The following is a 72,089-nucleotide window of genomic DNA, read 5'->3' as shown; positions in this document are numbered from 1 at the left end:
AAAAAAAAAAAAATAATCATACAAGTTTGCACAAAAACAAATGGTTTTCTTTTGCTCATGTGTGTGGTAAACTAGGTGATATACCCGTGCATACCCCTTCATATGAATACCCATACGATTGTGTCAATGTCTATGAGTCGCCTGTTCACGCATATGTACTTCACGAGTGAACCAGAAATTTTTATGCCTTGGAGGAAATGTGTGACGTAATCGTCACATACTAACACTTTCAGGCCAATCTCTACGATTCGTGTCACATACACGAGAGTCAGCGACACTCATACACACTCACACAATCGGATGTGGCATCACACATGTGAGAGCCAATGTACACAAACATCGCTGTTTTTTTTCCACACACTCACTTTGAAAACTCTTCTTTTTTTTTTTTTGCACAATAAAAAAAAAACTAACACAAAACTCCACGCGCGACTGTACTTGCAAATCAGTGTGAATGCAGGAAAGACAAAAAAACGGTGTAAGAGTGAGAGAGAAATGCTCTCATTCTTACTGGCCACTCGCGTGTACCTGTCTCTTTCTCGCATGTAACTGTTGCTTGCAAAGAAAACTAAAAGCACGTGGCCCATCGACAACGTATATGCGGCTTTTAAATACCCTAACCACAAATATACACATATATATATATATATACAATATACAAAAATAATTTTTGCCTCTGTGTTGACTCCGATATATATATATATATTAATGAATAGACTCCGTTGCCTTGAGTGACTGAGCCTAGAGACCAGCGACTGACTTCGTCTGCAGGAGAATAACTCATCCTGCCGAAGTCCGCTGGTCCTTGATTAAGTGGCCAAGGAGAAGGGAAGGGAAAGGGTATACATAGATTCAGTGCCGAATAAAGAAATAATGCCGGGTGGGTTAAATGATCGTATTATAACGTTTATTAATAATTAATTAATCCTCAACATATTTTTGAAATCTAGGTCCCTACCGCACTCAAGCAAAAATAAAGGGGGAGAATCCTGAAGGATCTCTTTGGGGTACTCTCTCTTTTGTCTTCTGCTACACTTGGCTACACTTGTTGATTTTTCACTGAGACTTCTCTTGTTTATTTCCTTGGACAACTAATCACTCTCGTGGTTACTGGCGAAGTGATTTTCTCCCTAATTCTAGCTCTCTGTTCAAACCCACCCTTGCTCTGCCTACTTATGTCCTAACGGTGAAAACATTCGATGCGTCTTGTGCTTTGGCACGCGTCACGATCGCCGTCTCTCTCTTTCACTTTCGATTTTCTCATGGTCTCTTTAGCGTCGACATGCAGCGCAGCGTCCGCTGTCGGGAGGTTGTTCTCTCCGCGACGCGTCGACGCTGCAGCCGCATCAAGACGGTAGTTAGAAAGAGAGTGAGGCGGCGATCGTAAGTATTGCCTATCAGAAAAAAAGAACTACAGTTAGTTTAAGTATTGAGATATTTAATGTGCCCTCCATGGGCGTATCGAAAATAAACGAAAAATAAAAAGAGGCCCCACAGGGGCGTAGTTTATAGGGGGTAGTACCGCCACCCGATCTCGGACTTCGGTGGGTACTCGTCTATCGGGGGTGTCGACGAGCCATTCCGGTGGTGTGAGGACCCAATTGGAAGCCGCGGGGGTGGCCCCGGCACATAAATTGCCGTGGATCGGCGCAAAGGACCCTGTGACGTTGGTATTTGGCTGGCGTGGGTCGGCGGGGTAGCGGTGTCTGGGGCGAGCGGTGGTCGAGAGCGGGGCCCGGAGAGATCTAGGGGCATCTTTTCGTCGACGTTGTCCGACGGCGTTTCGATGAACTTGACGGTTGTCAGGTGAACACCTGTGTCCGCAGAGGGGCTCATACACGGGCCGCAGACGGGTGTCCGGCTTGGCTGCTTCCACGACTCCTGGAGATTGACGTCTCTCCAGGCGCTCACAAACGGTCCGCGGAGGGGTGTCCGGTGTGAGCGGAACTGGGTCTGCGTGGGTTTTCTGGTACTCGGGCACGGGCCGCAGAGGGGTGTCCGATGCACGAGGAGACGGCGAGTTAGACTGGAATCCACAGTCATCAGCGGCGGGGGCTCGATAGTCTTCCATCGGGACGGCTAAGACTTTATCAGGGTCCGGCCCTGGGTACGGCAGGACGAACATTTCCTCCCGGAAAACGCGTTCTGCTGGCCAGACAAGGGGCTCCGTTTGAGGAAGTGGGGGTGTGACCATTTTTTGCCGATATTGTCCGAGTGCCATATCTGGGGGGCACCGGGACTGACCCAAAGAACGTGTCTGCGGCCGAGACGATCGTCTCTTTCGGGCAGGCTTGCCCCACCGGGTCGGTGGATATCGTCGGATCCTCTATATGAACGGGGCCGGCAGACTCCGAGGGTCCAATGTCTTGTGCCAAAGAGGGGGCTTGACCACCGACAGGATCATGCCGCGCTCCGGTCGGGCAGAATCTGCAGCTCGTTGAGCCTCGTCGGGTGGTTTTCGGTCGCTCTGGTGATCCTTGCTCCCTGATGGTCGCTCGATAGGGATGTCCGTCGGGGTCAACTCTACGCGGCAAAACCGGACAGGGTCTTCCGGTGAACTATCGCCTGTGGGAGGGACGGGCATGACAGGGCCGTCTTCCTTTCCCATACGGCTATCATCTCTTCGACGATCCGGGATATGTCTGCCGCGCGATCGCCGTCGTCTTCTCCTTGCTGTGACATACTGTGAAATATAAAGTGCGTTAAAACTACCCTGCATTCTGAGTGTACTAACGGGGCCCTATGAGTGCGGTTTACAAAAATGCTATGATTAAAACTAAGATACAATGTTTTAGATAGCTTTTGCCTAGCATCGGTGAGAAGAACCCCTCTTTAGAAGGGAGGGGGATGTTGGTACGAGGTCGTGGGTACGAGGTGTCCCGAGGCCGATGTCTTCAGAAAGACCAAGTTCTGGTGGTTCGCTGTCGTCACTATAGAAGGCCTTTAAGTCAGCCAGACCCGCGGTACGTCGTTCACGCCCCTGGTCTTCTTGTAGTCTAACGACGTTGCTGGAAAGAAACTTGATTAGTTTATACGGGCCTTTATACTTAGGCGCCAGTTTGGCATTGAACCCTTCGTTGGCATTAGACAGCACATGTTGCTTGAGCATGACCATGCTCCCGATGTTTGGACGCCAGTCGCGTCGCCTCAGGTCGTTGTATTTCTTTTGATTCTGGGTCGCGTTCAGTTGATTCTCATGTACCAGCTTGAAAATATCTTCCATACGTCGGATGCGCTCTTCAGGGCTAGGGGGTTCGTTACCGGCGACATCCGTTACTTGGTCATAAAGAGCGCCGGGCATACGGGGTTCCCGACCTAATATGATGTAGGCTGGACTGAATCCGGTGGTGTCGTTGACGCTTGAGTTGATCGCTAGTGTTATTTCTGGAAGCCATTGATCCCAAGTGTTTTGCCCATTCTCCAGGTATTGTGCAATCATGGTTTTGATGGTTCGATTTGCGCGCTCGGTAGGATTCTGCTGTGGAGAAGAGGGGGCGGTATGCTGGAGTATAATTCCGGACGTTTTGCAGAAGTTTTTGAAAAGCTTGCTAGTGAACTGGGTACGGTTATCGCTCACGAGGGTGCGAGGATTGCCGAATCGGGCCCAGATCCTTTCCCGAAATACCTTCTCCAAAGCGGCTAAAGTGGCCTTACGAAGTGGTACCGTCTCGACCCATTTACTATACAAATCCAAGAAAACTAGTAACATCGTATTACCTTGCTTAGAACGCGGCAAAGGCCCGATAAAGTCAGTACACACGGTATCGAACGACTCCGCGACTTGACGGGTGAGCATTTTGCCCGCTGGTTTCATTTGCGCCGGCTTCAACTGCGAGCAGAAGAGGCAGCATCTAACGTAACGCGCGACATCTCGGAAGAGGCCAGGCCAAAAGTATCTTTGGGTCACTCGCAAAGTGGTTTTCCTGATTTCCAAGTGGCCAGTTGTCACCACATTGTGACATTCCTTTAGTACTTGGTGTCGAAATTCTAAGGGAACGCATAGTTTCCAAGGTGTAGAATCGTGGTAATCGGGGTGGGGGTCTCGTCTGCGTTAAATGTGGCTGTTTTCGAATATATAGTCTGAGAAATCCGCAGGGTGCTCCGTGACGTGCTGCCGCATCTTTAGCCACCATTTGCACTCCGGTTCTACTAGTTGTGCCCAGTGAAGTACATCCAAAGGTTGACGCGATAAGGCATCGGCAATCACGTTCAGCTTACCTCGTCTATATTGTAGTGGTCATCCGCCACTAGTGATGGGTGAATTGTAGAATAGACTGGGCTGTGGGTCTTATCGAAAGGGGGCAACTGTAACAGATAACCTCCACAACGTATAGAAGTTCCTATGTTCCGAAGGAAATCCACTCCTAGAATAAGGGGATCCATCATCGATGGCATCGCTAACAAGGTCATATGCACTGTCTGTGCTCCGAGACTGATGGTTGCCCTAAGAGAACTTTTTGATTGCTGCCCGAGTATTATCGGCAAGGTTAATATTAGTATGAATGTCTCGCAGAAGGAACGGAGCGAAGTGCTGAAGAGTGCTTATTTTCAACGGCGTTGCTCCTTTTCCAAGAATGCGCTGAGTCCTCGCATGCGATTCAGAACGATAGTTGGTGTCTTGTGGCACCGGTTGTTGGGAAATAATTCCTTCGGGAGTAGGCGACGGCGCTCTGGACTGTGGCTTTACATCTAATTTCTTGTCCCCGGCACTAAATTGGGCTTCGATTTCTGCGAGTCGACTCAATACCTCAGGATGATGATCGTCCCTTGAGGCGAACTCACGGAACCGATTTCTTAGGTCTTCCAATATTCCACCAGTGTCTAATCCGAATTCGTCACAAAGGACTTCAAACTCGGCTTTGCGACGATGATTTATCCAATGAACGCCCATTACTAGTATGTTAGTAAAGACTTGGAGTCGTAGATTTAAGTGATAAGCAGCTAAAGGATATCGGAGTTCGCCCAGTAGACTACGCGATACTGATTAAAGATGGCTACGCTAAACCGATAAGCAATGGTATGGATGTGCAATTTGACCAATGCGTATATATATATGTTTTATTTAATTTTTAATAAATTCTGCAAGGGAGGGGTCAGAAAATATAAAAATGTATATATGTTTGTTTCTAAGAAGAGTAAGTAACGGTGACGCGTAAAGAAGAATTACCTCCGAAGGGGAAACTTTCGACGTGGTTTTTGGTTTAAATATTTTGAACCAAATCTTTGCAATGGTTCAAATATATATAAGAAAGATCTTGCCTGTGGATAGATTTCGATCCAGTTTGTTTATTTGAGATAAGTAAATCCTTGAATGTAGGATATAGTTATTGGAGACGGGGTAGCTCCTCCCTCGATGTTGTCCAAAGAAACTAAACGTTTACTCCGATTACTGTTTAGAATATCCTTGAGAAAATAGTGGTCCTTGCTGCCGAATTTCCTGATGTCCTTTGCGTTAATCTCCGTTGTATCCTTGAAGTTTAGTTCTCCTTGGCGATGAATGTCCTTGTCCTATGTCCTTGTTGATCCTTCCGTTGTTAATCCTTGTATTGGTGAGTAGTCCTGTTAATGATCCTTGTCCAGTTGTTATCCTTCCGGATTGAAGCAAATTTTTCCCTCGATGTTTTTTTTGTTGAGTTCCAAACACTGACTACCTTTGCCAGTGCATATGCTTGGTTTTAAATAGTTCCTTGTGCGTCACTCTTCTGTCTTTTATCCTCTGCTGCTGTTACCGCTGCTGTTACTTCTGCTGCTGCTTTGGGTGAGAGTGGTGGATTTTAGGTTACCCATGCCCAAGTCCCGTTCAACTCATAATGCGGTAGGTTACAACCTTACTAATGGCTCTCTGAGAGGCACCTAGACTCGTGCTATCTGCCGGTAACTCAGTACCTGACTCCATTAATAATTCTCCCTGAAATATTCTGTTGGTGAGATTATTAATCCTGTCGAAAACTCTGTAGATGACTCTGCTGATCATTCTGTAGAAACCCTGCCGGAGACTCTGCCGCTATTCTTACTTAGCGTGACCTGGCTCTGCGCGTGTTATATCTATATATATTTTTTCTTATTCCTATTTTTTTCCCAACTGATTTCCGGGTATGGCTCTGTCGATGGTTCCGTTGGTGACTCTATCGTTAGCTCTGTCGGTAACTCATTAGCCGACTTCATTAATAATTCTCTCTGGAATACGCCGTTGGTGAGATTATTAATCCTGTCGAAAACTCTGTTGATGACTCTGCTGATAATTCTGTCGCAACCCTACCGGAGACTCTGCCGATTTCCTCACCTAGCATGGCATGCCGGTGTGCATGTTATATATATATTTATTCTTTTTTTTTTCTTTTTTTTGAAAAAAAAACTTCCGTTGCTTTCGCAACATACAAAAAAAAAAAATAATCATACAAGTTTGCACAAAAACAAATGGTTTTCTTTTGCTCATGTGTGTGGTAAACTAGGTGATATACCCGTGCATACCCCTTCATATGAATACCCATACGATTGTGTCAATGTCTATGAGTCGCCTGTTCACGCATATGTACTTCACGAGTGAACCAGAAATTTTTATGCCTTGAGGAAATGTGTGACGTAATCGTCACATACTAACACTTTCAGGCCAATCTCTACGATTCGTGTCACATACACGAGAGTCAGCGACACTCATACACACTCACACAATCGGATGTGGCATCACACATGTGAGAGCCAATGTACACAAACATCGCTGTTTTTTTTCCACACACTCACTTTGAAAACTCTTCTTTTTTTTTTTTTGCACAATAAAAAAAAAACTAACACAAAACTCCACGCGCGACTGTACTTGCAAATCAGTGTGAATGCAGGAAAGACAAAAAAACGGTGTAAGAGTGAGAGAGAAATGGCGATAGAATGCTCGTAGCTCACACACACACCCCGAATCAAACGGTGAATTGTCTGCTCTCATTCTTACTGGCCACTCGCGTGTACCTGTCTCTTTCTCGCATGTAACTGTTGCTTGCAAAGAAAACTAAAAGCACGTGGCCCATCGACAACGTATATGCGGCTTTTAAATACCCTAACCACAAATATACACATATATATATATATATACAATATACAAAAATAATTTTTGCCTCTGTGTTGACTCCGATATATATATATATATTAATGAATAGACTCCGTTGCCTTGAGTGACTGAGCCTAGAGACCAGCGACTGACTTCGTCTGCAGGAGAATAACTCATCCTGCCGAAGTCCGCTGGTCCTTGATTAAGTGGCCAAGGAGAAGGGAAGGGAAAGGGTATACATAGATTCAGTGCCGAATAAAGAAATAATGCCGGGTGGGTTAAATGATCGTATTATAACGTTTATTAATAATTAATTAATCCTCAACATATTTTTGAAATCTAGGTCCCTACCGCACTCAAGCAAAAATAAAGGGGGAGAATCCTGAAGGATCTCTTTGGGGTACTCTCTCTTTTTGTCTTCTGCTACACTTGGCTACACTTGTTGATTTTTCACTGAGACTTCTCTTGTTTATTTCCTTGGACAACTAATCACTCTCGTGGTTACTGGCGAAGTGATTTTCTCCTAATTCTAGCTCTCTGTTCAAACCCACCCTTGCTCTGCCTACTTATGTCCTAACGGTGAAAACATTCGATGCGTCTTGTGCTTTGGCACGCGTCACGATCGCCGTCTCTCTCTTTCACTTTCGATTTTCTCATGGTCTCTTTAGCGTCGACATGCAGCGCAGCGTCCGCTGTCGGGAGGTTGTTCTCTACGCGACGCGTCGACGCTGCAGCCGCATCAAGACGGTAGTTAGAAAGAGAGTGAGGCGGCGATCGTAAGTATTGCCTATCAGAAAAAAAGAACTACAGTTAGTTTAAGTATTGAGATATTTAATGTGCCCTCCATGGGCGTATCGAAAATAAACGAAAAATAAAAAGGGGCCCCACACAGGCGTAGTTTGGGATTCCAGGCTAGAAATGTGATTCGTCACAAATATACAAACAAAACAATTTTACTCTCTATTTTACAATTTGTTGTTCTTCTTCCCTCATTCCCAAAGCAAAGCAACGCATACACATAAACTTTATGTAGCGTTGCGTCTGTGTGTGGAGCAGAGCAGAGATTATTATATTGACTGTAACTTGTGTTATATTTATCCGATTAGATTCAAATTTTTGGGATCTGGTGTTTTATATATAATATTATCACATATGTAAACTTCATAGCGATACTCCTATTTTTATACCCTTGCTGAGGGTATTATAAAATTGATCACATGTTTGTAATGCACAGAAGGAGACGTTTCCGACCCCATAAAGTATATATATTCTTGATCAGCGTGAGAAGCTGAGTCGATATAGCCATGTCCGTCTGTCCGTCCGTCTGTGCGTACGCGTTTTACTCAGCCGTCTTAAGAGCTATCGGGGTTTTTATTACCCGTCAAAAATAAAGTATGAAAGCTATAAGGATCGAACCACTATATAATAGAAGAACTAGAAGAAACATTTTCATAAAAATCGAGTATGCTATTGATGAATTGAGTTGCAAAAAACAAATTTTGAACATGTAAAATTGTTATTACCAAGGACTGCAAGGGTATACAAACTTCGGCATAGCCGATGTTAGCTTCTTTGATTTTTATGAAAATGTTTGTTCTGGAGCTATATGATAAGGTAGTCCGATCCCGATAATTCTCATACTTGATCTGCTCCCGATAATAAAAAGCACAGAAACAAAATTTCAGCCCGATATCTCTTAAGATGGCGGAGTAAAACGCATACGCATGGACTGTCAGACGGACATGACTATATCGACTCAGCTTCTCATGCTGATCAAGAATATATATATTTTATGGGGTCGGAAACGTCTCCTTCTGTGCGTTACAAACATCTGACCAATTTTATAATACCCTCTGCAAGGGTATAAAAATACAAAACAAATAGAAACTAATGAATCTATAATAGGCATTTTAAATCAAATCCCAACCACTTGCAAATACACTAAAACATATAAGAATTTTCAAACTAATTATTGAACCAAACATAATTGTAACATGGAACTTACCAAAATCTAAAGTTAATCAAAATTGCGTAGACAGCGACTTAATAATAGAAGGCAATAATCTTATAAAAATTTACGATTGTGCCTTACAATTAAACTAAATATCAATATTAAATTCGCTGCTTGACTATAGGGTGAGTCATATATCCAACGTCAACATCCAATAACTTATAAATTTTTGGCCGCCTAAAATTTCTAAGTTTAATGTAAACATACGTTTTTTATAAACACTTGGACACTAGCCGTAACAATTGTGCCCCTCAAAATCAAAGCGTGTGAACGCTACCTCATAATTAAAACACAGGCCAATAAAATCCGTTTTATTCTTAAATAATTGAACACTTCCAATAATAAATGTCCCTCTAAAAATCAAAAGCGTGAGCACGCTAATTCAGAATTAAAATTCGGGCCAATAAAATCGCATCAATATCAATCACACGACTGAACGGCTCACAAATTTAGCCTATAAATATTACTATAAGACATTTTTGTACTTTACTTATCAGTTTTCATTCAAATAATAAAGTACCCGCTTTTAACTCACAATATTTTTTTTTCCTCTTTGGGAAGACCAGATATTTAATTATTTATTGTTGATGCTGATCATTTACACAAGTCTGTCCGTCCGCTCGTCGGTGCGTAAGCGTTTTACGAAGCCATCTTAAAAGGTATCGGGTTGAAATTCTTTTTTTTACTGTGCTTTTTATTACCTCGAGCAGATTAAGTATACAAATCTTTAGGATCGGACCACTATACCAAATAGTTTAATACGAAAAGTAGATGAAGTAGGAAAAGTAAGCTTTGATATTTACATATGGGATAATATTGTGTTGATATGGCAATATTGTGCTGTATCTGTCAGTGTTGATATGGCAATTCTGTGCTGTATCTGTCAGCCATGTACATGTGGCAACCCTAGTTAAGCTTATGAATAATAAAATTGAGCTCACTCTCATCTAAGCAACCAAACGTTGTAATTCTACACTTTTCACAAACCAACAGGTTATGGGCCTCAGTGTTAAATGTTTTCACTAAAAAATAGTGTGAAAGTATTGAGTGGTCAAGATTCGTATATTTTTCTCGGCATAACGGATATTGCAAGAAAAATGAGATCGATGTACAATATTGAAAAGTTGGACGACGCCAACTATGACACGTGGTGCGTACTTGTGCGAAGCGTGTTGGTACATCAAGATTTGTGGTCAGTGGTTTCAGGAGAACTTGTGGAACCCAAAACTGATAAAGCGTTTGACACATGGAAACGTCAAAGCGACAAAGCCATGGCGGTGCTGTTTTTGTCAATAAGTGCGCCGCAATTGAACTCCATAAAAAAGTGCGAAAGAGCTAGCGAGGTATGGAAAGAACTAGAAAAGTTCCATCGACCAACAGGTGCAGTGAGAAAATGGCTGAGAGAATGGCTGAAGGTGACAGCGTGCAAAAACACATATTGGAATTTTCAAACATTATTGAAAATTTGTCGGTGATCGATGTAAGTTTGCCAGAAGAGTTTACCGTAATTTTATTGCTTGCGAGTTTGCCCATGGCTTTTGAGAACTTTGTCGTGGCCTTGGAAGCTCGTGATGAGTTGCCGAGTTTCAGTGCATAAAATGCAACCTAGCCGAAGAAAATGTACGACGAAAGACGAACAATCAAAACGATGTTGTACAGGCATTCGCAGCATGCTCTATCGGTGGTGAGAGGGGTAAGCGACGAGACAACAAGTCAGGGGCAGACAGGCGCCGATGAAAACAACGCCAATGTGAGAGGCGGGAAAAACAGCGGAAGATGCGAATATTGGAAGAATAAAGAGGGGCAACGATCATTTGCCGGCGTTGCCACTAACAATCGGATGGATATCGATGATTGGGTTATCGATAGTGGCGCCACATCACATAAGTGTGCGCACCGTGAGTTATTTAATCAACTTGAACAAAATAATGAAATTATTGAGTTGGCAGGAAATTATTTTATGGCGTCACAAGGCAGAGGAACAGTGATTGTGCACAGCCAACTTGGGTACACAATAACGCTCAGAGACGTCTTATTTGCAACCAGGCTTGCAGTGCAGTTTCATATCGGTGGGAAAAGCGGTTTCAAATGGATGCAAAATACTTTTCAATTCGGGAACTGCCAAAGTTAATAATGATAAAGCCATCAATATATTAATAGCACAAAATGTGCAAAGTTTGCGTGAGCTGCATAACAAAGGAATGGTTCGAGGTTTGACATCAAGCATTACTGGAGAAAATCTAGACTGCATAGATTGCATGAAAAACAAGTGTCATGTAAAGCCGTTTGAAAAATCGCAAACTAGAGCTACGAAGTTGCTGGAATTAATTCTTAGTGACGTATGTGGGCCTATGAACAAGTATTTTATGACAATGATCGATGATTTGAGTCGATATATTGATGTCTATCCCATGAAGTATAAGTCAGAGGTGGCCAAAATAATTAAAGAACACGTTACTATGGTGGAGCGTCAGACAGGCCGGAAAATGAAATCCATAAGGAGTGATAATAGAACGAAGTATGTCAATAAAGAGTTAGATGAATATCTGAAGTCCAATGGCATAAAGAGACAGCTCACAGTCCCCTACACTCCACAGCAAAATTGGCTAGCAGAACGCTGCAACCGAACACTCATGGAAATGGCAAGAGTAATGCTGAATAGTGCAGGTTTAAAAGAAAGCTTCTGGGCAGAGGCAATAGTTTGTACCATATCTAAGAAAAAGATCGCTAACAAAATCAGTTGAAGGCAAAACGCCGTTTGAAGTGTTTACTGGTCACAAGCCTGTGCACAGCTGTGGTTAAGCACTTAAAAGTATTTGGATGCGTCGCAGTTGCACTAGAAAAAGGACCAAGGAAACAGTTCCAGGAAAAGGGAAGAGAGTATATCATGGTCGGATATTCGGAATCTTCAAAAGCGTATCGTTTATACGATAAGAAAACTGGCGATGTCAAAATAAGCAGGGATGTATATTTCAGTGAGAACTGTCGGACAAGGATTAGAGAAAACTCTGAAGTTACAATGGTACTGGATGAAGTAATAGATGAACCCAACAATGCCGTGGAAGATCATGTTTCAACAGAAGACATTAGTTCTGAGGATACAGGTAATGGTAATCTGACAAATTGTGTAGGCGATGAGGCTTCAGATAATGATGTGGAGGTCTATGAGGAAGCAAAAAGGGGCCCAGGCAGACCAAGAATAGTCAGAACGGGTCTACAAGGACGACCAACCAAACAATATAATGTTCTGAATGTAATGTTGGCAACTAACGTAGAAGTACCACAAACAGTGCAACAAGCACTAACGGGTCAACAAGCAGAGAAATGGAAGACAGCAATGCAGGATGAATATGAAGCCTTACTGCGAAACAATACATTGGAACAAGTTAAATTACCAGCTGGTGTAAAACCCATTGGATGCAAATGGATATTTACTCTGAAAGAGAATGCAACTGGAGAAATCGAACGATACAAGGCAAGGCTCGTGGCGAAAGGGTGCAGCCAGAAATATGGAATAGATTATAAAGAGACTTATTCACCGGTGGTGCGCTACGCTACAATACGGATGATCCTTGCAATGGCAGCGGAATATGAACTATACGTTCATCAAATTGATGTATCGACGGCATACTTGAATAGAGATCTTGGAGAAGAGATCTATATGCAGCAACCGGAGTTTTACGATGACAAATCTGGCGGTGTGCTTAAGCTAAAAAAGTCGCTGTACGGTCTAAAACAAGCTGGCCGAGTTTGGAACACAACGTTGGATGCTGTACTGAGAAAGTTGGGATATGAGGCATGTGAAAGTGAGCAATGCCTATACACAAGATGTGCACCAGATAAGACGATTGACGTAATAGCTGTTTATGTTGTTGAGTTGCTGCTTGCGTGTTCAGACAAGGGTAAGATGTTAGCTACTAAACAGGCTATCTCTTCTGAATTTCAGGTTGTCGACAAAGGACCGATTACACACTTTCTGGGTCTCGAAATCTAACGTGATGGTGACAAAGGGGCTATACGTCTCAGCCAGAGTATGCATATCAGGAGCCTGATGAAGGAACTGGGCATGGAGATTTGCCACACGGTATCCACCCCGTTAGAAGCTAATTTCCAGGTTAAGTGCGACAACAAGTCGTGCAAACGCATCGATGCTACGGAGTATCAATCCGTAATAGGCTCTTTGATGCATATTGCGCTATGCTCACGACCAGACATTTTGCACTAGGTGTGCAAATTATCACAAAGGAATGAAGATCCCCATGGCGAGCATCTCGCAGCAGCGAAACAAGTGCTGAGATATCTGAACCAGACGGCAGATATGGCAATAACGTACAAGAAGACCGGCGCTGCGGTCACAGGCTAAGCAGATGCAGATTGGGCAGGTGACTCAACTGATAGAAAGTCCTACACCGGATAAGCATTCATGTGGGGCGGCTCAGTAATCTCATGGACATCAAGGAAGCAAAAATCTGTGGCTCTAAGCAGTACCGAGGCAGAATATATGGCGCTTTCCGATGCTGCAAAAGAGGCTATTTATATAAGAAAACTGATAAATGAGATGAAATTGTATTTTAAGCTTGATTGTATAACCTTACATGGCGATAATGTTGGTGCTTTAAATCTTGTAAAAAACCCTGTTTATCATGCTATAAGAAACCATATAACCATATAAGAAACTCATTTGAAGAGAATTTGATTAAGCTAGAATACTGTCCAACAACCGAAATGATTGCTGATATTCTTACTAAGAATCTATGTAAAGTTAATCATTTAAAATGTACGGCGTTGCTTGGACTAAATTGGTATTAGACCCTGAATTGGGGGGAAGTGTTGATATGGCAATTCTGTGCTGTATCTGTCAGTGTTGATATGGCAATTCTGTGCTGTATCTCAGCCCTGTACATGTGGCAACCCTAGTTAAGCTTATGAATAATAAAATTGAGCTCACTCTCATCTAAGCAACCAAACGTTGTAGTTCTACACTTTTCACAAACCAGCATATTGCATATAAATTTGAATCTAAATAAAACACAAGTTACAGTCAATGTAAATCGGCTCAGCCGTCAGCTCTGCCTACTGCCTATTACGTCATTGATTATCAACAGAGCACTCCTTTCAGTACCGGTCGCCGGAAATTCGATGTCGCCTTAGAATTTCAGGTGACACGCCATACGAATTTGCAGCGATATTAAGCATTGTATGTCCTAGCGCCTCGGACATTCTCTTGATTTTCGGCGACATGTTCCAGGAATTTCCGCTGAAGACGAATAACAAAGTCGCTCGTGTGTTCAACGGACTTGATGATAAAAACTTGATCTGATTTAGTTTTTTAACATGTATTAGTTATTATATAATAGCATATTCATTTAAATTTCTATTCTTTAACCCTTTCGACCCCAAGTTTTTCCCAAGTTTTTGGTTTTATTATCAGGCGAAAAAGCAAACAACGCAGATGGTCTTCCGATCCGTGAACATGCCACGTATAATTGACCATGGGAAAAACATGAATGTTCTATATTTAAACCACAAACTTTTAGGGATTGGCCTTGTGATTTGTTATGGTCATGGCAAATGCAAGACGTATCGGGAATTGAAGTTTCTTAAATTCAAACGGCATATCGGTTGGGATCATCGGGATCCTCGGAATGAGAACTTCCTGACCTTTGAATTTTCCTATCATTATCGTAGCGTAGATTACACTGTTCATCAATTTACTAACCACCAAACGCCTACCGTTGCACAGTTTTGGTTGGTTTATGTTTCGAAGCATAATTACTACAGAGCCAACCTTTAGGCGCAAATTGTGCAGTGTTAAGCCAGGCACGTCCAAAGAGTTTAAAAATTCAATTGGATAGTTGGTGGCTTCATCTTCATTTGTGACGTAGTCAATAGATTTGAATGAATGCATTGTTTCAAAAATATCAATCATCTCCTTGCGAAAACATCAGTGGGTATTGCAATGCGTCATATGATCGATAAGTTTCAGATATTTGTTGCAGTTGCCCAGTATCGCGAGGTGTAAGCAAAATATCGCGTTTTTCCAATTGTTCAGCAACAATCAGGATGGCAACTTCGTCTACTGTTGGGGTATTAAATGTGCGTTCGTGTGTTCCAGATGGTCGTTTATCTGCTTTGATGACAGCTTTATAGTCATCAACTGGCATGCGCTCTAAAGCACTCTTAAACAACCTAACCAACGCATGATGTTTATGAAGCAGACACTGCAAGTCTTGAATAATTGCTCGCTTCATTCCTGCATTGATCCCTAGGCGTTGATCAAGTTGTTCTTCCATGTTGCCCATTAAAAATATATTTGTAAGCATTTATTCTGTGTATCTTCGTAGGTAGTAATGATCCAATTCGATGGTGAATCTGTCCTTGTATCTACAAAATAAAAACCAGACAGTATTAACTGAGTTATAAGTACAAAAATAAATACCTTAAATGACGGATTAAATCCTCCGTCTTCGATAATGTCTGCCCCAAATGATGTCATTTGAAAACAACTATTGTATTTTCGAGTATTTGCAAGAAAGTGGCGTGATTCTTGTGTTTCGCCACAAAGCAATGAATACAATGGCTCATGTGGCGGAGTCAACACTGGCAATTTCACTTTACCATTAAGGTAGCATAATCCAGGCGTTTCTCGGGAAAACTTTAATGCACCACAACACTCGCAAACAACGTCCATTTGCCCAATGCAAACGCTAGGATGCATGGTGTAATCATTGCTGCAATCGTATCGAAACGCTGCTCGATTAAAATCAGCTAAATATCTTGTTCTGCGTCGCAAATTATCTATTTGTTGCCTTCTGTTGTTCGCTCGACGATTCTACATTACCAACCGAGCTCTTTCACGGGCTAATGCTCTTTGCTCTCGAATTAATGCTCTTCTTCGTTGAATACTAATGCGGCGCTCTGCTCATGTAATTTCTCCTTGTTCATCGGATAATTGACTCGCGATGTTCTGTTGCCTAATTGCATTACGGCTCCGCTGGGAAAGATTAGATCTTCTAGGACGTGGCATAATGATTAGATTGCTAATGGATTTCGTTTGATAATATGGGTTACTAAACACTGCACAAAACACGATTATCCTTCAGTTTTCACATTGTATATTACAGAACACTACAATGACATTAAAACAAAGTTTGTATAGGGAAAAGAAATTGGCTGTTTTAAGGGGTTTTCCGGCAATTATTTATTGTTTTTAAGATGTATTCTCCTATTTGGGGTGGAGACAAATACAACAAATCAAAAACCATGAAAATTGGTTCAACAGATCTCGAGTTATAAGTGTTGTAACTAACACGACTTTCTTTTATATAAAGATATAATTAAGTATGAAAAGTCAGTTTGCTATTACAACAAAGGTGGATTTTACATTTACTGCATTTTGACATTGGTGTCGCTGTCTTGCACAATCTGCAACGTCCCTTTTCACCAAATAGTACCCATTGTTCTATATTTTCATAACGCTGGGAGAGTGAAGGATTCGGCTGGAACTTGAACCTTTTAGACTGTTGAGAAGACACGCCGCTTGATGTGGAGCTCAGTGTTGCTTTAGAGCTAGCCCTGTCAACATTTGACGGTTGACCCCTCTTTTTTCGAACGAAGTATTAATTGTAAGCAACTCGTGAGCAATTTCTAATTGAAATTTAATTATGGGAATATGCTGTTGCCTCAGATTTGCCAATTTAAGATGCTTTATGTACAATAGACACGCGTTTGTAACAGATGTTCCAAGACACCAATAAAATTCTTCCTTGAACGATGGTTGACCTTGTAAAGGTCCATTAGCATATCGGCTAAATCTACTCCTCCCATACCTTATTGTCTAAATCTAACTTCAGATCCGCTAATTTAAGTCTATACCTAAATATATTGCATATATACTTTGTATAAAATATATGTTTTAGATATGTAAAGCCGTTACTTAAAAAACTCTAATAATTTTCAAATGAAATTTTTCTTCGATGCACGTGTCAAATGATCTTCAAAAGTATTTTTTTTTTTCACATATTTCACATTAAGTATGTACTTAAAAGTACCCCTATCATTGCGAAAGAGCAGACTAAAACAAAAGAAGAGCAAACGGTACGCTCTTAAACAGCTGATGTTGCTCACAGGCAACGATGGGGTCTTTTTTTTTTTTTCTTGATTTACGTTTAGATCAACAGTTCCTGTCCATACGAAATTCAGTCGCAAATGAACAAAGAAACGAAAAGTGCAAAGCGACGCTCGCAGAAATTAGAAAAAACAAGGACAACAATGCACAGAAATCATCATGCATTTTTCTAATGAGAATTTTACAATGACGATATTAGCTCGTTTGGGTGCCGTCGGCTAACATCAGCATGAAATACGCTGGTCTAATTTTTTTTTTTTTATCTCGGGAGACATTTCGTACTGAAGGGAATGTTCTGTTTGTGCATGAATACACAGAAAAAAATATTAATCTTTAGTAATATAGTTGAAGAAAAAGAATTTTCGATATGTATGTTTAAGAATAAACATCGTGTTCATCCAATGAGGCCTCACCAAATCAGATGCACCAAAACAAAATAATATAATACAACTGTACTTTTTTCACAAACAACTAACCACACACGTTGTATAAAAACACTTGCAATTTTAAACTAACTCAAAAGATCACCACAGCAGGATGTCAAGTTGCCGAAGCCGCACAGTTGGGCCTCTGCTCGGATAGCGTTGCAAAAATCAGTTTTTTCATGATCGCGTTTGGCAAAAATGATATATACAATCGATAGGGAATACTTCAGAGATTATGAATCCAAAAAATTTGAAATCGGTTGAGATTCATGGGTGCTAGAGGCGCCCAAAGTTGAGACATTTTTAGTAAATAGGAAAAAATGATAATTAAAAAAAAAAATCGCAACTTTAAAACTGAATATTGGGCGATTTCAAATTTTAATAATTAGTTAAATCGTTATTGAACTAGAAGCGATTAAAAATGTATTAAATATTGACATTTGTTGAACTTTGGTGGAATACAACTAACAAGGATCATCTAGTATCATTACCGGACTACATACACTAGGTAGGTGATACATTTACCTATCAGATGTATATGGTCCCAATATGTGGAGACCTGGGACAGCCATGCGAAGTCAACCTCGCATAAAAAATGCGCTGCAGGTATAGGGAAGAAGAAGAGCGCATGCGTATTTGCATATACCTTCTTTGTATTTAAATGATAAAATTGCGTAATGCTGTTTTGCAAATACTACCTGATGATGTATGTGTATGCCTTTCTACAATGTTAGATTGAGGATATACAGAGTAGGAAGGGGATTATACAAGCTGAATTCTCTCGGAAGCTAGGACTGAAAGTTGACTGCCCAAATCACCGAGACGGAAATCCTTTAATTACATTTACTGAAAATTATCAAATGACATCTTTAATAACAGGTGTAAGTCAAGAGATCATTAAAAGGGTGGCTGTTATCTTGAATGCTATAAATGGCAAGGAAATGGTAAGTGGTGAAAAATTTGCCAAATATACTTCAAAGACTGCTTAACTTTTGACTGAATTGTATCCGCAAAAAAAAAAAGGATTTAATAGAATATCAGTGTTTACCAATTTTACAGCTATCCGAAGAAGCACAGGAATGTAAAAACAAAGACTACAAAAGGTTCAAATATACTAATACAATAAAAACTTCTCGTGTTAGACAAAATTAAGACATTTTTAACATGCTGGCAGCCTCTTCGGACCCACTTATTGCATCACTGAGACACGTACAATCACGAAAGCATTTGGAAAATAGCAACTATAGTCCCGAAATGTTGAGTTTATTAGATATTGAAAATTATTTTGAAAAAAATCAGACGTCAATAGAAAATTTTCAAAATTAACCTAAAAAAAATTAAAAAATGTTTATTTTTTTCTTTTTGTAATTATGTTAAAAAATCAAATTAAAACATTAAAAAATGTTACATAGTCGTTTAAAACAGTGAAAAATTCCATTTTTGGTTGAAAAAAACCGGGTTTCGCTCCATTTTTAAAGGAAAAACATGCTTGGAAATATTTTCTGACTTTGACCTTGAATATTACAGCACCACGAACACCCAGCACTCATGACAAACATTAATTTTAAAGCTTAAGGTATTCTTTATCATATGCATCTTAAATTTTTAAAATGGTTTAGAAGCTATGATTTTTGCAATGTAAAATGCCAAAAGGCCCCACTGTGCGCCGCATCTAAAATTATAATAATTTACAACCCACGAAAACGTGGGTTTGAGTCTCACTATGATAAGGTAATAAGAACAATTGTCACCCCTAGAGCCTAAGATATCCTATATAAACTCCGTACTTTTGTAAATATAAATATTTCGAATTCGACAAATGAAGATTGAGTTATTTTCCTTCTTCCTGGAATCCCTTTCAATGTAAATATACTATTGCCAAGAACTGCAAGGGTATATAAACTTCGGCATAACCGAAGATAGCTTCTTTGATATTTTATTTTTGAACTTCGGACCTGATTTACTTGGCTCCTAAAAAACTTAATGAAGAAATTAGGATAGTAAAACAGCGTGAGGCCAATAAGTAAGAATCTAATACAAAAACTTAAAATTTCGATTGTCGCCAAAATAAATGCTAGATCTACATACATCTTCTTCTTTTTAATGTGCCCGAGTAGTAATAGTAAACATTTACCGACATTTACTCCAAATTTGCAACACTTGTAGAAGTAAAGTCTAGACTCTAGAGCAGGGGTAGGCACAAAGAGAGCCAGCGCAAACTGTCAGTGTATGTGTGTATTTTACACTGCGAAAAATGAAATGTGAGTAAAATATGGCTCAATCGCTCAAACCAGCACAATCGATGATCTGCTGCAAGAAAATAAATGAGAAAACAACCCCCAAATTAATTTTTTCATGTGCATTTATCCAACAACGCGACATAGATGCGCTCGAGTTGAAATGCTGCAGCAGACTAATTCTGTTTTTACGCTCTCAAGTGCACTTCGTGTTGACTTCGGCATGCACACAGATGGTAAAACGATCATATGCCGAAGAAAAGTGACCGCACGGGCTATGGGTGCCTACCTCTGGTCTAGAGATTGGTTCGAAGCAAGAGAGCAATTATGAAAGTATTCACTGAAATGGGCAAACCAATAGAAATAAAATCAGACAAAGATTCAGCATTTCTGTGTATAACACTAAAAAATTTCCTACAAGAAGAAAATGTAAAGTTAGAAATCACATCAAGTAAAAACGGCATTTCAGACGTAGAAAGATTCCAAAAAACAGTAAATGAAAAACTCAGAATTATAAATAAGTAGTGAAAATGACATCTAAGATAAATTAATCAAATTTGAAAAAATTCTCTACGTATTCAACCATAAGACGAGACATAAAACAACTAACCGAACACCAGCGGACATTTTTATCTATTCAGGATCACCCGACTATAATACCAAAACAAAAAAAAAATACATCAAATAAACAATTTAAATGAAGATAGACACGCCGAAACAAGCACCATTAGTAAAGTCAAAAACGACAAATCCATTCAAAAAGACAGGAGAAATAAATCAGTTAGACGAGAAACATTTTGAAGAAAGAAATAGAGGACAAAAAGTCACACACTACAAATCAAAATTCAAGAAGAAAAAGAAAGTTAATAAAAGCAAATACGACAATTAATTAATTACAGGTACACATTAAAATCAACATGCAGCCAATCCATTGACATAAACCCAGTAAAATCACCAAACGGTTACTTAATATTTAAAACAGGAACCATGGATATACCGACAAACTTTGAATATCATTATTTAAAAGTGAATTTAACTCTAATAGACATTACATATAACAATTTAATGCAACAAGATTAAAAACATAATCCATATTCAATACTTAACAGAAAAACTAAGTATGGAAATTAATTGAATACACATTGTAAAACGTAATGAACGAGGACTAATTAACGGAATTGGTTCAATATACAAATATCTTTTTGGTACTCTTGATCAGGACGATAAAGATGAATTAGAAGAAAAAATAAATAATCTTGAAAGCAACAGCGTACAAGCAAACGAACTACATTACGTAATAGACACTGTTAATAAAGGTTTAGAAGTAATAAACAACCTCAGGGAAGAAAAAGAAAAATCAGAAAGATTAGAAGTTCTAATCTTTAACTTTGAACATTCCACAGAATACATTGAAGACATAGAAATGGGCATGCAGCTCACTAGACTAGGAATTTTCAACCCAAAACTTTTAAAACATAATCACTTAAGTCATGTTAATTCGGAAAAACTATTGAATACAAAAACTTCCACCTGGCTTAAACCAAATTCAAACGAGATACTTATCATTTCAAACATTCCTCAAGAAATAATAAAAACCGCTATCTTTGAGATACTTCCTTATCCAGATAAAAATAAAAATATTTTAACAGAGAATTCATACGAAAACCAGGCTAGAACCTATTTTTATCCATACAAAAGAGAAAATTAACGAACACACCAAAAATTAAACTGTATTTCAAACTATTACATTAACCACTTTTGTACTTACTATAATAAGTTTGATTACATACTTAATCTATAAGTTTAAGACAATGCCACAAAAATTAATAATTAAGCATTTTCGATCAAATGACAATCGAGCTCCCACAGAAAAAAATTGAAACCCGAATTGTTGAAAAATTTGAGTCCCAAATTATAAACAAAATGGATACTCCAATCTATACAGCTGAGAAAAACCCCTCGCTATATCCCAATGCATCCGCCTGAGGACAGGCTATTTTCTTTAGGATGGGGGAGTCATATATCCAACGTCAATACCCAATAACTTATAAATTTTTGGCCGCCTAAAATTTATAACTTTAATGTAAACATCCGTTTTTATAAACAATTGTCCCCCTAAAAATCAAAGCGTGTGAACGCTAACTCATAATTAACATAAACAATTAAACACTTGCAATAAAAATTGTCCATTTAAAATTTTGGAAAAAACGTCTTAAATATATGCCCCCCAAAAAACGGACTTTTCTTTGTTCAAATGCACCTGTGAAAAAACGGATTAAAATATGAAGACCATACTTACGGTTCGTAGTCTGAACACAATAACCAACAAATTATGGAAGAAATTATTCTATTAAGTTTTTTAGGAGCCGAAAAATCAAAAACAAAAACACAAAAAAAAAAACGTCTTAAATTATGTCCGCCACTGTATATATGTATGTAGGTACATTTTTATACCATACACCCATAGGGTGAAATGGTATATTAAAATCGCCAAAATGTATGTAACAGGCAGAAGGGAGCTTCTCAGACCCTATAAAGTATATATATATTCTTGATCAAGATCAACAGCCGAGTCGATGTAGCCATGTCCGTCTGTCCGTCCGTCCGTCCGTCTGTATGAACACGCAGATCTCGGAGACTATATGGGCTTGAGCCACCAAATTTGGTATGTATACTCGTGTAGTATGAAAATGTATAGAGTCAATTGGAATTTTGGACACGCCCCCTTACGCCCCCAGGAATCACATAAAACTATTTTTCTTAAAAAGTATAACAGCTAGAGACATCAAATTTAGTTTGTATACCCGTTTAGTTGGCGCGCAGAAAATAATTGTTCAAATTTTTTGCCACGCCCCCTTACGCCCCCAGGAATCACATAAAACTGTTTTTCTTAAAAAGTATAATAGCTAGAGACATAAAATTTGGTTTATATACTCATTTAGTGAGCGCGCAGAAACGAATTGTTTGTTCTATAAAATCAAGAAATATTGTAAACTCAACAATTTTTTCGTTTGTTGAGAATAGTGCGAACAAAATATTCAAAAAGCCCGCGTATTCAAGTATCCAAAATTCGGCATTTGGCAACACCATCTCAAAATTGAACAGCTTTTTTTACCCGGAAAAAGCTACTTTTAGCTATAGTCCCGCTAAAAATATTAATTTTCTTTTGTTAATTACTCAAAAACTACGAAATAAATCGCCAAGGCGCACCTGAGGTCGTGCTCGTGCAATTTTTCTCTTTCGTTTGATACCAAAATTATGTAGTTTAAGCGCGTTTTGGGCCCGAGTAGTATAGTAAACATTTACCGACTTTTACTCCAAATTTGCAACACTTGTAGAAGTAAAGTCTAGACTCTAGACTCTAGAGATTGGTTCGAAGCCAAGAGAGCAGTTATGAAAGTATTCACTGAAATGGGCAAACCAATAGAAATAAAATCAGACAAAGATTCAGCATTTCTGTGTATAACACTAAAAAATTTCCTACAAGAAGAAAATGTAAAGTTAGAAATCACATCAAGTAAAAACGGCATTTCAGACGTAGAAAGATTCCAAAAAACAGTAAATGAAAAACTCAGAATTATAAATAAGTAGTGAAAATGACATTGAAGATAAATTAATCAAATTTGAAAAAATTCTCTACGTATTCAACCATAAGACGAGACATAAAACAACTAACCGAACACCAGCGGACATTTTTATCTATTCAGGATCCCCCGACTATAATACCAAAGATATTGTATATTTAAAAATTTTGCCACGCCCACTTCCGCCCCCGCAAATCAAACAAAACTGATTTTATCAAAAGCTAACAAAGCTAGCCACCAAATTTAGTATGTATACTGGCTTAGTATGCGCGCAGAGTATATATATTTTCATATTTTGCCACGCCCACTTCCGCCTCCATAATTTAGAAAAAACCGATTTCCTCGCAATCAAATACGGCAGTCTAATTAATCTTATCTATTTCTACCAAACTATCAAATTTTATTGAAATCGGACTAGAAACATGCAAAATATGCATATGAATGTATTTTACTAAGCGATCCACAGTGGAGTGCTCGTGTGTTTGTAGAGTGTGCGAGATAGCACATGGTATGAAGCATGTAAAAACAACTAAATAGACATACATTTGGTTTTCGAAATTTGAAATATTTGTTCCACCTGGTGTATTGTATACCCAAGTCGACGAGTCGACTTACTTGCTTCATATAGTTAAAAGTTACAGAACTAAAGTACCTATTTTAAAAGCCATTACTTTAGTTGTCTTTTGGCAGCAAAGCAAAAAATTTCCAATGTTTTGTCATTGCTTTGTAAAAATCAAGCCATCAAGGCTATATACATAAATGTATTTTTAGCTCGCTCATATCGTGCAAGACATCAGTAAGTATAATGTTTAAATGTGTTAACCCAAATCTGCATAAGGTACAAAGCGACCAAAATCTATCAAGATACACCTAGGATTAAAAGGAAAATGTTGAAGAAAATCGGATGAAAGGGAAAATATTATTAGTTGCTTCGTGCTATTATTTCATACTCTCAATCCCTTTTTTCCGTTAAACAGACCGACAGTTTTATTATGACTGCTTGCCTCTGGCTAACGTCCTAAAAATAAATCTGTCTCGTTTACTCTAACGACATAATATAGACAGCTTGTTGCTTCACTTGTTGGCAGGGCGCATGCGCAATATGCAATGGAATCCACAAGTAAAACACTGGTATGTACATTTTCGAAGGTTACAGGTGGGTGGTGGTAGTAACTGACAAAAATACATGAAGCTATTTCCCCCCCACAGCTTTTACTTTACACATACAAGTGCACCCAGGTCAAGTGTTCTGTTGTCTCACTCCAGCAAACATTAAATCGTTGCTATGTGTGGATGCTATTACGGGAAATGTTTAACCAGCAGGGGAAAAAAATTACTTGTGCTTTCATCCCTTTTTGCAGCACCGCGCCCATGTTGCCATAGATATTCTAACTATAACCTCCCTTTCTATAGCAAAAGCGGCGACGTTAACTTTTCTGCTGTCGTAGCATATGCTGCTGCTTCCTATCTTAGCTTGCTGCCCGATAAAATATCAGGCATCGTAATAGTCACTGACTGACTGTCAACTGTTCTGGTACCCTTAAGTGTTTGCATAGTATTTTACTTTTCCTTAAATTCAACTAAATTCAAAAGACAAAAATTTTGGTACATAAGAAAAGTGAAAAACAGGAAACAAGCAAAAATACAAATTCTTACGTTTATTTTACCAAAGAATACTAAAATTTGACATACCATTTCACATCCATTCAGTCCATTATACGTGTGTATATATGACCTAATTAATATTTACGTAAGTATTATATTATAATTTTAATGTGGACTTAAGACCAGCACACACAAATGTAACCACAATTTCCCTGCAAGCCAGATAATAACCATATGGTAGCTAAATTGATTAGCAAAATTGATTAAGTGGAAGTTCACAACCAAGAAGCCCGAACCCCGAATGCTAAATGCTTTATTATAGCAGTGGTTTTACTGAAATTAAATCTGTCCGAATTAAAAATATAACTTTTTAAAGTAAAGAGAATAACCATAAATCAAAAAATAATGAAGTGGAAAAGGTTGTAATTTTTACCCATATTTAAAAAAAATAGCTTTAAAGCGTACAGACCACGCCCTGCTTATAGACAGTTAGTTGATACTGCATAATTTTTTTTTTTTTTTGGAATTTGTTTTCTCATATTTTTGAATACGATTAGGCATGCCCTTTTCTAAATTGAAGTAAACTTTTGATCGAATTTTTTTTAATTTGCCTGCTTCTTTTCATTTTACTCTTACTAGGAAGTGAAAATTAAGCCATATAATTATCGCGACCAATCTTAAAACCTAATTTTTGATTTTTTTTAACTTCTTTTTAACATTCTGTGAGACATGGCGGGGAATGAAACAAGCGGCATCTGGAGTTTTTTCCTCATCTTTCGCACTCGATTATGAAACCGAAGATAACCCCATCTTTCTTTCTCGAATTGGAGTCAAGTATGAAAAATTCCATTCCGCCTTACAATCCGTCATCAATTCTACTTTATCAGCCGTTTTAGAGCTTAATAACAGAGAATACCGACAGCCGGATTTGACTGTAGTTGTTACCTAGTTCTTCTAAGATGTATGGGCATTGAGCCGATTGATTTTTATTTTTGTAGGTTTTATATGATCAATTGACTATATTTTATATAAAAAAACATAAGTTCCTTGTATTTTTTAAACTCAAAGCTTTTTATACCCTTGCAAAAAGGGTATATTAATTTGGGTCAGAAGTGTGCAACGCATATTGATCAGCACGACGAGACGAGTTCAAATAGCCATTTCCGTCCGTCCGTCCGTCCGTTCGTCCGTCCGTCTGGATCAACGCAAACTCCTCCTAGACCGTAAGAGCTACAGAGCTGAAATTTTGCACGTAGGCTTGTATATACTGCAGGGGTTGTATATCTCGGATTCAGCCGGATCGGACCACTATATCATATAGCTCCCATACAAACCCCAAAGTCACGAACAGTGACTTTTCTCAATAACTTCGTTATTTTCTGTGCTATTATCGTGAAACTAAAATTAGAGAGTTTATTACGCCTATAAACGACTGTGCCAAATTTGATTAAGATTGGATGACTATATCATATGGCTCCAATAGGATCAATCGGTCGAAAACATGGACTTTTGTTAATAACTTCGTTACTTTTAACGTGATTGCTTTCCAATAAAACATTTCTTAATTTAATATATCACTTAATGACAGTGCCGAATTTGATAAAGATCGGGTGACTATATCATATAGCTCCCATAGGAAAACATCGGTGGAAAACAGTGACTATGATCAATATCTTCGTTATTTCCTATGATTGTAAAACGTTCTTCCACATTGATGGCTAATACGTAAGAAAAGAGTTACCAAAAAAGTTGCAAGGGTATACAAACTTTGACGCGGTCGAAGTTAGCCCCGGCCCTCTGGTTTTCACTTTTAACAGCTTAACAAACTTATTTTCAAGTTGATTATAATCAATACTTTAATTAAAATAGAGTAGAATAAAACTTAAACTTAAATAATTTTTGCTTAAAAATAATGAAATGCATTCAAAAGAGTTCCAATTTTGGCAAGAGGATAATCCGTACGTCGGTATGAACACCTAGATCAGGTAGACTATAAGAGTTAGAGCCACCAAATTCGGGTTGTAAACTTGTGTATTATGTTTGTACAGTTATTGACTTTGTCTAAATTTTTGGCACGCATTCCGCTCACACAACTTAAATAATCCCGATTTTCTCAAAGACTACACTAGCTAGGGACACCCAATTTGGTATGTGTTATTTACTAGTATGCACGCATATTTAGTTGCCCCTGCAAGTTAAATAAATCTTATTTTCTCAAAAACCAACAAAGTAAATGTCACCAAATTTGGTACATAGATTGTATAATATTCGCGCATATTATGGTAAATAAAAAAATTAAAATTTTTGAATTATAATTTGGAAAAAAACCACTGCGTTCTGTAAATTCTTGACTATAGAAAAATTCGGCACACTAGTTGATCTTAGTACATATTTATATAAATAATAAATTTACTTAACTCCAGAATTCAGTTCCAGAAAACGCGTTCTGTGATATGATTATCCGTCCGTTAAAAAAATATATATATATTTGGCATACATTGGCAAAATAAAACAACCGACCGGCATTTAAAATTGCGGCACACATGTCTTGAGAAAGTGTGTTAGACCTACCTAGACCTACGATTTTCGAACGAACAGCATTTTCTAAGTCGGTGAGCACTCTAGCCGGAAAACCGCTTTACTGATCGTTTTCAAATTTTTCACAAAAGTTATACACGTAAATAATCAGGTCGTAACGACGCGTTTTTTTTTTTTTTTAATTTTACCAATGTTACCTTACAACATTTTTTGGCTTTGAAACCTTATTTCTGTCGACGGAAAACAATATGAAGTAAGTCGACTCGCCGACTTGGGTGAAACAAATTTTTTTAAATTTCGAAAACCAAATGTATGTCTGTTGTTTTTACATGCTTCATACTATGTGCTATGTCGCACACTCTACAAACACACGAGCACTCTAGCGCCGCCAATAGCCAACGGCCAACGGACCGCTTAGTAAAATACGTTCATACGCATATTTTGCATGTTTCTAGTCCGATTTTATAAAATTTGGTAGTTTGGTAGAAATAGATAAGATTAATTAGTCTGCCGAATTTAATTGCGATAGTCAAAAAACTACAGGAGGAAATCGATTTTTTCTAAATTATGGAGGCGGAAGTGGGCGTGGCAAAATATGAAAATATATATACCCTGCGCTGCTTAGGCCAGTGTACATACTAAATTTGGTGAATTTAACTTTGTTCGTTTTTGACAAAATCAGTTTTGTTTAATTGGCGGGGGCGGAAGTAGGCGTACCAAAATTTTTAAATATCCAACACCTGCGCATCTATTAAGCTAGTCTACATACCAAATTTAATGTCGGTAGCTATCATAGTTTTAAGAAAATCAGTTTTATGTAAATTCCGGGGGAGTGGCAAAAAGTTTGAAGAATTAGTTTCTGGGCGCTAACTAAACAAGTATATAAACCAAATTTGATGTTTCTAGCTGTTATACTTTTTAAGAAAAATAGTTTTATGTGATTCCTGGGGGTGTAAGGGGGCGTGGCCAAAATTCCAATTAACTCTATACATTTACATACTACACGAGTATACATATCAAATTTGGTGGCTCAAGCCCTTATAGTCTCCGAGATCCGCGTGTTCATACAGACGGACGGACGGACATGGATAGATCGACTCGGCTGTTGATCAAGAATATATACACTTTATAGGGTCGGAGAAGCTTCCTTCTGCCTGTTACATACATTTTGGCGACTTTAATATACCATTTCACCCTTTGGGTGTATGGTATAAAATCAAATATACACAGGTGTTAGTCAAGAGATCATTAAAAGGTTGGCTGTTTTCTTGAATGTTATAAATTGCAAGGAAATGGTAAATGGTGAAAAATTTGCAAAATATACTTCAAAAACTGCTCAACTTTTGACTGAATTGTATCCGCAAAAAAAAAAAAAAATTACCCCAAGGGTACATAGGATTTTAGCTGACGGAAAGGATTTAATAGAATATACGTGACAAAATGAAGACTTTGTTAACATGCTGGCAAGGATTTTTAAAATAGCAACTATAGTCCCGAAATGTTGAGTTTATTCGATATTGATGTAAATATTAAAAATAATTTTAAAAAAATCAGCCATCAATAGCAAATTTTCAAAATTCACTTTAAAAAAATGTAAAAAAATGTTTAGTTTTTCCTTTTTGTAATTATGTTGGAAAATAAAAGTAAAACATTAAAAAATGTTACATAGTCGTTTAAAACAGTGATTGAAAAAACCGGAAAGGAAAAACATGCTTGGACATATTTTCTGACTTTGACCTTAAATGTTACAGCACCACGAGCACCCAGCACTCTTAACAAACATTTAAAGCTTGAGGTATTCTTTATCATATGCTTTAAACATTTTTTAAATCGCTGTATCGATTTAAAAGCTTCAAGTTTTGCAATGTAAAATGCCAAAAAGCCCCACTGTGCGCCGTTTTACGATACCTATATGTACAAAAGTGCTTTTTGTTTGAACTATAAATGAAACTGAAATAAATGTCAAATATTATACATATTCATAACTTTCTAATCAACATTATTCATTTTTTCATCGCCATTGATCATCTATCTCTTCCTTTTCCATGCGTACAAACTTTCAACTATTAGGTAAAAGGGGCTTTTTTATAGTTGATCCGTAGCAGGTAGCGAGATGGTCCCAAAGGCAGACGAAATGAAGATCCATTACTGCAGATTAAACGCACAGAAATTGTTGTTTACCTATTCCGTGGCCCTATCACAAAACACAGGTAGGGGATATTTTGCTTTCCTAATATTTCATAATGAGAGAGAATAATGTATATTGCCCACCGCTTACTTCACGCTTTTAGGGTACAACATATGAACTACCTAAATCAACAAAATTATTTTTTTTTTTATATCTTTTCGGTGACGTTATTTTTCCAGTTTGCACCTCATTTTTTTCAGAGACCTTCCATATATTCAAAATATCAAAGAAGCTATCACAGAAACTATCAAAGATAATATCGGCCATGATGTTATTAAGTGTTCCATATTTTTTTTGGGCGTCAATGTTTAGATGTTCGCAAACATGCACACATAGACATACATAACATTTAAATTCTCACTCTATCCCATTTTATTTCGTCATACCCGCAAATTTTTCTTCCACGCTCTTTACCACTCCATTTTGTAAGCCCATTATGTGTGTACATATGTATATACCAGCTGCATTGATTTATACAGTCTGTCAAGAAACACTTTACACAGTGGAAAAAAGCTCAATTTTTTGACTTTATGTAAAAAAAAATAAAGGGGTTTGTTTAATTTAACTAATTTTTTTCAATGGTTAACTATTTAATAGATATTTTAAAATCAAATTATAAAAAACAGAAACAAAAAGGGTGAAACTTAAAAAACAACAAAAACTTAGATTACACATATTCGACACTGTCAAGAAACTCTTTAAACACTTCATATATCTTGTTCTAAATTAAAAATGTAAAACTAACTATAGCTAATTTTGAAAAACTTAGTATTTAGTATGGCCCCCCTTATGTACATGTTGGAGTCTTCTTTTCATAGAGTTGACCAAGTTTTGAATATAATCTTCTGCCACTCTTCCATTACAAAAGCTTTTAGCTGTCCACGGTTTGTTGGATTCCTTTTTCCAACCTTTTTCTTTAAATAGGACCACGCATGTTCGATTGGGTTGAGATCTGGGCTTTGCGGTGGTGTTTCCAAGACCTTTCCGCAGTTGTAAAGCAGCCAATTGCGTACATTAAACTCCTTATGTTTGGATCGTTGTCCTGGTAAAATTTAAAAGTTGGCCGATTTTCGATTAGAAAGCCAAATTTGGTTGCACTTTGGTGTAAATTTGACTTCAAAATTTGCAGATATTGCTCGGCATTCATGGTGTTTTCAATGAATACCAGTTCATCGACTCCTTGGCTGGATATGCAGGCCCAAACCATAACCGACAGTTTTCCAAATTTGACTGTTGGAATGATATTTTCGATATTATAGAAGCTGTAGAGACCTTTCGCCATACTTTGGGCGGACCTTCGTTGTAATACAACATTATTTATTCCAATACTCCTCTGGTTGCCTAAGCATAGTAAGAGCAAAAGAGAAGCGCTTTTCCACATTGGTTGAGGAGAGCAAGGGTTTCTTACGTGCCACTCTCGAAGAATACCCATGCCGTAGAATGGCCTGACGGACCGTTTCGTGGGACACATTCACGTCACACTCTTCTTTGAGCTCCTTGGCAAGAGTTCTGGTCGAAATTTGGTCCTTCGCATCATAAAGCGGTGTAAGTTTTTCATTCTCAATTTATGTGCGTGAAATCCGTAGGTATACTGGATTCGTGCTGAGTTTTCATGTTGTTGCAGAACTGTTGAGTGAAATCTTAGGAGCTTATGTAGTTTGATTGTGCCTGTAATTCTCTGGCACATACATACATACATTAATCCGATGCATACACTTACAATTTATATTGCATCTATAATTGTAACCTTTGCTTGCTTTGCTCATTTTTATACCCCTGAAAAAAGGGTATATTTATTTTGGTCAGAAGTGTGAAACGCATAGAAAAAAGCATTTCCGACCATATAAAGTATGTACATATATATATTATTTTGATCGGTCGAAAACTTTTGTCAATAACTTTGTTACTTTCTACGCGATTGCTATTAAATTAAACTTTTGCCAGTTTTATATATCTGTTAATGACTGTGCCAAATTTCATCAAGATCGGATGACTATATCATATAGCTCCCATAGGAACAATAGGTGGAAAAAAGTGACTCTGATTAATAAATTCGTTTTTTTCAATGTAAGCCGTTTCGCAGTAGACTTTAAAGAAACCCTTTAAACCGTTTTTCCACTTCGAAGCTAGCCCCCATCTTGTGTTCCATTTATCTGATCTTTATACTGTTGCAAAAAGGGTATATTAATTTTGGTCAGAAGTTTGCAACGCATAGAACGAAGCATCTCCGACCATACGAGGTATATATATTCTTGATCCGTAAGAGCTACAGAACTGAAATTTTGCATGTAGGCTTATATGTACTGCAGGGGTTGTATATCTCGGATTCAGCCGGATCGGACCAATATATCATATAGCTCCCATACAAACGCCAAAGTCACGAACAGTGACTTTTCTCAATAGCTGCGATATTTTCTGATCTATTGACGTGAAACTAATATTAGAGAGCTAATTATGCCTATAAACGACTGTGCCAAATTTAATCAAGATCGGATGACTATATCATATAGCTCCCATAGGAACGATCGGTCGAAAACATGGACTTTTGTAAATAACTTCGTTACTTTTAACGCGCTTGCTTTCAAATTAAACATTTGTTAGTTTAATATATCTGTTAATGACAGTGCCAAATTTGAAAAAGGTCGGGTGACTATATCATATAGCTCCCATAGGAACGATCGCTGCAAAACAGTGACAGATGATCAATATCTTCGTTATTTCCTATGATTGTAGGCCATTCTTTCGCAAACATAAGCCTTTTTAGATAAAACGTTCTTCCACATTGATAGCTATGGGTAAGGAAAGATTTACAAAAAAGGTTGCAAGGGTATACAAACTTTGACGCGGTCAAAGTTGACCCCGGCCCTCTGGCTTTTAAACTTGTTGTCGGATATTTTACCCCTTCTCAATAGTTAATTTCAGTAAAATTCTCCAACTCTTTTACCGGTCAATAATAAAGTAGGCCGATCTATATTATTTTCGTACGTTATCCCACACATGTAATAAGAAGCGTATACTCCAAGTTTCAAATTGTGCTCGAGTTTAAGATCTTTATTCTCCACCAGTAAATTTTGGCGCATGGCCGCCCTTTTACCGACATACGGAAGACGATCGCTTGATCAGCCAAAAATAGGTCAATTATGACCCATCGTAAAACTCCATACACCCAAGTTTTTGTATCGTCTCTCAAAACTTATTATTTTCTTTGCTTAGACTCTGCATTTGTCGCTCTGGCTCCTAAGTACAATTTCAGCCGCCACCCTTGCTAAATAAAAAAAATATAAATGTTGGACTTAAAGCTATACACATTTATTAAACTTTTTCTACCATACACCCATAGGGTGAAATGGTATATTAAAGTCGCCAAAATGTATGTAACAGGCAGAAGGAAGCTTCTCCGACCCTATAAAGTATACATATTCTTGATCAGGATCAACAGCCGAGTTGATCTTGCCATTTTTAGCCCGTCCGTCCGTCCGTATGAACCAGTAGATCTCGAAGACTACAAAAGATAAAACCACCAAATTTGTTATGTAGGTTCGAGTAAATTTCTTTCTGGAGACTCCATATTTGGTATGTATATTTGTTTCATAAATGCGCAGACTTTGTATGTGTAAAATTTTTTTTGTAAAAATTAATATCAGCCGATCATGTCTATGGTAGCTTTATATTTGTGGCGACACCGAAAATACTGGTTAGCCCTCTGTTTGTCGTTTCCCAATTCTAAATGGAATTTCTAGTATTATTAATGTTAGTCAACACTATCTCTCTCTTCTAAAACTTGTCAAGACGCGTGAAGACGCTTTGATCGGACTTCCAATAAACGTTTATATATTTTAAGTACAAATGGCTGCCTTGTAAATATAAGAGTAGCTTAAGTGGTGACCCCGACGTGATCTTCAGCATCACACAACGTTCCTTGGAATCGATTCCGGTTTACTAGCAAATTTTGTCATCCGAAGTCAAACAATTTTTTTTTGGCGGGTTTATGACACAGAGACGCTACGACTTGCGCGCGCTCCCAAAAAGACGACTAGAATTTCAACAAGAGACGCCTATTGAGAATTTTACGATGGACGAAATTAAATGGGAACTAGACGATATCAAAAGCCAATTAGAGCTTTTACATGCAACTAGCAACGCCACCACAAATAAACCGGCTACTTCACTGCGATGGAAGATCTGGATCAAAACCATCTGAAATTCTGGCAAACATGCGACGCTTCGCCCCGGTTCCGGCAAGTGAAAGCTTAATTCGCACACTCTTTCTTGCAGAGATGCCTCAGTCAATACGTCCAATGCTGACAGTGTGGGAGGAAACCAACTTAGACAAGCCAAAATAGCAGACAAAATGATTGAAACAGTTGAAAGCAAATCGTTTCATTTGATGGAACCCAACAATGCCATTTGCTCTATAACACCTAGCGATTCAACTTTAGATGTTTAGAGAGCATACGCTTGCTTAACATAAAGTTCGAGAATCTTCAAAAGGAGCTAAAACAGTTTCGATCACCTAAACATGACGCTCAGTCCCGCTCACGTAGCGCATCACGTGGCCGATCGCCTAAAAAAACGGAGGAACAACAATCCAAATTTTGTTTCTACCATCTTAATTTTGGGGATGAACAGTCGTCAAACTAATAAAGCTGTCTTCCAAAGGGCTGGTCGGCGACAGCACACTCAACACCGGCGATCCCAAACAACAACACAACTCCAGTATCGAACCACGCCTGCCCATCACCGATCGTGTCTCCAACATACGGTTTCTCATTGACTCAGCGTCTGTGATTTCTGTTGTTCCAAGTAGTCATCATTGGAGCTGACTTTCTAACCAAAAACGGATTACTCAATGATTTGGCAAATAAACTTCTCATTGAGGTCTTTCGACGCCTGGATGCTTAGCTGCAACACGACAAAATTCCATATCAACAGTAGAAGACCCAAACAAATATCCGGAAATCCTTTACGAATTTATTGGCATAACCCAACCGTCAATAAAAACTAATGTCAATAACGACGTCTCTCATATCATCGAAACGCATGGTAGATCTGTTGCGGATCGGCCCCGTCGCCTATCGGGTGATAAGCTAGCCTCAGCAAAACAGGAATTCAATCTTCTAATCAAACAAGGAATTTGTCGTCCGTCGAAAAGTCCAAGGTCAAGCCCACTTCATTTGGTAATGAAAAAAGATGGAGGTTGGCGTGCCTGTGGCGATTATCGGAAAATAAACTCAATAACGGTTCCGGATCGTTATCCTATCGCTCATATCAACGATTTCACCGATCAACTATATCAGAAAAAAGTTTTTTAGACGCTTCTTCGCTCGGTTTTTCAAATTCTTCAAAACCATGGTCTAAGTATTAACCTTAGTAAATGCCAATTTGAAAAACAAGAGGTCAACTTTCTTGGATACACAACCAGCGACTGTGGAATAAAGCCGCCAACTGATCGGATAAACGCTATCTTTAACTATCCAAGATCTCAAACAATATGCCATCTTGGCCGATTTTTGGGTGCGATCAACTACTATCGGAAATGCCCTCAACATGCGTCAGGCATACAAGCGCCATTGACTGAATTGCTCAGAGATGTGAAGAAGAACGACCAACGAAGGATCGAATGAACACCGACACTCATTGCTACCTTTGAAAACTGTAAGCAAAGCATGGCTAATGCAACACTTTTATCGTTTCCGTCACCAGACGCAAAACTCAGTTTAACCTGCGACTCTTCTGCCTCGGCCATCGGCGCGGCCCTCGAACAACAAATAGATGACATCTGGAAGCCAATAGGGTTTTTCTCTAAAAAACTCAGCATCCCGGAACGGAATTACAGCACGTACGATAGAGAACTCTTAGCAGTCTTCGAGGCAATTAAATACTTTAAACACCTGGTAGAGACACGAGCCTTTATCATCAGGTCTGATCATAAGCCACTTGTTTATGCCTTCAATATATCGCATTTCTCCACGACAATTCTGCACGTAAAAGGCGAACATAACATTGTCGCAGATGCCTTCTCAAGTTCGTTTGGCCATCAATGAGCAAAAACATCACCCAATGGTGCCGAAACTGCCTCCCTTGTCAGCGTGCGAAAATCAACAAGCACAACCACGTGCTACCAGAAAAGATACCCGTTCCGGATAGCAGATTCGACCACGTGCACTTGAACATCATAGTAATGCCTTACTATCATAACTTCCGCTACTGCCTATCGATGATCGACCGATTTTCACGATGGCCTGAAGCTGTCGCTCTCACTGACATAACGACAGAGACAATAGCAAATACCTTCTACGCCCAGTGGATATCACGTTTTGGAACGCCCAAAACATTAACAACAGATCAGGGCTCGCAGTTCGAATCCGCTGATTTCAAGGAACTCGCACAACTCATCGGCAGCAAACAGATACACACCACTGCCTATCACCCACAATCCAACGGTTTAATCGAACGATGGCAAAGATCTCTAAAAGCCGCATTGATGTGCAATGACGGCACACCTTGGACAAAACTTTTGCCAACTGCGCTGCTTGGACTACTCACTTGTTTCAAACCGGACATCAACGCATCAGCTGCGGAAATGTTGTATGGAACGGCATTACGACTACCCAATGAATTTTTTGAAGATTTGGACAAGCCACCTGCATCATTTTTAAGCCCTTTTCGTGAACATATGCAAAAACTTCGCCCAAAGCCCACGGCTCATCATATCAAGGAAAGAATGTTCATTCTAAAAGGCATTGATCAATGTTCACATGTGTTCATCAGAACTGACGCAGTCAAGCAACCGCTTGAACCGTATTCTCGCCCTTACGAAGTCTTAAAGCGCCAAACGGATCGAGTCTTCCTTCTAAAAGTCAATGGAAAGGAGGTCGCCGTTTCTGTGGACAGACTCAAGCCAGCATTCATAGCAAAGGAAGACCAACAACCCGAGACTCAAGACGCGAAACGCCCTGAACCAAGGACATATGAGTAACATCATCGAGTTCGTTTTTAAACTTCAAATTCATAACTACCTCATTGGACGGGGAGTACTGTGGCGACACCGAAAATACTGGTTAGCCCTCTGTTTGTCGTTTCCCAATTCTAAATGGAATTTCTAGTATTATTAATGTTAGTCAACACTATCTCTCTCTTCTAAAACTTGTCAAGAAGCGTGAAGACGCTTTGATGGGACTTCCAATAAACGTTTATGTATTTTAAGTACAAATGGCTGCCTTGTAAATATCAGAGTAGCCAAATGTTCACCCGATCTTGATCCAATTTAGCACATTTTAGTTGTGTAATAAACTGAATTCGAAATATACAAACTGTGCAGTGAACTCAAGCTTACATTTCAGCCTTGCGTTGATCCAGACGGACAGAAGGACATGGCTATATGAACGCGTCTCGTCGTGCTGATCAAGAATATATTTACGTTATATGTTTAGAGATGCTTTCTTCTATAATTTGCACACTTCTGACCAAAATCAATATAACCTTTTCGCAAGGGTATCAACATTTAGTCCAGTATATTATAATGGTAAATTAGTTTTTATCATATTTAATGTTTTATAAATGTTGTCCGTTAACTTTTGTTTTTTATGAAAAGTATTAATGCAAGACTCTTGATTACAATTATATTACTGCTGAATTTTTTTAATATCAATAGTTAGTAAATTAGTATAGTGGAAATCCCCAAACTGAACCCTCTACAAGGGTGCTGGCTGGGAAATGGGTACTGTATGCACCGTGGAAGAACCTAGGGAATTACAGCTACCTACCTACGATTTGGTTTTGGGAAACAGCTACTGGCAATTATCAACAAAGCTGTGCAATAGGCTTTGGAGGGGTGTTGCTTCGCCCAGACTCGGCAGGACCCAGTTCCTCTTCTGAGTTGGCCCAAAATGTCGAGAGAGGGATAGATAGATATCTCTCAATATAAAGCGGCCATCAACATCCTCGCCGATCGCGAATACCCTAGAGTCCGGGGAGGTAGAGCGAGACCCAGTAGGTAAAACCGGACACAAAAAACGCTGAAAACGCTCTGCATTTTGTAATCGCAGCCGAAAAGAAAGCGCTTCACCAAAAAGTATTAACGAATGCCATTCTCCGAGAACTGCAAACAATTGGAGTTTATCCATACGTTGCTAAAATGCAGCAAGGTGCACACTGAATGAAAAGAGGTGCATGGTGCAACCCTCCCCTGGGAGCTTTAACCCTTCAACTATGGAACATTGTGGTTAACATCCCGCTCAACAGGTATGATAAGACTTCCTACAGGATAACTCATTATGCCATAAGTATCATCAACACGGTGAGAAGTTTCTCAACACTTAGTTCTCTAATTAACTACTATCTCGGGGTTAAGTGGGCTTATGAAGCCGGACTAAACAAAAAACGATCAAATTCTCTTCACAAAGAGATGCAAGGTGCCGCACTGAATCCCACCCAAGATTGACGATATGATTCCAACACCAAGAAACGAAAAAAGGCCAATGTAAAGGAAAGGGCCAAGAAGGCAATTGATTTTATTGGGTTGTGTGGTATGTCCGATATATTTCATTTAGATTTTTGTAGATGACCAAAGCAAGTCTGTATGGCTTGAGGTATCTTTATTTAATGATTCTTAATTCTCTAACAATGGTCAAGTACATCTAAGACCGCGTAGCTGCACTGCCGGTGACGCCGGCAGAGGAGCCGTCTGCTTATGTATAATTGTATGAATGTATAAATGTTTACATAAAAATATGTATATATGTATGCCTCCGCAGCGGAAGAGTGAGGATATATCATATTTCATATTGGGAGAGAGTGGTCACGCGTGTTAGATTTGCCGACTCATCATGTAGAGGCATGGCACTTTAATGTTGTATACATACATAAATATTATAACAAAATTATATATTATGTTTATAATATTATTAATCACTTGATATTACAGAACATGCTACAGTAGCGTTTGAGTCCAAGTTTTTCTGGGTTTCTATGTATGATTCGGAAACGGTTTAAAAAAAAAAAGCAGTCACCATGTACACCGATTGATTAAAAATAAATGCAGAAGTGTTAGGAGCTGTGTATAACCCCCTATTCAAGTCTCATGCAAGCTACCTGACCACTATAAATAATTCTTCGACTTCCGCAAACCACGCACCAATCACGAGATTCAAAAATAAGTAGCTAGAAATAGGAGATATAAAGCTTACATGTAATAACAGTTCTAAGAAAACTTATGTTTGTATCAGGCTTTTCGCTTTAATCTTTTTGAAGTAAATACTACATACTACAGGCATTCTCTCAGGGCATTGGACTATGCACAGAAAGAAAGAGCGTGATAATAAGAGAGACTTATGCATTTCTTCAGGCTGCGTATGAGCCTCAAACAAATGGACCGGTGACAAAGCAATACACACACACCACACGTACACTGTACGTTTGCATCAGTGAGCGAGATTTCGGTGGCCAATGTATGCGCTGTGCATATACAAGGCAAGGCGTTTGGCGGGTTCGCATATGGGTGGAAACAGATGATATTTGATGATGACGTATTTATTATAGGATGATGTTTACTAATCCGGATTAGTTAACTAGAAAAATAAATCAGTATGCAGCTAAGCGATTGGGAGGAATACAACGAGGCTGACCCAGAGAAAAATTACGAAATAAACAGATTGGAGAAAAATTCACAAAAATTGACATACCAAGGTTTAGGTTTTTTAGGTCAGCGATCAGGTCAAAACACGCAAACAAAGCAACAAAGAATACTTCAAGGACCACAGGGTAGACATGCAAACAATGATGAGACCTCTCAAGATCCCATAACTTGAACAGTTAGAAGTCATTTTGGAAAATTGCACACCAGACCTTTGTTCGGCCGCACTGATGCAGTTTGCAGAAAAGCACGAAATTCTAGAGCAGAAAAGATCCGAAGTCTATTGCGGAAATAAAAAGCAAAGAGGACACCGCAGCCAAGCAAACCACATTGAAGTAAATATCTACGGGACGCAAGCCACGCAAACAGATGTTGAAAACGCTGAGAGGCAAAGGAAAATAGGAAGACACTCGAAAGAAAATCTATATGGCACTCTGAAAGGTTCCAGATATTAATGGAAAAAATACTTTAGATTCGGAAACAGGGATATTAATACGCCATTTCTCGTCATGCCCGATGATATGGACACAATAATTCTAGGATGGGATTTCTTAAGGATCAGGAACACCAAGATATCAAACGGTGGCCACAGAGTACAAATACCGACAGTAAAGCGGATAGAGGGCAGGCTAGCAGAAAGGATTTCTATCCCAGTGCCACAGAAGGATGAGCAAAAGGAAATACAAAGTTTTTTGAGCACGAGTTGATGGAATTGGAGAAAATCAAGGGATGATATCCCGATAAAACAACGATATTACCCAAAGAATCCTAAGATACAAGAAAAGATGAACTCAAAAGTCGATGAACTTTTAACACTGGGATGCATAGAGCCATCCCAAAGCCCATATAGCACACCCATAGTAATGGTGAAAAAGAAACAGACGGGCAAATGGAGATTATGCGTAGATTTCAGACAGAACAACTCAAACTCAATGAATGATGTAAGCCCAATGCCGCGCATCGACTTTATACTAAATCAACTACGCGAAGCCAGATTCATAAGCAGCCTGGATCTGAAAGACGGATAAGGGAAAATACCACTGGAAGAAGCAGACGGCATTCACGGTGCCAGAAAAAGGTTTAATTCAATGACCAAACGGCATTACCTTCCATTGCATACCAAGATGACATTGTGATATTTTTGCTTTTTGAAGACCTCATAAAAAACCTGCGGGAAGTGTTCATTAGATTGAAAGAGGCAATGCTAGTTCGTCAGTACGGAACTGTAGTTTTTATGTCACCTTGTGACAAAAGACGGTATTGGCACGGATGCAGACAAGGTAGCTACAATAGCTCAGATAAAGCCACCAACCTGCACAAAGGAATTAGGAAGAAAATTTGACGAAGGGTTCAGTATTGACAGACGCAAGCCACACGTGACTATGAGCAATCCTGATACAAAATACCTAGGGTCCTGTCGTACTTATCAAGGGAGCTAATTCCGGCCGAAAAGAACTACCAGTCAACAGAAAAGGAATGCCTGGCGATAGTATGGGCGGTGCGGAAACTGAGACCATACCTGGAAGGATACCACTTTAAAGTGGTAACCCATCATATGGCGTTGAAATGGCTAAACAGCATAGAAAGCCCCACGGGTTGAATTGCTCGATAGCTTATCGAAAAGGCAAGCAGAACATCGTAGCCGACGCCCTGACAAAGCAACCGCTGGAAGAATGCAGGAGAATCATAGACAACGGTGCCATACAAGCCAACAAAGAGTGTGGATAGATTTAGGATAGAATGGATAAGATAAAACAACAACCACAGAAATACCCAGACTATGTGGTAGAGAAAAGCTAAGTATACAGGAACATACCACACAGAGCAGGCTAAGAGGAAGTGGTGTCATGGAAACTATGTATGTAATGTAACTATGTAATGGAAGAAAACCATACATCAACAACAGCAAAAAAAAAATTGCCAGAACGGCAGCGAGATACTACTAGCCGGAAATGCAATGAGACATAAGAACTTGTGTCGGTAAGTGCACAATATGCCAACAATTCAAACCAAGTCAACAACAGGCTGCGGAAAAGATGCTAACACAAGTGCTAGAAGAGACAGGGGCCATAAAATGTGCAGTCTTCGTTGGGCCATTACCTAAATGGAATGACAGAAATTTGATGCTATTGTTGCTATAATTGTTGATCTGTTCTCGAAATGGACGGAAGGCTTTCCGGGAAAGGATTCTGGACAGATTTGGGACACCAAAAGGAGTATGTAAATTGCGACATGAAGACACAGCAAACTGCCGACAAGCACAAATTAGCCACCTTAAGCAACAAATATGTGATGTAGATGATAACAACGATGTCCTGGAAGAGAAATTATGAAAAACAAAACCTTCAATAAAAGTCATATACACATAAAAAAGGAAGCAACATAGTAAAGTCACAAACCACAGGCGGAATGCCTGCAAATAACGATATTCAGGCACCAAACAATGAATGGTATCGACAATTATGCAGCAAAATCGGAAATAACAAAGCAAGGCAGAAGGATGGAGAAAAGAAAACGGATGAGAAATAACGGGGCCAAGGAGCACAGATATGCCCGCTGTATACATGGTCGTAATACTAGTGGAATCGTCCGCCAGCGCATACTCCCTGAATGGCATCTGAGTTAGTGCAATGAGAGCAAAACCAAGATTACGGTACTGGTCAGTCAGGCCACATATGCGAGGTTTCCTGTGACAAAGAACTCAGAAGCATAAACACTTCAAATTAGACACACGACAAAATAGCAAAGTAAACCCAGATCAGGAGGCGGCCGACGAACTCATGTGGCAAGAAATCGATGAGATTTTGGAGATGGCGGATCACGAGGCACAGCACGAAAGGGGTCCTGTCGGATTTCCGGAGAGGATATTGTATGAGGGGACACAGTGGGAACGGGGAGTAATTTTATAAGATGAGAGGGAGGGGATTAATAAAATAGAATATATCTTCTAATCCTAAGGAGGGCTGTCGGATTCCCAGAGAGGACTTTGGATGAGGGGACATAGTGGGAACGGGGAGTATTTTAAAAGATGCGGAATGGGCCACGTAGAATTTAGCCACGCCCATTTCCGCCTCCATAATTTAAAAAAACCGATTTCCTCCTGAGGTTTTTCGACTATCGCATTCAAATTCGGCAGACTAATTAACCTTATCTATTTCTATCAAACTTTTATTGAAATCGGACTAGAAACATGCAAAATATGCGTATGAACGTATTTTACTACACAATCCATAAGGGCGGAATTGGGCGTTGGCTAGTGGCGTCGCTAGAGTGCTCGTGTGTTTGTAGAGTGAACGAGATAGCACATAGTATGAAGCATTTAAAAACTATTTAATAGATATACATTTGGTTTTCGAAATTAAAAATATCTGTTTTACCTGGTGTATGGTGTACCCAAGTCGGCGGGTCGACTTACTTACTTTATTTACTTTGAAAAATTATTTCTTTTACCTCAGCTTTTATCTTACCTCTAAGGTGAGGTCCTGCCGAAGGATTCAAGTGCGAATCTTGAGTTTTGTGGTTGAGTTTGTTTTGAATTGTGTTGTATTTATTCTCCCTTTTACCTCTTCTTCTTTTCCCAACGCCTTTTAAAACCTGTGACAGAATTGTTGTTGCCACTACAGATTTATTACTTTTTGATTTGTTGCATCCCGAGATGATCCAACCAAATTGAGTATTTTGACCTAGTAGGTCATCAAACTTGATAACTCCTTCTTTTATGATTTGGGTATATACGTTTACCCCCATTATTACATCAACCTTACCAGGTTTATTTAAGGTAGGATCAGCAAGTACGTAGGATTGCCATTTTGACATATCCACGCTTACCCTTTTTAATGGAAGAGCTTTCATTAACTTTGGCAACACAATTGGCTCAACGTTCAGAAGTTCTTTCCATGGATTTCGCGTCTTCACATCTATTTTTACCTTATATTTTGATTTTTTGGCTTTTATTGACGACACGCCTCTTATTTCTGTATATTGTTTAATTTAAGGTAAATTTAGTATTCGAGCAGCCTCTTCAGACAAAATGGTACTCTGTCAACCACTATCAATAAGGGCTCTTAAAGTCTTATATCCTCCATTTATATTTATACACTTGCAAAAAGGGTATATTAATTTTGGTCAGAAGTGTACAATGCATATAACGAAGCATCTCAAACCATACAAAGTATATATATTCTTGATCATCACGACGAGACGAGTTCAAATAGCTGTGTCCGGCCGTCTGTCCGTTCGTCTGGTTCAACGAAAACTCCTCCTAGACCGTAAGAGATAGAGAGCTGATTTTGCATCAGTGACTTTTTTTAATAACTTCGTTATTTTCAGAGCTATTGACGTGAAATCAGTAAGCTAATTACACTTATATACGACTGTGCCAAATTTGATCAAGATCGGGTGACTATATCATATAGCTCCCATAGGAACAATTGGACGAAAACAGTGACTCTGATAAAAATAACTTCGTTTTTTTTTGTATGTAATCCGTTTTGCAAATATCACACATTAAAGAAAATCTTTAAAACGTTTTTCCCACCTTAAAGACCATAGGTAAGGAAAGAGTAACAAAAAACTTGCAAGGGTATACAAACTTTGACGCGGTCGAAGTTAGCCCCGCCCTCTGGTTTTTACCTGTATTAGAGCTGTAGCCAACAGTGTTGATTGTGCCGTTACGCAAGTATTAACTCTCTCTGTTTTTCTTCAAAATGGAGTAAGGTATGGTATCCCTTACTGCACAGTGAACAGACTATTTCATTAGTGCATACTTTATTGATGAATGGTTCAAGCATCTTATTCGAAACTGTACTTTTTTGGCCATTTCATACCTTTCCATAGCTGTCAAACCTTTAAATTTATAGCACTTATATGCCTTATGCCTTATGCGGACAGTTATCTTCGAACACCGAACAAGACGTTTTTTGTTAGGGGTTTTTCTCTTCTTTGCTCATGGAACTTAGCGAAAAATATCTTTGTTCCTTGTATTCCATGACATCAGATAACAATTGTGTCTGCCTTGTTTTTGTAATTTGATTCTCATAAAATTGTAGTCTCTCTGTCAAATTTCCTTAATAGTATTTGTGCGAATATCACGTCAACTTCATCGGACAAGTTTGTCTTATTTTTAATTAAGTGCACGGACTTATTAACTATGTCAATCACTCCCTTTATACTTTTTGCGGATTCATTGTTGATAATCGGTAAGTCAACGATCCGACTTAATTGTTCGAAAAATACCCTCCGATTATTTTCATACCCATTGGTTAACAGTTCCCAAGCGGCACTATATTTGTCAGCTGAACCTGACAATAGATGAGCTACCATGCACTTAGCTTCGTCCTTTAATGTGGATTTTATAAAATTGAACTTAAGAGCAAGACTTAAATCTTCTATTTTTTCAATTAATTCCGTAAATAATTCCACACACAGGTCCCTTTTTCTGGCCTCTATACCTAAATCTTTGGCAACACCGGTAGTTCGCCTCTCTCGGTTACATTCTCACTCTTTCAATTTTTTTGATAGTTTATTTTTTCTTTTAACGCTACTAAGGTATTCTGAAGTTCGAACTCTAATTCTTCTATGACCTCTTTAAACGTATCATTACCGGGCCCTGCCTGCTTGCCTCTCCTTTGGCTATTAATCTGGCTATCATATCTAAACCTTTCTCATATTTTCCATCTGAAAAATAGAAGTAATTATTGTCATGCCAGCTTTCGATTTTTTTTAGCATTTATACTAACATAAGAATTTAGACTTTAAGGAGCTGATTCTTTCTCTGAGTTTCTTACCACTGGAGGGGGAAAACTTCAGAGTTCCTTTTTCTCGAAGGCCCAAATATTAATGTATATACATACATAAATAAGATCTTAAAATCTAAGAGACGACAAGTATTCTTGAAGATACCTATTCTAATGATCCACCTTTTTCGGGGGTTGAAAATTGTTTATATTTCATACTCAGCGTCGGCTACTTTATACCGCGCCGCTGTAACAATCTTAAGTGTTTTCCACAGAGTGTGGATGCATGTTTTGTTTGGAATTAAGCACTAATTGTCATATGAATCTTTATGACTTATTTTTGTTTTATGTTTTGTATATTTCGTTGGTCCATCTAGTTTGGTAAAGCCATTTCAGATGAACACGATGTTTATTCTTAAACTAGCACAAACGGAGACACAAACCAAGGTCAGCAACATGCTGCGAAGAATGATTGTTAGCCACAATCGTTGTTGCAATTAAAACAAGCTACTTCGATCGAATCGCTTGCAACCGTCAGCGAATTTGACGTCTGGCGAACGAGCGTGCGAAGGAGAAGGCAATTGAGTACAGGCATACTTTGAGGGCATTGGACTATACCAGGGGTAGGCACAAAGAGAGCCAGCGCAAACAGTGAATGTATGTGTACACTTTACTTTTTGAAAAATTAAATGTGATTAAAATATATCTCAATCGCTCAAACCAGCACAATCGATGATTTGCTGTAAGAAAATAAATGAGAAAACAACCGCCATATTCATTTTTCATGTGCATTTATCCAACAACGCGACATAGATGCGCTCGCGTCGAAATGCTGCAACAGACTAATTACGTTTGTTTTTACGCTCTCAAGTGCACTTCGTGTGATTTCCGAAGAAAAGTGCCCGCAAGGGCTATATTGTCTGGACGTTGACGCGTATAGTGCGAAGTAAGTACAAGTGGCCCATACGACACCAGGACATAGCCTGTTTCGCGCGAGCCCAAGCAGAGAGCTATCCACAGCCGTATATCGGACGGCACGATCGCGTGGACAAGTACAAAAATAAAACGGTCAAACAACTAAAATATGATTAACTACAGCTAATTACAAGCTAAGTGTGCTAAAATAGAGGTTTTTACAAGGGGAAGAGAGGCTTATGAACTGATTACAGGACACAGAAGATTGTAATCAGAACATAGGACTCAAAAAGGTTCACGCAGGGAATAGTTGGAATACATTGATTTAAGGATAGGGGAATAAAATTTCTAGTAGGTCTACTGGGTACAGATAGGTTACTGGTTCAATAGCTCAGGAGATTCTATTTTACCAATTAAAAGTTTGTGAATAAAATAGCACCAAACTTTATTCTACGATTAATTAAAGAAGGAAGATTGATTAAAAGAAGCCTACTGGAGTATGATGGCAAATCGACATTTCGATCCCAATTTTACTTTGATGCGTCTCATTTTGAGGTGACCTTGTGCAGGATCTGTACTATAAGATAGGACGGATTAATGAAGTATACAGAATTTTGGTTGTGTACGAATCGTCAAACTCTTTTGACCATCGTTTCACAAATCCAAGAACACTCATAGCTTCACTAACTGTATCAGAAATTTGAGGATTAAAAGTTAATTTATGGTCCATAAGAACACCAGTCATTGTCATTGATAATATCTAACCGCTCTAAGGGAATGTCGTTTAGATAACAAGTTGCTAAGTATGGAGTGCATCTGTAAAAAGACATAACCTTACATTTAGAGCCGTTAAGGTTTAATAGGTTGGTTTCACACCAACTCTGAAAATTGTTAAGATCGATTTGAAACAGGCGAGAAGACGACATGTCTTTAAAACTGAGGTAAAGCTTAACATTATCAGCTTACATAATCACACGAGAATGTGTCACTATCAATGGTAGATCATTTATAAAAAGAGTGAATAGAAATGGAACCAAATGACTAACCTGAGGTACTCCAGAGGTCACATGGATGGTCTTAGAAAATTAAGACTTAAAGAGGACCTTTTGTATACGTTTAGAAAGATATTGACGAATCCAATCTAGCAAAAGGCTGGGGATGCCAAGTGTATTCAACTTATATAAAAGAACAGTATGATTAACAGAGTCAAAAGCCTTGCTGAAAACCTTCTAAATTTTGCAAGCAACTAAAACTGATATGTAATTTAATGTGTCTTTTTTAAACATTTTTGATTTTCTTAGATTTTGGGCTTAAACTAAATTTTTGTATAAAATATGTAGATCAAAAGATATATATCGAGTTTGCCCAAGAAAATAAAACCCAAGAAATAATCATTATATTTTTATTTTTATTTTGTTGTTCAAATATAATTTTTAAGTTGTGAGTTTTATTTTTTTGCTCAAAGTCGATGATTAATATTTAATCAATTGATTAAAAATCGAAGATTTTTTTAAACATAGTGAAAAATCATAATTTATACATAGACGACATTGCTTTATTTGGTGATCTCCTAACGTAATTTGAAATTCATAATTTTTTAATTAAAAAAAAAATAATTATTATTATTTACCGTCCCTGTACAATACTGCTCGTGTTGATATTCACGAAATTCGGAATGCGGAACTAACTCAAAAAGAGTCTTCTTGGCCTTGGTAGGCAAACTGATAATCGGACATATTGGAGTAATTTGAGAGCGAATCGTTGTGTGTATAACGCTTGCTTTGTTCATGTTAATAACCTTTTTCAATAAAATGGAGCCGTCAACATCCATTGTTGGCCTCTGTGGTTCATTAAAGAAAATAGGATTATTATTCTTAAAAAATTCGTTTTGGGGAAAGAACACGTTATGCATTAGTCTTTGGTTATAGGAATGTCTGATAATACATGGTTTGCTTGGAATTGCCGGTATGAATGGTCGTTGAGATTGAATATTATTGTTTGCGTACTGCAGGGCAAGTGTCAAGATGTAAAATATTATTCTAAGCCCTTTTATTATTAAACATCTCACACAACTTCAATGCATACCTCAGATTATTGGGTTGTGCTAGACTCAGTCTGTTTGAAAGGTCTCCGTTTAAACCCCTGATAAAGGTATCTAAAGCCTTACCTATGACCTGTTTTGCCATGGCTTTCATAGTCTTGGGACTAAAACCTATCGTTTCGATTTATTCTAGTATTAATGACATTTAATGGTAAACAGCAAATTTTTAGCAATTTTTACAATGTCTGCCATTTTGTCTAATTCATGCCAGTTATCCTGGCAGTTGCTGCCTGATCCCTAAAGGGAATATTTTCTAGCTAAGAAACTATAACCTATTTCCTTTATTAACTATTTTTCTTTATCTGAGACGACCAAATATTTTGTATGTCTACATCTAGAATTTTTATTGACATTGCTTGTAGTTGCTGCATTTGGTGGATGCTGCCTGAGCATCGAAAGTTGCTGCCTGAATACCAGCCTAATAAAGATCTACTGCCTTAACCCAGCAGTCAAAAAATATTTTATATTAATTTGTTTTCTACAATAAACAAATTTTACAATATTTGGAATATTATAATGACGCGGAAATAACGATATTTCGAAAAATATAATGTCGAGAAAATTATGCGTGTTTTAATGGTTTGTGTTATGTTTTGCAAACTTTTCGACATTAAAAGGCTTACAACATATATTAATAAAGTTTCGAATTTCTGTCTTTATTTTTAATTACTTATTTATAGGTTTTAATTTTATCTTTATCTTTATTTTTTTCTCTTTTTCTATTATTTCAAATTTAACTTTCGCTTTGTTTTATATGATTTTAGACTTCACTGTATCTACACAAATTAGTTTTCCTTATATTGGAATTCTTTTAACTTACATTATCACTAACATCTTTCCAACATTGAAGGTACTAACGTTCCTGGGAAACACGTTCGGACTATCAGTTTTTTTCTGAGCGGATCTTGGAAAAAATTGCATCGATAAAATTGATCCAATCTGATTTTTCGTGCAGTTTAATATGGGTATTTTATTTCGTTGACACTTAACGCGTTAACGCGTTTTATTGGTCACGATCACTAGTGTCTTTCATCAACACTCGAACAAGTTTTAATTATCAGGGTCTCTCCTTGGGCGCCAATTAAACACATTCTTTACTGAAGTTACTGGATGATTTAAAATTAGGCTCAAGAGTAATTTGCTATGAATTGATTATGTTGGATGAAGGCTTGGGGGTACTTGAAGTTTTTGACCCACTCTGGCGTATTTGCGAACCCTTTGTATATCATCTCGAGATTCTTTATTTTGCAATATTTTAATCTTTTTTGAAATGAATTTGTTTGCTCTAACTTGACGCTTAACTACTTTCTCTGGCCACTCTTGAATTTCAGACATCCAGTTTGAAAGAAACGTAGCCAACGTCGAATGTAGATCGAACGTTGTATTCAATAAAAAGCTATTTGCGAATTCGACCAAAGGAATGTCGCTTAATTGGTACCTTTATGATATTACTGATTTGGTGACTGGGATCTGGGAGAAAGTGAGCGGCATAGCAGCAATGAAGGGCTGAAATGATTCGAATGTAACTTTCTCGGCATACACCATATTGGGATTGATTCGACCCATTTAAATAGTTTGATCCACAGCTTTTGTATAAAAGACTTTATCTCTAATAATTAAGGGACTGTAAAGTCCAAAAAACATTTAGATTTATTTAAATTCTATATAAATAAACAAAATCGTATTTTATCAAAACGGAATATAAAAACCAATACAACAACATGCTAAGCAGTCTAAAGACGCGAATTTTAAAATAAATTCCGCTGACAACGGCACCTGTTGTTAGATACTTATACTCAGCACAGGTAAAGCCGTGACGTAATAAAATATAATAAGGATGTAGATTCGGACAACATGGCAAAGGACACCATTTGTAATGTATCGTCTTTCCAAGTGCCCTCTAACGCCTGGCAAATTGCATGCAAGAGACGCAAGACACCAAGTAAACTAGAAATTTTCCAATTTTACTGTTACAAGTTGAAGGGAGATAAACCATTCAGGGTGCGCATAAAAAACCTGAACTTTGATACTGACACAAACTAATTGAAAAAGGAACTTACAAACAGGAAGCACAAAGTACTCAATATTCATAACCCGAGCGGCAGGATTTCGAAAGAGCCTTTACTTATATTCCTTGTGGACTTAGCTCAACAGGCCAACAATAATCAGATATACGACATTGGCGTCTTATGCCACCAACGTTGCAATATTGAAGCTCCAAGGACATTTTATGACCTTACTTAATGTCGTAAATATTTAAATTTCGGCCATTCCAAGTACGGCTGCCTTAAAACAGCTCGTTGTGCTAGTTGTGAAAATGTTGGTCATATGACAACTAACTGCCTAACTAACTTTGCAATGGGAATTACTCGGCTCACAACAAAGGATGCTCTATTTATTAAAAGTTCCTTTATCGCAACAGGAAAAACAAAACATCCCGAATGTTTAACCCTTCCGCTGTTCAAGGAAACAATCCAATCGAAACCCCCTTCAGCCGACCAAGTATAACATATGCAGAGGCAACAAGAGGCATTCCACCTAAGGAACCGCCCAGCAGTCCGAGCAATTGGTGGGAAACTATGCTACATAATCAGTAAAAACAGATCGAAAACTAGGAAACCAGCTGAATGCCTTAAGAGCTCTGGTAAAAGAGCAATCCCAAGATTACTGTTCTGTAGATACCATTTCAAAATTTTATAAAATATAAAATGTCTTTTAGAATATGTATTTGGAACGCAAATGACCTTCGTAACAAGACCCCAAAAGGAACTGCTTTCTATCAACTAATGGTAATATCAGAGACTTTTGAATGCGCTTAGTTAATAATATTTTGCTACGAGCATCATTTCCGCCGTCATACCGTGCATTGCTGTAAACTCCAACCTAGGCTCAATTCAAATTGCCGCTATATATCTTCCCCCAAGCACATATATTTTACAACAAGATCTTGAGGGCATACTTAATGACAGATCACATAAAACCTTAATTGGAGGTGATTGGAATGCCGGACACTCTTTTTGCGATGATTCACAAAATAACGGCCGTGGTATGCAATTGACGCTGCAATTAAATCCAGATTCAATGTATATATTTGCTTCTGGAGGTCCAAATTTCTTTGCGCGGGAGACCACGAGAAACGCTTCTGCTGTTGATTTCGCACTTTATCATGGTATTCCAGATGAACTTCTACTCATCCGTGAACTTCTTGTGGAACTCCACTCATCGCCTCAGATCTAACCTGGTCACTTCTCGGCAAGCTCTAATCGACTCTCTTCATTCAGAAATCGAGCTTACGTTAGCAGCTGATATTGACATTACCGCTTACCTGCTCCAAAAACGTAGTGAGGATGCAGCTGCTGCTGCTTCACCCGCTACTTATACCGTACTCAACTTTCCGTTAAATAACCAAGGCAATCTTCCTGGACCCATCAAAGCCCTCCTACCAAATAGGCGCTGGCTTCGAAAACGCAGGCTTTGAAAACGTTGGCTTCGAAAACCCTGGCTTCGAAAACGCTGGATAACACTAAAGATTCCCGTCTACAAGCAAATGATTAATGCTGTAGGCTGACGCTTAAAGGAAAATCTGGCAGAGATGCGCCAATAGCGAATTGATGCTTTACTGCGTAGCTTCGCTATCCAATTCGAAATGCTGCTGGTGCTTGGCTCCTCGATGAGACGGATCAGGCTGAGGCTTTTGCAGGGTATCTAGAGCAGCAGGCTTCCCCAGCCCTTATTGCGGACCAAGCAGGAATAGAGGAGACTGAATCAAGTTTTCTCTCTTATGTACTTGAAGATGACACCATCAAAACGCCGGGTCACGATCTCATCGATGAAAGAGTGCTAAAGGCAGAACTTTCTTGTGGTCCTGTGCAATGCTCTATTTTACAATCGGCACGCTATTAAGCTATTGTCACCTTTTTTCCATCATATCTCCGGAAAAGAAAATTTAATGTGGTTATTAGAGTTGCATTCTCATCCTTAAAACCGATCTACGCATGAGTTCCACTAGGTAGCGTACACGGCCCTGTTTTATACACAGGGCCTACCGAGTTCACAACCAGCGGCATGATGATTGCGACGTATTCTCTCCAGTGCATACGACCCACAAGATGCGACGGAAGCCCTTCAAGTAAATCTACACGAGTTAAAATGAATCAATTCCGGCTGCCAGCAATGCCACATATTTGGACGTCACGATAGACAGAATATTATAATGGAAAAAACATGTTCAAATACAATAAGCAAATGTACGTGAAAATTTATAATGCTGGACTGGATGCTCAGAGGGTCCAGCGTTGTCCATGGCAAATAAAGTAAAAATTTACATGGCGATAGTGGTACCGACATTCACATATGCCCTTCTATTTGGGGCTCTGCAGCCACAGTTACTGTTAAAAAGGTCCAAACCATGCAGAACAAAGCGCTTCGTCGCATTACAGGAGTAGAATGCTAGGTGCGAAACTCAATTCCAAGACCTGGGCCTACCCACGATCGCTGAATTAATAGGCCAACACAGCACGCGCTATACAGAGGGCCTCGAAGCTCACCCGAATCCCTTAGCCAATGATTTGGCCGTCAACACCTCCAGGGGTATGCTAAAGCGTTTGCATACTTTGGATAGACGACCAACACCGATTGCTCGATAACATTGACTTGATAAAAAAATATTCTTAAACTAAAACTAGAATGACTGCCAACGTGGCTCAAGCTGGTTCGCTTTTACTTTAATTTACCGTTGCATGAGAGCGGCAGCCTCTTGCTACCTTATGCACAAGTATCGAATAGCAGAAAAAATTATAAACAGAAGTAGCATGAAGAGCAGATTAAAGAACATACGGTATATAAGCTTACTTTACATTATAGAAGTACATTGAATAGATATTGGGTCTTAGAGGACTTTAAAAACCTATCGAATCAAATAAACGAAAAGTGACTAAAAGAATGCTCCGTTTTGCAGCTAAACAGAAGTAGCATGAAGAGCAGATTAAAGAACATACGGTATATAAGCTTACTTTACATTATAGAAGTACATTGACTAGATATTGGGTCTTAGAGGACTTTAAAAACCTATCAAATGAAATAAACGAAAAGTGACTAAAAGAATGCTCCGTTTTGCAGCTAAACAGAAGTAGCATGAAGAGCAGATTAAAGAACATACGGTATTTAAGCTTACTTTACATTATAGAAGTACATTGACTAGATATTGGGTCTTAGAGGACTTTAAAAACCTATCGAATCAAATAAACGAAAAGTGACTAAAAGAATGCTCCGTTTTGCAGCTAAACAGAAGTAGCATGAAGAGCAGATTAAAGAACATACGGTATATAAGCTTACTTTACATTATAGAAGTACATTGACTAGATATTGGGTCTTAGAGGACTTTAAAAACCTATCGAATCAAATAAACGAAAAGTGACTAAAAGAATACTCCGTTTTGCAGCTAAACAGAAGTAGCATGAAGAGCAGATTAAAGAACATACGGTATATAAGCTTACTTTACATTATAGAAGTACATTGACTAGATATTGGGTCTTAGAGGACTTTAAAAACCTATCGAATCAAATAAACGAAAAGTGACTAAAAGAATGCTCCGTTTTGCAGCTCGGAGGCTTCAAAAGAAGTCATCGATTTAAAATTGCGAGATGTCTTCTCCAGGTAACTAAAATATCGAAGTGCCTTTGTTGAATCCGATTCTTAGATTGTTATCGGCGATGCTATGCTAAGAGAAGCGGAGACTTCAAGACTTTTTGAGAACCACTTGGTCAACTCAAAACCAGTATTTAACATTGCCTGAAAAACTTTATACTCAACACTTAAGAAGATTCTCAAGAGGATAACCACAAACGAAACTTAGCTTGAACACTTAAAGAATCCTCTAATGGTTTTGGGCCATACGACACCAGGACATAGCCTGTTTCGCGCAGCCGTATATCGGCCAGCACGATCTCGTGGACAGATAAACGGAACAAACAGTTAAAATATTATTAACAACAGATTATTAAGAGCTAAGCGTGCCAAAAAAGGGGTTTCGAGAAAGAAAGAGAGTCTTCTGATCTGAAAACGGGATACAGAAGATAGGACTCGTAAAGGTTTATGCAAGGAATAGTTAGAAATACAGTGTTCAGTAGGTCTGCGAGGACAGATAGGTTTAACTGGTTCAATAGCTAAGGAGAGTCTATTTCACCTGATTAAAAAAACGACCAAGCATTACCCTACGATTGATTAAAGAAGGAAGATTGATTAAAAGAAGCCTACTGAAATATGATGGCAAATTGACATTGCGCTCCCAATTTAGACAGCATAGAAATTGCTTTTGAACTGATTCAGTTTTACCTTGGTGCGTCTCATATTGAGGTGACCATATTCAAGATCCGTACTCTAAGATAGGACGGTTTAACGAAGTATACACAATTTTGGTTGTGTACGGATCGTCAAACTCTTTTGACCATCGTTTCGCGAATCCAGGAACACTCATAGCTTTACTAACTGTAGCAGAAATATGAGGATTAAAAATTAACTTATGGTCCATAAGAACACCTAAGTCATTGATTTTGTCTAACCGCTCTAAGGTAATAAGTTGTTAAGTATAAAGTGCATCTATAAAAAGACATAACTTTACATTTAGAGCCGTAAATTGTTAAGATCGGATTGAAGCAAGCAAGAAGACGACATGTCTTTAAAACTGAGGTAAAGCTTAACATTATCAGCTTACATAAGCACACGAGAATGTGTCACTACCAATGGTAGATCATTTATAAAAAGAGTGAATAGCAATGGAACCAAATGACTAACCTGAGGTACTCCAGAGGTCACATGGATGGTCTTAGAAAATTAAGACTTAAAGAGGACCTTTTGTATACGTTTAGAAAGATATTGACGAATCCAATCTAGCAAAAGGCTGGGGATGCCAAGTGTATTCAACTTATATAAGAGAACAGTATGATTAACAGAGTCAAAAGCCTTGCTGAAGTCAGTATAAATGACGTCACTTTGCACGGCAGCCTTGAATCCTTTGATCAAGTGATATCCAAATTCTAAAAGGTTAGTAGTTTCTTAAGTCTAAAATGCTGCAATTGAGATATTATTTATTTATTTATTTATTTGTACAATGTTAGCTTATAGATAAATCTATAGCTACAGATGGCTGTCCAAAGCTGCTAAGGCCTTCGGCTGGTTCATGTTTAGATATTCATTCTTTTAATAGAGTTTTTTTCTTAGTCTAGATTATATTTTTTTTTTTTATGTTAGCTTATCTTATAAGAGGTTCATAATATTGGTTAGATTGAGGTATTTTATAATTTCTCTTAGATTTTCAGGGGTTGGGTTGGATAGGAGTGGGATAAGGTTTTGGTTTTGGATATGGTTTCGAAAGCTTTGAAACACCGTGCATGTGTTCATGATATATTCTATATGTTCTATATTCATAATAGAGTTTGTGTTGCAGAATTTACAGTGGTTGGGATTATTTTGAAGGAATCGGTGTTCGTGTGTTAGTCTCGTATGTCCTAGTCGTAGCCTTTTAAGTTTTATTTGGGTTTTTCTAGGTATTTGGCAAATTTCTAATTTTTTAAGATAGTCATCAACATTGTATTTGTTATGTCTGTTTTTCTCTTGATACCAGCATGATGTCTATTGAATTAGTTGTGTATTTAGGTTGGAGAAGTGGTTTTTAATGTATCTGTTTATGTTTCTTTTGTTATAATTGGGATGCCTAAAAAGAGGTGATATAGTCGCCGTTTTTGCTGCTTCGTCAGCAAATTCGTTGCCCTTTATACCAACATGGCTAGGGACCCATAGGAGCATGATTTTATGCTGTTGTTTGATTAGTGCTTTTCGAATTATGTCTGGAAATTCGAATATGGCAATGATTTTTGCCGAAAAAACCGATGAATCCCCAATTTAAGAGTCTAGTTTTCTGTCGTAATTGAATACCCTGCTATACAGTTTTTCAGAGAATTGTCGGTGTATATAAATGTGTGATCGTTCAGTTTAAGCTTAATTTCTGCAAATTGTTTAGTGTTAATTTCATTGCTCGTGTGCCCTTTCTTAAAAACGTTCAAATGTAGGTCGATTGTATTCGTGTTAATGAACCACGGTGGGTCTGTTTTTCCTATTGGGGTTGGTGTAATACCCAAATTGAAGCAAGAATTTATGCATTTTTTTAAGGTGGAATCTCTGTACGCCTTCCTATTATTTTTATTTATTTTATTTATTATTTCTTTAAGTGGGGTGTCGTACAATTAAGGATTGGGTTAATAAAAAGGAATAAGTTGTTTTGAAGAAATCAGCAAACATATCGGCGATTGCCTGATCAGTGTCAGCTTTATTGTTTTCGTAAAACAATAAAGACGGGTGCACTGATGTCTTCCATTGAAGTCGTTTTACATTGACATAGTTATAAAATTGCTTAGGATCACGAGAAAACTTAAGTTTACATCGCTGAAGTTATCTTCCTTATGGCTTTATGAATTCAGCACCATAAAATTTGATCGAGCAACTACATAAAGGGAAAATTCCGATTCTTCAAGTTACATAACTCACGTTAGAACCTAGGAGGTCTATCACACCATCCTTGGGTCACACGCGCGACGCAAGTATTTTGAGTTTAGTAAAGTTTGTCGTGCGAAAATCATCGGATTGGAGGCATCGAGGTATTATATTTAGACATAACCCCAAAAGGAAGGTCAATGGTTACATCCAGAGTTGGATGAAAGTTGTTTTCAGGGATAACTAAGGGATCAGTCCTGGAAACATCGCAGTTGGAAGAATCCAACACAAATATCAGATCTAGTGATCTGTCCCGACTATTCCGGACATGATTTATTTGACTTCGGGACATCTCAAGTAGACCATCTATGAAACAATGCGACGAGGAGGGCAACAATAATAAAGAATCATTTGAAAGGGTCCAGGCAATCTCAGGTAAATTAAAATCTCCCAAAACAACGAGCAAGTCTTTGTCGGAGAGATATAGGGAAATAAGTTGAATAGCTTCCAAATGGTGAATGTATAGTGCCAAGTCGGACTGTAGTGGAATATACAAACAAGTAATATAGGCAGAAAAAGAATTTAAAGAAATTTTAACACAAACAAATTCAATCTCCTGATTGGAAGACTGGGCCATTTCAGACGAGAACGCTGAATCAACAGCGATCAAAACACCACCACCATTACGGATACTTTCTCCAGGGGAAATGGGAAGAGACTCCACACCTGCCAATGCCGGACTCCTAAACGATATCAGCTTCTGTAAATTTGGTGACATAGCGTAAACAAGCCCAAAGTTAACGGCCGCGAGCGCAATCAAAAGAGAAAACAGAAGAATAGAGAGCACCAACACCATACAAACAAAAACAAAATGTGAACCCTAACTTACAATAGCGGACACGAATTTAAGAGGTTTTTTTTTTTTAGTTCTGATTTTCTCGGCTCTTAAATAACTTAATCGAATAATTTTTTCTGTAATTTGTTGGTTATTGTGTTCAGATAATGGACCGTAAGAATGGTCTTCATAGTTTAATCCGTTTTTTTTACAGGTGCATTTGAACATAGAGAAGTCCGTTTTTTGGGGGCATTTATTTAAGACGTTTTTTCCAAAATCTTAAATATTAAAGATAGACGTTTGAAATCTTCTTAGAAGTTGTAGATCTAGCAAAACTTATATAAACTGCATACAAAAATGTTTGAATTTAGCCCCAACTTTCGATTTGGAGCCAATTGAAAATCTGGGCGAGTCTATTTTACGACACCAATTCATACTAAAGTAGAAAGTGAATTGAATTTCCCGTCGAATGACATATTCTTCATTAAAATCATTCCATTAAGTTTGTTAAGAGCAAAGAAAAAAAAAAATATATATATATATAAATAAAAAAAGTCTTAAATTCGTGTCCGCCACTGTAAGTCGCTTTGTTGAGAGATGACACATGAACAAATTGATCGCTACTTTGTTTTTCTATCTTTCTCTTGCATCAGTTTAGCTGCTGTACTCGTTTTCTTGATTTGAGGCAAAATTTTGTCAATTTTAATTTTGTGCAGTGTAAAGCAATATACGCACACAAGCAAGTGCACACATACAACTACATATTTCAAGCGCTCTTCTTGTGCCGGACCCTGCCTTACACCAGAGCCCGGCACTCATATCCCCCGGGGGACGAACACGTTCGGCACCTCGTATGCGTGTAACCGAACGGCTGCCGAAGTCCTCACACAAAAATCTCAAGATCATGAGGGTGGATTTAGTTTCCCTCAGAATTTCGACGCAAGCAGGTCTATGTCGCTTTGTTGAAAGAACACACATAAAAAAAATTGATCGCTGTTTTGTTTTTTTCTATCTTTCTCTTGCATTAGATTATCTGCTCTACTAATTTTCTCAATTCTCATTTTGCGTAGTGTAAAGCAACAAGTGCACACATACAACTACATTTTTTTAGTGCTCTCTTTGTGCCGGGCCCTGCTTTACACCAGGGGTAGGCACAAAGAGAGCCAGCTCAAACTGTTTTTTTATATTCCTTTATTAATTAGATAGGTATAGATCGAAGAGTATATACAGAGGAAAATAGATGTCATAAAGAGAGCTTGATCCTAGGGGACGTCCTCGTGGGAATTGCTACCTAGGGTCGGTGGCTCTCTCTACGACGCTCCAGCTCTCATACGTTCGGATTGTCGCAGATCCCGCATTACGTATGCTGCAAAGCTGTTGACCGCTTTCCAGGTTTGTGGGCTGCCAACCATCGAATCTATCAAGTTGGTTACCGTTAATCCAGCCCCTGCAATGTGTTCTAGGCGCCTTCTTTGGGACTCATAGCGCCGACACCTGAAAAGAATATGTTGTTCGTCTTCTACGCTATTATCGCTGCAGACTGTGCACATAATCGATTCTTCGTGCCCAAAACGATGGAGATATTGCCTAAAACATCCATGACCGCTTAGTATCTGGGTTAGGTAGAAATTTACTGACCCATACATTCTGCCTATCCACTTCTCTATATTTGGGATCAGCAGGTGGGTCCATCTTCCCTTCTGTGACGCATCCCATCTTCTCTGTCATGTTATTAGGCTTCTGCCTCTAGCCTGTGCGCGGGCCAGTTTTTTCGAAGGCTTATCTCTAGGTGCTGCAGCTACGGCTGTGTCTTCTAACACTAATACTGCGTCGTCAGATACGGTTCTAAACGCGCAGCAGACTCTTAGTGCACATAGTCTGGGGGTTGACCTTATGCCCCTGCTGTAGCTTTCTACTTGCAAAGCCGATTTCCAGATCCGAGCCGCATAGAGAACAATGGAGCTGTGTACTGTCGTCAGCAGCTTTCTCGTCTCCTGTTTTGGGCCCCTCGTGTTTAAAAGAATCCTTGACAAAGAACGCACGCATACCGATGCCTTCTCCTGGATGTCCGCTAGGTGTTTTCGGAAGCTTAGTCGAGTGTCTATCCACACACCAAGATAGCGGATAGCTCTTTTCGACTGGACCGTTGTCCCCTCAACGGTAATTTGTGCTGTCTCAACAAGTTTTCTGCTTGAAATTAGAACGGCCTCTGTTTTTTGCGCCGCTAATCTGAGTCCCACGAAGCCCAGCCATTCTACTATCTTTGTGATGGCCATGTTTGCTGCAGCCTCTGCTTGCTGAATCTCTTTTTTAACAACGACTAGTGCAACATCATCTGCATAGCCTATTAGTTGACAGCCATCACCGAGTGTCAGCCTCACGACGCCATCATACATTGTATTCCATAGCATGGGACCCAGAACGGATCCTTGGGGAACCCTGCCAGATATGGAATGCAGCACGCTTCCAGCTTCGGATATATACTCCAGCTGCCTCCTTCCGAAGTAGCTCCAGGTGATGGCATGAATGTGGGCAGGGACTCCAAAGTTTTGCAGTGCGTCAAGAATAGTTCCCCAATCGGCAGTGTTAAAGGCGTTCTTTATGTCGAGGGTGACCAACAGGCAATATTTTTTTGCACCTCTTTTCCATCTATCACCTTTAATTGATTCGGAAGCACTATCGACCACTCTTGAAATGGCATCAGTTGTAGACTTACTTTTTCTAAAGCCATATTGATTGGGTGATAGACCGCCGCCTAATCTGATGGCTGACTCTAGCCTCGCACATATAATTGATTCCAGGACCTTGCCTATGGTGTCTATTAGGCAAATTGGCCTGTATCCTGATGGCTCATCTAGGCTTTTGCCTGGTTTTGGCAGCAAGACCATTTTTGCAGCTTCCATATGTCCGGAAAGCAGCCCTCCCGGAGGCAATGGGAATACACCTGTGCAAATATCTCTGGATTCAACGTCATTGCCAGCTTTACGGCGCGATTTGGTATGCCGTCTGGCCCTGGAGCTTTGCTAGGGTTGAATCGTCCAGCCGCGGCCTTTATCTCCTCATTAGAGACTTCCTCGACATCAAAATGTCTCTGCATCGGTCTTCTGCATGTAAGTGCGTCGCTTCTAGCTGGGAACAGTGATTCTACTATATCCCGCAGCTGCTCCGGATTTGTTGGTGCAGTTTTTTATTTGCATACACACGTTTCACTACAATCTTATAGGCCTTGCCCCAGGGGTCCTTATCTGCTGAGTCGCACTGCTCAAGAAAGCATTCCCGTTTGCTGGAATGTATGGCCCGTTTTAATGCCTTGCGAGTTCTTGCAAAAACTATATGAAGAGAGGGCCAGCTGCCATCATTCTTTTTTCGCGCCCGTTGGTAACACCGTCTTGCCCTAAAGCAAGCCCGCCGTGCTTCTGCAATGGTGTCATTCCGCCAGAATACCGATCTATGGTGGCCTCGGTAAGCTTTACGCTTGATCCTCCGATCTCGAAAAGGATCGCCTCATGGTCGCTAGCCGTGTAGAGTTCGCCGATTTTCCAAGAGGAGCGCCGAAAAATGCTGCTGCTGACAAAAGTGATGTCAATTACCGATCCTACACCCGCTCGGCTGAATGATTTTGATATTTTGATTGCCAATGTTTAGCAGGGCAATATCAAGTAGGGCAAAAGCCTCGCATAAGGCACAGCCTCTAGCATTGCTTGAAACGCTGCCCCACTCTACGGACCACGCGTTGAAATCACCTGCTATAATGAGTGGGCTGTGGCTTCTTGCATCGGTATCCAGTTCATCCAGCGCTGCGCAAAATTCTTGATGATTGATGCTAGGTGGCATGTAGCAACTGTACACCCAGAACCGGTCTATCTTAGCCCTTACAAAATGTGCAAAAGCCCGGGTGGCAGACATTTGCAGCGGTCGCACGCTAGTTAGCAAAATCGCCGCTTTACGTTGTGTACTACAGATCGAGTTGTTGCCGCTATGGAGTCTGTATGTCTATTCTAATGCGGCTTTCGTTCAGCCTAATCTTGATTCTGCCCACATTGACGATATCTTTGGCTAGTGCTGCCTGAACGCTGATGGTCGCCCGCTGTGTACCAGCGTATGCTGGTCGTAGACTCTTTATCGCCAAAGTAGTAATTTGGACGCCAAACTGGCTCGAAATTTCAGCCGCTAGCTCGTCCTTAGACACCATCTCATCCAAATCTCTGACATCAAGCTTGATGAAATCTGAAAGGGCTTTAGCCTCAATCTGAGCACCAAGAGCTACTTCAATATCTTTCGTAAGCTTCTGGAGGTTTTCAGCCATCGGCTTGTTCATCTCCAATAACAGGTCGCCTTTCGCAGTGCGTCTTGCCTTGCGTACATTGGCGCCAATCTAGCGCACTTTGTCATCTTCACTCGACGTCACCATTTTTAGCATATCGCTATATGACAAGTTGGCTTTATTTGCTAACAAAATAGCGTCTGGCCGGTGCCTGGGGAAATCCTTTTTCACTGGTGGTTTTTTGTTCGCACGTCTGTACGTAACTTGTTGCCATTCATGGGCAATTTGGTCTGGATCGCGCTCATTGCCTACCTGCCATGGGGTTAATGTTTGTTCCAGCAATATTTTCCCTCTGGGAATTGTCGTTCCTCGGTGTTGTTTCGGGGGAGTATTTCGATTGGTATTACGTCTTCTCTGCGGCGCTTGGCGGAGTCATGATCACTCCCCATTATAGGCCTAGTCGGCTTAGAGCCCGATTTCGCTGGCGTAATTTGTGTGCTTTTGTCGCTGTTATGCGGGGTTTTGCGAAACTCTCGCGCAAGCACTCTGAGGCAGAGCAGTTCCTGCAGCTCCTTCATTCGCACAATGGCTTGTTTAGTGCCCATATTCACGTGCCGGACTGGCTTTCGTGGTTTATCGTCCGCCGAGATACCTTGGTTAAAGGTGTTGTCCAGCTGCCATATCAGTGAACCCAGTTCATCCAGCTCTGGAATGTGCGAGACCACTTGAGCAGTTGGGCCATTCGGTGCCAAACATCGACTGCCTGGCATTAACCCAGCCTCTGCAACCGCTTGAGGTACGCTGCATGCCGATGTTGTCGCTGACGGTGGCGATCGCATGAGCAGCGGGCCGTTTACCGAAAATCGACTCTTCTGGTGCAGCAGTGCCTAGACGATCTTCACCAATACGGGATTGATGCTCCAAGGATGCAGCTAGCTTATCCATGGGGACAGGCTTGGAAACAAACCAAATTTGAATTCAGATTTTAGATTTTAAATTTAAATCTTCCGCCAAAAATGCCCGGAGGCGCCCCCTGCCGAATTCTAGGTAGGGGCTCCCCTTTGCTCTTCTCGTTTACCAACACTGGCGCGATCAGCTTTGTTGATGCAGTTTTGGTCAAACTGTCAGTGTATGTGTGTGCTTTACACTGCGAAAAATTAACATTGGATAAAATATGGCTCAATCGCTCAAACCAGAACAATCGATGATCTGCTGCAAGAAAATAAATGAGAGACCAACCCCCAAATTAATTTTTTCATGTGCATTTATCCAACAACGCGACATAGATGCGCTCGAGTCGAAATGCTGCAGCAGACTAATTCTGTTTTTACGCTCTCAAGTGCACTTCTTGTTGACTTCGGCATGCACACAGATGGTAAAACGATCACATGCCGAAGAAAAGTGCCGGGAGGGCTATGGGCGCCTACCCCTGCTTTACACACACACCACACGTACACTGTACGTGTACATCAGTGAGCGAGATATCGGTGGGCAATAAAGTGCGCTCTCTGTGATGTAAGAAAGGCTGACCAAATATCAGCAATAGAGAGCAAAAAAGAGGGCACAGCCAGCTCACGAGACGGGTGAAAGGTACCCGTACGACACAATGTGAGGGCTATGCTTGTTGAACGTGGGGTAGTGCGGGAATTACCATCGGGAGCTAGATGGTTTGAATGAGGGTGTGTGAGATGTGTGTGTAATTAATTTTTCCCCGAATAACTCAAACGTCTGTTCGATTCAAATGTTAAAACAGAAGTGTCTTTTATTAATAAGGGTTTTGGGTCTTTACATTTTGTCTGTATTTGTGTGTCTGTTACAATCGAATTAATGCATGTGTGTATTTATGTTTTATGTATGTATGTTTTATGTATGTATGATCATCATATATAAACCATAAATCGTTCTGGGAACAGGAAAGAGTCGATGCCACGTCTTCTTTTCTGGGTCTCGTTCCCCAATTTAGTGACCAGGGTGTTGGGTTGGTAACTCCTCCCTCCCCAAAATGAAGCAAATGCGTTTAAAATGGGGTGTCAGGGTGGATGCCGCTGATTTTTCTTGTGACTTGGGCTTGTACATCGGACCGTCGTTGTCCACTTGTGATTCCAACGCAACACAAAAGGATCAAATGGTATGCTGAAAGCTTAATTTTTCTAGTTGTTTTAGGAGCATTTTATGTTACAAAATTTTTTCAAATGTTAAAACAAATGTTGTATATTGTTTACAATGCGTTTGGGTACAATGAATGACATATGTACATATGTAAAAAGCAAAGATTATACTAACTATTATTTTGTTGTTCGTCTTATTTTAGATTTATGGATTTTTTGCAAGCGTGTGGTGATAAGTGTGTTACCATCACTCGTAAGACTTTATGTTTAGAAAATCTTGGCGTTAACTTATTTCTACGGTTTTCTTTTCGAAATATGCTTTCATTAGTTGATAAGGGGGCTGCGGATTTCCGAGTTTCGTTAAGTTTATCAACTTTGCTTTTAGTATTTTTATGTAAAATCTCTTTAACCTCTTGGTATAGTTTTTATTGAAAAAAATTTAATTTTTGTAAATATTCATGATTAGTGTCGTATTTAATTGTTTGTTCAAATATAGGTGTGCGTCCAGTAAAAAGTTCAAAAGGTGTGCATTTTGTAGATGAATGTATAGCGTTATTATACGTGAGAAGTGTTTCCGAAAGAGTTTCCTCGTGTTTGTTAATCTGCTTAATTTTCTTTTTTAATTCTGTGATTATTCTATAGGTTTCAGTCAGTGTCGAATGTAATCGTTCTACTGGAGAGTTGCTGGATGACTGCTGGAAGGAAGTTAAATGACATTGGATGTCGTATTGATTACAGAAATCTTTAAATATACTGCCAGGAAATTCCGCACCTTGGTCATAAACTATATTATTTTATTTATTGTTGGGTATAGGGTAGGTACACGCAAATTTTTAAAACTTATCTATTAGTGTAAGATTATAGTTTTTGTTTATCGTGTATATGTCTATGTGGACTATGTCCATTGGTTTGCAAGGAGTTTCTGGTACTTCAAAATGTGGTTTCTGCGGCTGTCTATCGTATTTAAGTGTGAGGCAAATTTCACAACCCTTTATTATTTGCGCTATTTCGCTTTTCATATGTGGAAAGTAGACTTTTCTTTTAAGGTGCATTAATGTTTCATCAATACCCCGGGGATTGTAATTATTGTGATAATCATTGACTATTTTTTCTTGATCGGCCGTATTAGTAATGTCGTCTAAAAGAGTTGTACACCTAAGTAATTTAAATAATTTATTGTGAGAAAAATGTTTAGAGAACACTTCTAGTACTATTTGAAAAATACTGTCTGATGTGTAAATTGCTAATGTCCTGTTAATCTTTAAAAAATTTTTTAGAATGTCTAGTACAGTATCTGAGTTAAGTGTGGGTTCTGTGATTGTTCGCCTTAATTTGTTTTTAAAGGGAGTAGAAACCTGGTGAGAAGCAGGAGAACCTTCAGCTAAAACAATCTGCAAATTAAAATCGTTGAGTGGTTTTTCGACAATTATCAAGCATGATGAAAGATTATACAGAGAAGATGTTACTTTGTTATTTGAAAAATTTTCGACATCTATATCGTTAACGATAATATTTGCTTCGGGTCGGATACGACTCAGTGCATCTGCAACTACGTTCTGAAAGCCTTTTTTGTATTGAAATTCGTATTCGTATTCTAGTAATTGTAGTTTCCAACGGGCTACCTTGTCGTTGGTGGAAAATGGTCCTGTGTTCCATGTTAATGGTTTGTGGTCTGAAACTAAAATAAATTTTTTTCCGAATAAGTAGGGTCTAAAGTGTTTTACTGCCCAATGCACTGCAAGCATTTCTTTTTCTGTAGCTGAATAACGGGTTTTTTCATCGGATAATGTGCGACTGGCGTAGGAAATAGGTTTGTCGCTTCCAGATAATTTTTGGGATGAAACAGCACCGATGGCATAATTTCTTGCATCAGTAGATAATATAAAGGGTTCTTTAAAGTTTGGGTAGGTCAATATTGGATTATTGCAAAGTAATGTCTTACAGAATTCAAAAGTTTAACAGTATTCTTCATCAATCGTTACTGCTTTTGTACCTTTTAATTGTTGTGTTAATGGCTTTGTTATGCGGGCAAAGATTTAATACATTTTCTATAATAACCAAGGAGACCACGAAATGATTTAATTTGTCTCCTGTTTTTTGGGATAGGGAACTCCTGAATGGATTTTATCTTATTTGGGTTAGGTTTGACCTCATCTTGAGTTACAATATGACCTAGAAAACTAACCTCTCTCCGAAGGAAGTCAGATTTTACGTTTTGTAGCTTAAGATTAGCGGATCTGAGTCTATCAAATACTTGCTTTATATCTGTGTTTTTGTAGAGATGGTGAAAAAATTATAATGTCGTCTAAACAAATGGAACATACTAGATCTCCAAGGACATGGTGCATTACTCTTTGGAACGTCGCAGGTGCATTCTTTAACCCGAACGGCATACAGATGAATTCAAAGTGGCCACCTTCGACTGTAAAAGCTATTTTGCTCCTATCTGTTTTGTTCATTTCAATCTGGTGAAATCCACTAGCTAAATCAAGAGTTGAGAAGTAATTAGATTTACCAAGTTGGTCTAAAATCTCATTTATATTTGGAATTGGATAACGGTCTGAAATGGTTTTTTCGTTAGGTTTACGATAATCTAAAAGTAATCTTCATGTCTGCGTTTCATGGGAGTTCGATTTTTTTGGAACTACCCAAACAGAGGCGCTCCAAGGCGAATAACTGTTTTTAATTATGTTTTGCTTTAGCATTGAGCCCTAGCATTTAAGGCGTAGGGGTATCGATATGATTTAACATAGATTGGCGTGTCGTCAGTTGTGCGTATATAATGTTTAATATCGCTGGTAAATGTTAGATTTTGATTGTCGTCATAAAAAAGGTCTGTGTACTTGCTACAGAGTTGCATTAATGCAATTTTTTTTCGGAGTTTAGGTGATCGGTTTTTAATTTGGTAACGTATTTGTGGACATGTGGGAGACTTTGATTGTCCGAATTTATATTGTATATTTCAATATAGTGATTTTGATCATAGGGTGTGGTTTCCAATGCCTGTTCTAAATATAATTGCTGATCTTCGAGTGAATTATTTACGATTACCATCTTGCTATATCCGTTAACTGAATTGTATAGTCCTTCTGGAATCTCTAAGTGCTTATTATACATTGTCTGTTGAGAGTAGAAATTACCTTCCTTCATCTGGACCGGAAGGGTTATTAAAGATTTTGAAGAAGCTGGGATAATATGTACTTCAGTTACTGGATTGTCTTGTAAACAAATTTTTAAACATGATTTTGGAGTTTCCAAACAAAAACAGTGAAGATTAATATTGGCTTTGAACTTTCTAAGGACATCCATCCCAAGCAAACCTTTGAAATGTGGGTGAAAATCGAAAAGAAGTAAGTCTACCTTCTGACTGTACAGTTATAGGGTTATCAAGAGTTTTGCGATCGACATTGCTCACTATGGTTGGGCTTACAAATGAATTTGTGGAACCTGTATCTATTAAGAATTTTATGGGTTGAGTTGTAACGGAATTAATCCATATAAAAGGGAGTGTCGATCCGTGTGATTTTTTTGTTAAGTACCCTGTTGGTTCTCGGAGGCAGTTTCAAAAAAAATTTTCCGCGTCATTAATATTACAAAGTTCAGTTGAAGATTTTTGCTCATTGATATTGTGTAATTGGTTGCTAGTTGGGCCTGTTAAATTGAAAGGATTTAGAGTTGAATTTCTATTATGGTAGTTAATATTAGCCTGGTTGTTAATGTTAGGCTGAGAAATGGTTGAATTATTTCTAAATAACTGGCTTCTATTGTGAGAATAGGGGTTGTTGTTTGGTTGATTTCTTATGTTTTGGGGGCGTAAGTATGGTGTTACCTGTGCTCGAAAATTCTGGCTAGTATTTGGTTTTTGCGAATAGAAGGTCTTTTCGACACGGTAATGTTCATAGGCTTCCTTGATATTTTGTGGGTTTTTTTTATTTTATTAAAGTTTTAAGGGGTTCTCGTATATTAATTAAAAAGGTATTCAAGCATATCTCGTCGTATAATTTTGGTTTGTCGATTGAGTTTTGATTTGTGTTTTGTAAAATGTCTGTCAATTGTGATCTTATTTTCAAAATACTATAAAATAGTTGATTTAATGACAAGCTATCGGGAAAATTTTGTAAATCGCGAATAAGCATAGCTTCGCTTTTCTTGCTACCATAATGCTGGATGAGATTAGCCTTGATGTCATCCCAGATGAGTGCAGTATTGGATAGTTTTAAGGCGTCCTGATGGCTCTTAACAGAAGGGAGCTGTATGGTGTCTGGTCAGTTCCTCTGATCAAAGCGATGACTTCTTCCACATTGACAATGAAGTCTTGCAGTTTATTAGGGATGCCGTCAAAAGTAGGTAGCTCCTTGATAAAGGCAAGGATGTCAGTTGGATTTAAAGATGTTGGGTTGTTGGTTATGCTGCTTATTCTAGGCGTACTATTTGGAGTAGATATAGTTGTGCGAAGTGACACTGAGGCGTTTCCAGAATCCATCGCTACGTCGTTGTGTGAATGAACTGGATCTTTATAAATGCGTCTTGCCGTTCGTCTGGCAGATGTTCTTTTTGTGGCTGCTTGGAATGTAGATTTTTTTGGCATTTATGTTGGCGTGATTTGTCGACGTGAGTGTTTCTAAATTCTATAATGTTTTAAACATTATTATATTTATTTCTATACATGTACATGTAACACCCACATGCACTCATATACATGCATGTACACATATATATAGGCACATATATATTTATATATTTTGCATTTATATATTTGTTTGTTGTTTTTTTTTTTTTTTTTTTTTTTTTTTTTTTTTATCTGCCACTATATTGTTGTTAAAGTTTTTTTTAAAATATTTTTTAACAAACCTTTATTACTTTAATTGTCTTGATATTAAAGTAAGCTTGATTCAGCACGGGAGAGCGATTCTAAATTCTTTGTTATATTTGGTGTCTTCTTCTCATTTGGGGTAATTTGATTTAACAACGTGAATGTGATTCTAAATTTGTATGTCACTGTTATGGCAGCATTTGCATGTATTTATAATATATTGTTATTAAAACTTGGTGTCACGAAACTTTAAACTGAACTTCTAATGTTATCAACGTCTTTGCAACTCGAGCTCACTTTTGTAAATGAGGCTACAATAAAACGCTTCTACTTATAAAAACTTTGTTTGCCAATTGCAGCTCTGCTTAGGAGATCGATTTCACTATAATTTGCCCATCGCAGCTCAGCTATCTGATCAGTTTCGCCAGAAATTGCTAACTTTCCAGCGTAGTCCGCTAAGCGTAGTTCTGCCAGCAGATTGATTTCGCCCGAAACGCAATATTGTGGCTCTGTAGCGTTTTGGCAATTTCGCCGAATTATAAAATTCGAAGCAGAGTGAGCGACAAACAATACATATGTATATACAATTTCCTTTATTTATTTTTTTTTTTTTGATTGGTTTATAAACCATTATCAACAAAAGATTCCGTTTCAATTACCACTGTACTTTTAGCGTCGCGACGCGTCGTTTGTTTAGCGTGGTTCTGATAGCAGATCGATTTCGCCCGAAATACAATGCTACGTATCGTGATTTTGTAGCGTTTTGGCAATTCCGCCGAATTATGAAATTGCAGAATGATACATACATATATACATATTCCTCTTCTTTTTTTTTATATGGCGATTATCAACATATGATTTCAGCCACACTTTTTAACACTTTTATAATATAATAATTTTAATTTCACTTATGATTGACCTTTAGTTATCAGCAATTGATTCTGTAGGCCAATTTTCAAGTGTGTAACATGTACATGTATGTATGTATATACATACATATGTAAATACTGTAAGGTAAATATTTTTTTTTTTTTTTGTGATTGGTTTTGTCATGTAAACGATTATCGACAATTGATTCCGTTCAAATTACCAATTACCAATGCACTTAAGACACAGCAAATTTTTGTTTTTTGGTTTTCAATGCACTTTACTTACGAAACAAAGTAATAATAGTTCTCAATGTGAACATAAGTATTTCCATTCCTGACCCAGCTGCGCCAATTACCATCAGGAGCTAGATGGTTTGAATGAGGGTGTGTGAGATGTGTGTATATTTAATTTTTCCCCGAATAACTCAAACGTCTGTTCGATTCAAATGTTAAAACAGAAGTGTCTTTTATTAATAAGGGTTTTGGGTCTTTACATTTTGTCTGTATTTGTGTGTCTGTTACAATCGAATTAATGCATGTGTGTATGTATGTTTTATGTATGTATGTTTTATGTATGTATGTTTTATGTATGTTTGTTTTATGTATGTATGTATGTTTTATGTATGTATGATCATCATATATAAATCATAAATCGTTCTGGGAACAGGAAAGAGTCGATGCCACGTCTTCTTTCCTGGGTCTGGGTGTTGGGTTGGTAACTCGGGTGCTGTGCATATACATACAAGGCAAGGCAAAGACATAAGAACAGCGTTTGGCGGGTTCGCATATGAGTGAAAACATTATTTAATTATGACGTATTAATTAAAGAATGATGTTTACTAATCCAACTAGAGAAATAAATCAGCATATATATATATATATATATATATATGTATATACATACATACATGCTGAATAAATCTAAATATGGCGGCGAGGCAGAGCAACAAGGACAAGAAGTCAATGGGTGCACAGTCATCGCATTTATGAGACCTTACGAATCAGCAGGCATCAAGAAGTCCTTAAAATAGTACAAATAAATATACACGCAGTACAACGAAGGCAAAGCTCGCTGTAGAAGCTAGTAATTAAGGTAAATGTTTACTATTACTACTCGGGCCCAAAACGCGCTTAAACTACATAATTTTGGTATCAAACGAAAGAGAAAAAATTCCACGAGCACGACCTCAGGTGCGCCTTGGCGATTTATTTCGTAGTTTTTGAGTAATTAACAAAAGAAAATTAATATTTTTAGCGGGACTATAGCTAAAAGTAGCCTTTTCCGGCTAAAGAAAGCTGTTCAATTTTGAGATGGTGTTGCCAAATGCCGAATTTTGGATACTCGAATACGCGGGCTTTTTGAATCTTTTGTTCGCACTATTCTCAACAAACGAAAATATTGTTGAGTTTACAATATTTCTTGATTTTATAGAACAAATATAGTTTAGAATACAATATTCGGCTGCCAGAGCAGCCGAATATTCCTCGACTTTTGAGTTTAGATTAAAATATTTGGCTACCAGGTCAGTCAAACAGCGCGCCAAATAAAAAATAGCGATTGACAACACTGAAATCTAGCTTTACCCGATTTTTCCACTTTTCAACACTGAAATCTCGAGTAGTAATAGTAAACATTTACCGTAATTAAAGCTACACACATACGAGTTCGAATTTCTCCAGGACACAAAATGACCATTGCGTTTGTTTAGCATTTTAGTCCCCTGCTGCAATGAAGCCATCTCCGAGTTTGTTAAAGGAATCGGTTAATTCCTTTTCAGAGATTTTGAAGCGTGGTGGACGATACAGAGCAAGTGCAGTGCAAGAACTGATGGATTTGCTGGATAGAGAAGGGATGGAGACTTTTTGGTGGTCGTTGTTGTAGTTGTCAATGAGCTGACGGTGCTGGTCGGTGCAATAGGTGAACCAGTTATCTATATTAAATTGCTGTTGGTTACTGAGTGACTTGCCGTTTCCATATTAGTGTTTACGGTAGCATTTATACGCGTTGTTGCGTTGGAGCGAGAGTCGTTGTTATTGCAATTTACTATTTATTGCGACTGACAGCCCCACACAGTTTTGTTATTTTTTGCAAACGCGGTCTTTTTTATACACTAAAAATTGAAAATCTGTACGATTTCAAAAGATAATGTTTTCAAAAACAGTGCAAAAAACAGGTTGCCATTAAAAACACCGCCTTAAATGAATAGAATATTTGTTAAAAGCATGAATATCTTATTTTTAGTTTGGTATGTATGTAAAGTTTATTATATGGATTATGCGTGTTAACTAGAGTATTATAGACGATTCTGAGTGGGTTAGGTTACAGTACATTGGTTTTGTGAAATACAACTGAGAACAACTTAAATTGAGCTTTGCGACAACTTGTCTATTGACGACTCTCGCTCCAATTCGCTCTCTCAATGTTCTTGTAGACGCTTTCTCAATTACCAGGGACGGGCATAACCATTCTGATCTGGACAACACCTCTTCACACTCGGCCCTCCTGATCAAAATCATCTGTCCCAGATGATTCCGGATCGTCATTGTCAACAATATACCTTCACAGCTTCATA

This window comes from Drosophila tropicalis, unplaced genomic scaffold, assembly GCF_018151085.1.
Source record: "Drosophila tropicalis isolate 14030-0801.00 unplaced genomic scaffold, ASM1815108v1 contig_573, whole genome shotgun sequence".
NCBI lineage: Eukaryota > Metazoa > Arthropoda > Insecta > Diptera > Drosophilidae > Drosophila > Drosophila tropicalis.
This window is presented reverse-complemented; position numbering follows the sequence as displayed.